This window comes from Lycium barbarum, chromosome 5 (genome assembly GCF_019175385.1).
Source record: "Lycium barbarum isolate Lr01 chromosome 5, ASM1917538v2, whole genome shotgun sequence".
NCBI lineage: Eukaryota > Viridiplantae > Streptophyta > Magnoliopsida > Solanales > Solanaceae > Lycium > Lycium barbarum.
Genome location: NC_083341.1, coordinates 133,761,257 through 133,833,345, shown reverse-complemented (window position 1 = coordinate 133,833,345; position 72,089 = coordinate 133,761,257). Strand labels below are relative to the sequence as shown.

The 72,089-nt window shown below is 36.5% G+C and overlaps 1 long non-coding RNA gene and 1 pseudogene across 2 annotated transcripts; one reads left to right on the top strand and one right to left on the bottom strand.

Annotated features, from left to right (window-relative positions):
* The first annotated feature begins 9,031 nt into the window (after positions 1-9,031).
* LOC132641662 (uncharacterized) lies at positions 9,032-11,841 on the top strand. Of its 2 annotated transcripts, none has more exons than XR_009582921.1 (5): positions 9,032-9,089; positions 9,416-9,494; positions 9,604-9,713; positions 11,102-11,437; positions 11,535-11,841. It is a non-coding gene; the product is annotated as an uncharacterized LOC132641662 (long non-coding RNA). The 2 variants fall into 2 exon arrangements; XR_009582920.1 differs by having other exon boundaries at positions 11,085-11,437.
* A 10,597-nt stretch (positions 11,842-22,438) lies between these two features.
* On the bottom strand, positions 22,439-71,026 carry LOC132641661 (protein DETOXIFICATION 14-like; annotated as a pseudogene).
* Between the last annotated feature and the right edge of the window lie 1,063 nt (positions 71,027-72,089).

Sequence of the window (72,089 nt, the reverse complement as noted above, 5' to 3'; positions counted from 1 at the left end):
TGATTTTTGACGAACTTCGATTGACTTGAAATTTGGTAGCTTCATCGGAAACGACCCACTGACCTAGGGGATTTTTTTGGCCATTTGGGGTCGTTTAGATGGGCTTTTGGATATTTTTCTGTTTTCTGTAAAAAAAAAAAAATTAACTAATTTTTTTTTTTCAAATAATGGTGTTAGGGTTCATTTTCTATGGTCTCCATCGTATATACCAGTGATATAATGAGTTTATGTGTTGACATAGGTCTTCCTCCCCATCGGATAGATTCATTATGGTTAATTACTGTGTTCTAGTCCCTAGTTAATTGATAGCTTGTCTTGACTCTCCAACTGAGTTACAAGTTGGTTCAATGGAACTAGGGATAATTAAATGGGATATTTACCTAATATAAATTAGCATTTTACTCTCCATCTGAGTTGGTTCTGTTTCTTTATGGGGTGATATATCTGGCATGACTCATATATTTTGCATGAATTGTTAAGTTTCCCTATCGAATCTAATTGTTCGGTAAGCATGGTTATATGTGTGATGTGTGGTTTGAATTTTATTATTCATTCAGCATAACTAATGATCTATTTAATGATTATATCTCAAATTCTCAATAGATTTTATCTAGCCCACTTACTACTAGTCAGGAATTTCTTCTGATAGAAATAAGACATTAATTTAAAGGATGCATTATATGTAACTTCTGTTAGAAAGAATTTATTTTCAGTTTCTAACCAAACAAGAGATGGATAGTTAGTTTATTTTTCTTGTAACTCTTGTGTTATTGAGTTTGATAAACATTTTATCTCTTGTGGTACATTGATGCGTGACCCTTTAAATTAATAACTCTTCTGAACTGAATAGTGTTAATCTGTCCCATCAGAGAATAAATTTTTTTTTTTTCGTGAATTGAATGAACTTATCTGTGACGCTTGTGTCTAGGTCATTTTAATCTGAATAGAATTTCGAAGTTGGTCAAATTGAACTTTTGAGGTTCATTGAAAGTAGAGGCACCAACTTGTGAGTCCTATTTAGAAGGAAAAATGACTAAGAGACCTTTTCTCTTAAAAGGAAATAAAGTTAATGATAAGTTAAGAAAATCCATTCTGATTTGTGTGGTATAATGAACTTCAAGGCAAGAGGAGATTTTGAGTATTCTATGACATTCATAGAAGATTACTCATGATATGAATATATCTATTTGATGCTCTGTAAGTCCGAATGCTTTGAAAATTTCAAGGTATTTAAGACGAAAATAAAAAGCATCAGGGGAAATATATTAAGTCACTGCGATTTGATCGTAGTGACGAGTACCTCTTTGCAGAGTTCATTAATTACTTATTAGATAAAGGGATTGCATTTTCAATTGTCTACATCAAGTATTCTACAATAGATTGGTGTGGAAGAGAAAAGAAATATGACTCTTTCGAAGGTGGTAAGATTAATTGACTTATTTATATTTGCTTTTTCATTTTGGGATATGTCGTAGAAACTGCGAGTTACATTCTTAATTAAATTCCCTCTAAGTTAGTACCTTTGATACCCATAGAACAATGGATTGGAAGTAAGCCAAATCTGCAACATGTTCGGATATGAGGTTGTCTAGCACACGTGTTCAAAGGGAAAACAGATAAGTGGAAATCAAGAACGGATGTACGCATGTTTATTAGATATCTAAAGGGAACGAAAAGAGATTTATTTACTGTCCTATAAGAAAATAAGGTAATTGTTATTACAATTGCTAGATTTTTCGAAAAGGACTATTTAATAAACCAAATTGCTAGAAGTAAACTAGTTTTATAGAAACTGAGCAAAGAAATAGCAAATGAGTCATCTAAAAAATTCAGAAATTCAAGAACATCTAACTGACAAGTCAGAGTTGACGTTCCATTGCATTTAAATAGTGGGAGAAATGTTAATAGGCATAAGGAAATTGTGACGACCCCCTTTGGGGACCCACTACTCAAGGTATTGTCTATGCCAGGGTACTGCCAGTCCGCACAGGGGCTTGCCCCATTATCCCTCTTCACGCTGCAGCGCTACGGGGTATCGAACCCGGAACCTCTGGCTCCTTTACATTCAATCATGACGATCAACTGGATGGTGTGCGCTCATGATTGAAAATTCGATTCTTGGTCGCGGTCACGCTTCAAGAGATAAGTATCAATTTTATGTTTGATTAATATCTTAATTATGTGTTATCTATATTACATGCAAGTTCGTGACTATTTGCTTCCGCTGCGTGTGCCTGTATTCCAACATGTGGTTCGTCCTAATCAAGAAGAGAGAGAGACCACAGTCAATTGAAACTTTTGTGCATAAATTATCACTTCCTTTGCTTTTCTTACAGATTGATATCTAGGAATTGATTAAGCAAGAGTTCACTTTCCAATAGGATATTTAGTGTATCCAGGCAAATTCTGTTAGCATTATCAAAATATTCAAATATAGATGCACTAAATACCGGATTCACCTGAACCCTCAGGGGTTGACCTGATGGTAATTGGCTTGAGCCTTGGGGTTTGCTCCCTTTCAAGGTCTCAAGTTCGAAACCCACTGGGTGCAAACAATTTCTGAGGGCCATCGGACTGGGGTAAAACCCTGAATTACCCGTGGTGCACTTGCGGGAAACTCCTTGCCGAGGGCCTGTGTGTTAGGATTTAAATCCCAAATCCGACCTCTGTAAGCAGGTTCCCAGGAAAGATTGGAGGGTCACAGCTGGACCACTTAAATACCAACCTCCTTAGACAGAACCTACTTACGCCGTGATGTAAGCGAAGAATAAATAGCACACACAGATTTATAGTGGTTCACCCTCAATGTGAGAGCTACGTCCACGTTGCTGCTGCAGATCTTATTAAAGAAGAAATATTACAAGTGTTTACAACACTCAACCTCACAACCCCAATCCCAATTACACTCAAGAATTTTACCACAGAAAATTCTCTCAAAGACCTTCTCTTACTTAGGCCTTTCACTAAGAGTATTTCTCTTAGATTTTTTCTCTCTTGGGATGTGTATAGCAAATGATCTTAATGATATATTACAAATGAACCATAAGCTACCTATTTATAGGAATGAATTTCCTATGATGAGGTAAGCGCTTACATCACAACTATTATGAGGTAAGCGCTTACATCACGACTATGTGAACAAAAGAATTGACTTGTTTGGCCAATTCCACACCTAACAAATCTCCCACTTGAAGACTAATTTTAATTTGTCTTCACACTTTGATCGATGCAGCAGCTCTTTCCTACTTTCATACTTCGTGCAGGCCAACTGAAGTTGAGCATAGCTTCAGTTTGTCTATCGTCACTGCCTTTGTCAGCATGTCTGCTGGATTCTGACTCCCTGCGATCTTCTCAAGCACTAGCGCTCCATCTTCCAAAGCTGATCTAATGAAATGGTACCGGAGTTGTATGTGCTTCGTTCGAGCATGGTAAACCGGGTTCTTTGCCAAATGAATGGCGCTTTGGCTATCACAATATAGCACACTTCCCTCGTGGTCCTGATCCAATTCCCGCAGAAAAGATTGTAGCCACATCATTTCCTTTGTGGCCTCCGTCACAGCAACGTACTCAGCCTCACAGCTAGAGAGAGCTACTATCTTTTGCAACTTGGAAACCCAAGAGATTGCAGTACCTCCGAAGGTGTAAACATACCCGGATGTGCTCTTTATGCTATCAATATCACCACCGTTGTCAGCATCAACATACCCTTGCAACCCTGTTTTTGATTTTCGGAAATACAGAGCTGAACTCGAGCTGCCTTTCAGATATCTGAATATCCACTTCACAGCCTCCCAGTGTTGCTTTCCCGGATTGCTCATAAATCGACTGACAACTCCCACTGCATGTGCAATGTCTGGCCTTGTACATATCATTGCATACATAAGACTACCGATTGCAGATGCATAAGGTATCTTGTCCATCTGCTTCTTCTCATCCTCGGTTGTCGGCGACTGATCCTTTGACAACCGAAAGTGTCCAGCCAAGGGAGTGCTGACTGGCTTGGCATCATGCATGTTAAACCTTTTGATAACTTTCCTCACATATTCTTCTTGTGAGAGTTTGATGCCCTCCTTGCTTCGGTCGATTCTCATCCCAAGGATTTGCTTTGCAGCTCCCAAATCCTTCATTGCAAACTCTTCCGATAACCCTTTTTTCAACCGATCAATCTCCTGTAGGTTTGCTCCTACGATTAGCATGTCGTCGACATAGAGTAGCAGTATCATGTACGAGTCTTCAAATTTTTTGAAGTAACAGCAGTGATCTGCCTCGCACCTTGAAAAATCAGCTTTCTTCATAAAGCTGTCAAACTTTAAATACCACTGTCTTGGAGCCTGTTTTAGTCCGTACAGACTCTTTTGAAGTTTGCACACCAGGTTCTCCTTTCCTTTGACTTTGAATCCCTCCGGCTGTCGCATGTAGATTTCCTCGTCTAGATCACCGTGAAGAAATGCAGTTTTCACGTCCATCTGTTGCAGATGTAGATTTTCCTTTGCTACCAGTCCAAGAACAGTTTTGATAGTCACTATCTTGACTACGGGAGAGAAGATCTCTGTATAGTCGATGCCTTCTTTCTGTTGAAATCCCTTTGCAACCAGCCTTGCTTTATAACGCTTGCTTCCATTTGGTTCTTCCTTTATCCGATAAACCCATTTGTTTTGCAATGCCTTCTTATCCTTTGGCAACTCGGCTAACTCCCATGTATGATTTGCCGATAGTGAATCCATCTCATCTTTCATTGCCAGCTCCCACTTAGTCGATTCATCGACTTGCATTGCTTCTTCATAACATTCCGGCTCCCCTCTATCAGTGAGTAGAATGTAGTTGAGGGATGGAGAGTACCTGTGAATCGGCTTCCTGATTCTGGATGATCTACGCAGTTCTGTGATTGGCGTCTGTTGATTTGTTTCAGAATCAGCACTTTCATCAGCACCTTCTCGGATTGTTTGTTCTTCTGCCTCGGCTGTACCTGGTTGCGGCTCAGGTGTCGGAAAGTCCCTCAAATCGACTATTTCCGATTCCTTGTCCTGACATTCTGAATTTTTTTGCAACTTGTCTTTGTACAGCACCTCTTCGTTGAAGACAACATTCCTGCTTCGGATGATCTTCCGATTTTGTTCATCCCAAAATCGGTAACCAAGCTCGGTGTCACCATAGCCAATAAAGTAACACTTCTTTGATTTTGGATCAAGCTTGCTTCTAGCCGTATCATCATTATGAACATATGATAAGCAACCGAACACTTTCAGAAATGAAAGATTTACCTTCTTGCCACTCCAGACTTCTTCTGGAATTCTGAAATCCAAGGGAACTGATGGTCCTCGGTTAATTAAGAAGGCCGCGGTATTGACTGCATCTGCCCAGAATGTCTTGGGCAGTCCAGAGTGTATTCTCATACTCCGAGCACGCTCGTTCAACGTTCGGTTCATTCTTTCGGCTACTCCATTCTGTTGCGGCGTTCCAGGAATAGTCTTCATCATCTTGATCCCATTATCGGCACAGTACCGTTTGAAATCACCATCAGTGTATTCTCCGCCGTTGTCGGACCTCAAACACTTCAACTTGAGGTTTGTTTCATTCTCGACCATGGCTTTCCATCTTTTGAATACACTAAACACATCAGATTTATTTTTCATAAAATAAACCCATACCTTCCTGGTTGAATCATCAATGAAGGTCACGTAGTAGTGTGATCCTCCAAGGGAGGGTACAGTGGTAGGTCCCCGCACGTCTGTGTGCACCAATTCCAGCTTTTCGACCTTCAACTCCCTGCCTGCATTTGAGAAGCTTACTCGCTTTTGTTTTCCGAGAATGCAGCTCTCACACGTATGAAGGTCCACTGTCTTCAGCTCCGGAATTAAACCATTTGTCACCAACAGCTTCATCCCCTTCTGGCTGATATGCCCCAGCCGACAATGCCACAAATCTGTCTTCTTTGTGTTGTCAACCACAGCAACAATATCACGACAGCTATCCGTCATGTAGAGAGTGCCAATCTTCTTTCCTCGGCCAACTACCATAGCACCTTTCGCCACCTTCCAAGACCCATTACCAAAGTCGAGATCATATCCCTCATCATCAAGCTGACCTACTGAAATCAGGTTTCGCATCACCTTTGGAACATGTCTAACTTTTGTAATCTTCCACGAGGATCCATTTGACATCTTCAAATTAATGTCTCCCGTGCCAACAACGTCTAGCGGCTCTCCATCGGCTAAATAAACTTTGCCGAGATTCCCATCCACGTAGTTTGTCATTATATCATGATGTGGGGTGGTATGAAAGGACGCTCCTGAGTCAAGCACCCAAGAGTCTATCGGGCTGTCAACCGATAGCAATAACGCATCGCCAATGTCTTCCGTAGCAGCGTTGATTCCAACCCCCTTGTTGTCCTCCTTCTTTGGCGCCCTGCAGTTCTTCTTGAAGTGACCTGGTTTTCCACAGTTCCAACACTCATGTGTTCGTCCTGGTCTGGATTGACCCCTGCCATTCCTTGACTTCGATCTGCCCCTATTTCGGTTGTAGTTTCTGTCATAATTTTTGCTTCTGTTTTCAACATTAAAAGCAGAACTCGTCGATGCCTCTCCCGAATCTGTCCTGCGCACCTCCTCAGCAAGGATACGATCCCTAACATCGTTGAACTTTAGTTTGTCACTGCCGACAGAATTACTAACCGCTGCTCTCATTGGCTCCCAACTATTTGGTAGGGATGCCAACAAAATTAGAGCTTGTACTTCATCATCGAAATCAATTTTTACCGATGACAATTGATTTACAATGGTATTGAATTCATTTATGTGTGCAGCAACATGAGCATTTTCCATCATCTTTAGATGAAATAGTTTCTTCATGAGAAATACCTTATTATTTGCCGAAGGTTTCTCATACATGTCAGACAATACCTTCATCATATCTGCGGTGGTCTTCTCCTTTGCCACGTTGTGAGCAACGTTCTTCGACAGCGTTAGTCGAATGACTCCCAGAACTTGTCTGTCGAGGAGATCCCAATCTGCTTGCTTCATCTCCTCTGGTTTCGGACTCAGAGGTTCATGAAGCTTTCTGCCATATAAATAATCTTCAATTTGCATTCTCCAGAACGCAAAATCTGTACCATCGAATTTACCGATGCCGTGCGTCGTACCATCTTCGCCTCCCATCGTTTCTAAATCACAACACAACCTGTTGCTCTGATACCAGTTGTTAGGATTTAAATCCCAAATCCGACCTTTGTAAGCAGGTTCCCAGGAAAGATTGGAGGGTCACAGCTGGACCACTTAAATACCAACCTCCTTAGACAGAACCTACTTACGCCGTGATGTAAGCGAAGAATAAATAGCACACACAGATTTATAGTGGTTCACCCTCAATGTGAGAGCTACGTCCACGTTGCTGCTGCAGATCTTATTAAAGAAGAAATATTACAAGTGTTTACAACACTCAACCTCACAACCCCAATCCCAATTACACTCAAGAATTTTACCACAGAAAATTCTCTCAAAGACCTTCTCTTACTTAGGCCTTTCACTAAGAGTATTTCTCTTAGATTTTTTCTCTCTTGGGATGTGTATAGCAAATGATCTTAATGATATCTAACAAATGAACCATAAGCTACCTATTTATAGGAATGAATTTCCTATGATGAGGTAAGCGCTTACATCACAACTATTATGAGGTAAGCGCTTACATCACGACTATGTGAACAAAAGAATTGACTTGTTTGGCCAATTCCACACCTAACACTGTGCACCCCCGGGATTAGTCGGGGCTCAAAGAGACCCGGACACCCGGTGCTTAATCAAATAAAAAAAAAAAAAACAGATTCACCTGCATCTTCTTCTACTTTTGGTTTAACTATTTTATCTTCCTTGGAACGGTTAAAATATATACCTCTTTGAACAAAGGGTGTTACATATCAGTTCTTGTTTTAGATATTTGTCCATAATATTGTCCTTGACCTCTGTATCCATTTTTTGATATAGTTATTTCATCTTGCAGGAGATTGCAAGACAATTATGCATAGAAAATCAATTGGTTTTCTCAAAGAGGGTACTGTGTCCATACTAATTATGATTTCAATTTACATTTTAACCAAACGCATCAACTGGACATCATGTATTTCCTTTAACAGGCTTCATTTGATGATAACTCCATGTTAAGATGTGTCTATATGGCTTGTAATTTCCTTCTTTGCTTTATTGCCTATGCATCGCCAAAAGAGAAAAGACTCTTTCCAAAGTGCCCGAGAATGTTTAAATTTGTTCTTAGAGAACATGTACTCGTTTTCTTCTCCTGGTGCATGTGCTCATCATAATGTAATTTCTCATCAGGGATTGTGGATTGGCTGATAAGACCATTATCTTTGTGTTGGATGAGTTTGACATTTTTACACAGGTAAGATTCTCATATAGTGAAGAAAAATATGAGAAATATGTCAAGTTTTCAGGATTGGGTGTATCTGCATTTTGCAGGGTAAACAGCGATTACTCTTTGCTAGATGCAATGCAGTCTGTAACTTCGCAAGCTGTTGTCATTGGTGTGAGTTGCAGATTGGTATGTTCCTCAGTATTATCATTAATATTTTTGTCTCGTGTTCTATTTCTCTATGAACTATTCATTCCTCAGCATCATTATGACCAGACTGCTTTTTGTATTTTGGGACTTGAAAATCAAAATGAGCATGCTCATTTTCTTTTTTCTATTTTCCTATTTCGAGAAAAATATTATCTCATTTTGAATTGCTTGTGAACAAGATCAGCTTTGACTACGTATAACAAGCCCTAGTGGAGAACTTACTGAAGTTTTGAGTAAAATTAAGAGTGCTAAAACTTGTGTTGTGCAGGATGCTGTTCAACTCTTAGAGAAGAGAGTAAGGTCTCGTTTCTCGCATAGAAAGCTGTTGTTTCTACCCCCTTCACAGGAAGACTTGCAAAAGTAACTTCTCATTGCATGCCTTAGTTCCTGATTTACTGCCTTCAGGAAATTTTATATATACTGACAATCTGTGTATCGAAATTTTGCAGCACGCTTTACTACTGCTAGCGGAGCCAGGCCTTCCTCCCCATTATGTAGCTGCTTATAAGAAAAGGCTTCTTGTATCCTTTTCACTCGTTACTCTTCTCTTTGTCAATAAATGAATACAAGTGAAATGATTGCAGGAGACCAGGAAAAGTTGAAAAGAGAGAGGAATCGACAAGAATAATTAGAGTGACAGTGGTAAGCACTCATTTGTGCTAAGCCTAAATGAGATTCTCCAGATATTTATCGTTCTCTTGTAAGAAAAGGTTTAAAATAGTTGGTTTCCTTTTGAAAATGTCTCTTGTAGGTTAGACATAAAAACAAGCGTCAAATTTGCTATATTTGACGAATTGTGATAAGCTTTCTGCTAGCAGATATTAAAGTATCCTTTAACATTTATTAGAATACTATGAAAAATTCAAAGACGTCATTGAGTCGTTATGCAATTCTGATTCAACTTATAACCATCTATTGAGATTTCTGTAAGTCTACCTATCCTTGAATTGCCTAATTGATGCATTCACAGTGCTGTATCAAACATCTATTTTTTTTCTCTTTAATTAGAACTCATCGTATGTTAATTTCCATTAGGTTTGCTGCTGTGTGCCATATGGATACAAAATCTGGATTATTATCACTTGATAATTTTAAAGCAGCACTATCAAGTATTCAACTGCAACCCAAGTTGGAAGCCTTGCAAGGTATAACATTTTCTATTCTGTGATGACTAGTTTTTTCCGGAATTTTTTTGGGGTGGAGCTAAAACAAGTCGGACACATTTACCAGCCCAAAGTCGATTCACTTGGACTCTCTCCTTCCAGTCCAGTGCCTCTGTCCAATCATCGTCATTGTTCCAGCTCCTCATCTCCTTTTGCCATCCTTCTTTCCCCTAGATTTACTTCCTTTTAGGATGTGTTTGGTATGAAGGAAAATATGGTAAATGTTTTCCTGGAAAATAAGTGGTTTTCTTACTTATTTATAGTGTTTGGTTGGTAAGCAAAAAAAATATTGTTCCCAAGAGCATTTATATGTAATTTAGGAAAACACTATGATGTGAGGTGTGCGGGGGGTGGGGAATGGGGGGTCAGGGGTGGGTGGCCAAGGGTTGGGGGAGTTAGGGGATGGGGAGGAGACAATGAGCTTGGAATGCCATTTATGGAACTTGTTTTTCCTACTCGTACTAGGAAAGTCATTTTCTTGATTTATAACGAACTTGTTTTCACGGAGAAAATGTTTTCCAAAACATTTTGACCAACCACAGATGGGAAAATTGTTGTACACAGGGGAAAATTGGAAACATACCAAAACACACCCTTCATTTTTTTTCTCTTCGACACTCGGCCTCTTTGGCTATTCCTATATCCTCTCTCACTCATATTCTCTTATGTGACACAATAGTCTCAGACATTGTGAGTCTGTAAAATTGAGTAGGCCCCAATAGTACATACTGTTGGAGATGTGGTGTGAGTCACTCACAAACCATTTTATATATGATGTGTCTTCAATTAAAGCTTAGTTGTTGCATCTTATTTCAAATAACTCGTTCAGTACAGCCAAGGATAGTAGTTATTTTAAGAAAACCAAAACATTTAAGAGTAATTAAGCTGATTAATAACTGTGGAGTAGGAACTTAGATATTTCTCCATAAACTTGTTAGTACACTGCGAATTGGAGATATTTGATTCCAAATTTATCAATTTTTTTTTATAACTGTAGTGTCCGGGCCAGCTTGTGCGCACCTCGACTAATTCCACAGTATATCTGCTACCTCTCACCAGCAATGACTAATTCCACGGAATACCTGCTACCTCCCACCAGCAACAGATAACATTGTCCACCAAGGCTTAGACAAATGAGAAGAAATTACCTAATGTTTTTACCTTCGCTATGATTTGAACCTGAGATCTCATGGTTCTCCTCCCACTTTACTAAATACTAGGTCACACCCTTGGGTGCTTTCCAGTTTTATCTATTTCAATCTACCCATGTTATGTGTCAGGATTGGTAATTCGGGATAGTGGGGGATTTAAGATGAATCAAACTGAAAACAACACAACGAATTGTTGATGCAGATTGCTCCATTTTACAGTTATATATTCTTGTTTGCTGGAGGAGGTAGGAAGTCAAAGAGCAAGAGACTACTAACTTCAATTCAGTAATGAAAGGTTTGACTACTACATGATCCCTTTTGTTAATAGTGTGAATCCTGTGTCACTAACCATGTTCTCATGCCTTCCCGAGTATAAAAGCGTGCATGAAATTGTACATGATTCGACAGATACCAGCAACAACAACAACATACCCAGTATAATCCCATCAGGTGGGGTCTGGGGAGATTTGACAGATATCAGTTTAAAAAAAAAAAAAAAGCGAAGATGATTCATTCCCAACAACCGACTATTATGCACGGAATGTATGCCTCCGGGTGTGTACAATCACTCAAATAGAAATATACTTTGCCTAACATTCAGCTTTGGATCTTTAAAGGTTAAATTAATGACAAATATTTGGTGTTCTTTCAGGCATTTGAACATCTTTTACAACGCTAATTGATATCCTTGGTTGACAACAGAGGGCATGGCCAATCTGTTGAATTTCGTCCAGTGAGGCTTTTGATCTTATCACATGAACTACATCAGGGACTGAAATCATACCGTTCTTGTCCAATAAGTTACTTTTAGGAACAATTATATTCTTTTAGTCTGAAATATACTCGGGTGGTTGCGGATATCAATATCATAAAAAAAATAAACACACTTTCCAGTCAGTCGGTATAAGCAAGTAGAGAATTTTCCTTAATGCCATGTTCATTATCTAGTACTTCATAAATCTTATTCAAATTTTAATGCATGTGTATAAAAAAGATCTAATGTTTCATGGCTTGTTGATTAAAACATTGAGAAGTCATTTGTTTCTCCTTTTTACTTGTTCATTTCTGCTAATTATTCTTATAATTTCAATAACGAAGATAGTAAAAAAATATATAGCCAAAACCTACTCCTAACAAGTTATTGGATCAAAGTAGTATATTATACTTCTACCCTCCAGTTGCGAAGGGGTTTCTATTAAAAAATATAACAAGTTATGTGTTATACCTAGGAAATTTCTCCGTTAGCATATCGCGAATAGACCCACGAAGGGTATGACGTATACGACATGTTGACGAGTAAGAAGTAATATTTAATGATTCCAAATGAGATTTCAAAGACATTTGAGGTAGGAGACGAAAGTTGTTAAGGAAAGCAAGGTATATGTTGCGTGTCGGGCAAGAATTACGAGTATCGACATAATGATGGCTTAATGACATTTTGGAGAAGAGTTATAATTTCCCTTATGTATTCATGCCTCACGTTTCACGCTCAAGTTCATGTATTCGCTACTCATGTCCATGTTTAGGCACTGACGCTTTCATGAAACTACGTCATGTCAGATTTCCATGTTCCATGTCATGTTTCTTCACGTTCATATATTCAAGTTATGTCCAACCATATCCTTTACCAAGACCCATCATTCGAGGACGAATGATCCCCAGGGGGAGATATTGTAACACCTCGTGCATTCGGGTTAAGATTTGTATTATAAGATGGGGGTATAATGAACCCAATTTTAGTAGTGTATAAATGGTGTTTGAAACCCAATCAAAACTTGAGAAGAGTCTTTCGGCAAAACAAAGTTGTAAACCACTCTACGGGGCATGTTTGCAAGTGAGTTTATAGATGGCCTTACTTCCAACGACCATAACCCCATTATTAATTTGGAATTTGGGAAGACTTTCTTGATGAAAGTTGTATCCCTTTGAAATAGCTTTCCAACGGTATATTATGGGCCTCAAACGGACATCTGTGCAAAGTGTTATGCCCATTATACGACAGACTGTCCGAGCAGAAGAATTTTGACGGACCATTTGACGGTCCGTAAAACATTATACGGTCCGTAAAATTGACTCAGACCACCGTAAAATGAGCACAGAATGTCCAAATCACTGGAATGGTTTTACGGTAAGTTATACGGTCCGTAAAACCATTATACGGGACGTAAAACACACCGTAAAATGAGCACAGAATGTCCAAATCACTGGAATGGTTTTACGGTGAGTTATACTGTCCGTAAAACCATTATACGGAAGGTAAAAATGGGCGTAGAATTGCCCGATGGGTCAGATTTTAAGATGTTAATAAGAGACCGAAACCCATTTTGTTTCATTCCCATTTCTCCTACACGACTCAAGGGTTCTCTAGAGCCATCCAAACACTTCATATGCAAGAATCCAAGTGAAACAAAAGATCCACTTCATCAATCCACCAAAACTAAGTGTGAGAAACACATCAAATCCATTCAAGTCAAGAAATTCCATGGAAGGTGGAACTAGGGTTTTGTTCAAGTGAAGCATTTCAACTCAAGGCTTATTCCTACAATAACTAAGGTAAGTTTTATGATGTTTCCTGATGATTAAAGTGTTGATAAGTTCTTGGGAGAATAATAAATGGGTTTGATAAAGAAAATTATATGAACTATGCTAGGGTTTTTGGATTGTTGACTTGGGATTATTGTATTCATATGGGTGATGAAGAATGATGTCAATTACATCTAATTGAGATTGTAGAATCAGCTAGAAGTAATAGAATGGGGATTGGGGGAAGAAAACACCATTAATGAAGGTTGTGGAGCTTCATGCCCACCAAGTGTTTGATAAAATGCTTAGATGAACAAAACATGAATATTGTTGCTAATATAGAGTCCCTATGACCTGTATTGCTATAGATTAAAGTTGAAGGGATTGAAGGACATTGTGATACACTCAAAAGCAGGAAGTTAAGGTATGTAGAACTTCCATCCACAAGTGGGAATCTCTACGTTCTTCCCCATGATCCGTTTCGTAAAAATCTATGAAGTTCAAATCCTAGGGCATTAAATCCAACATATTGGTAGCCCGTAATTATGTATGTATGTACACGAATTTCGTATCTATGTTCGTTATTGTATTCCTAATCTTCCATTATTGATATTAGGAATCCCAGCTTAATCCATGAATCATGAATTCCTCCTCATGTGTTCTCATTACGTTCATATGAAACTTTATGATTTTATCTAGCAAGTTACAAACATGTTTTCAAGTCAATTATATATATGATTTCGAAATATTCTTATTACTCATGAATCAAGAACATGTTTGCAAGATTATGACAAGTTATCTTATGAAACTATTTTACAAGATTATTTCATGAAACCATGTTTACAAGTTATTTCGTGAAATCATGATTACAAGACAAGTACAAGTTAATTCACGAAACCATGTTACAAGTTATTTCGTGGAATCATGATTACAAGTTAATTCACGAAAATCATGGGCTTCTTAGCCAATTATATTATGTTCATGTTTTTGGGAGTTGCACGAATTACCGAGAAGGCTCAGATAGCCTGAAACTATGTAGCCACCATAGGACAAGGATCGCTCCGCCCAGTTAGGACGATACCTTAATTTCACACTGAATGGTTCCATCAGGTACGTTATTACCTTATACCCTGGCAAGGTATAGGGGCTCTGCTGGTCCGGCGAGGTACCAGACTCCACGTATCCACGTGGTGATATCATGTTGTCGGTTTATGAAATGCTCTCCCCACTTATCATGTTTTACTCATGTTATATATATATATATATATATATATACTCATGCTCATGCTCATGTTTATGTCCAAGTTTTCAGTTTCAGTTCTTATCATGTTATTCCATGTCCCATGTTGTTTCTTCCGGTTGCTTTACATACCAGTACATTCAATGTGCTGACGTCCCCTTTTTATTGCCCGGGGGCCTGCATTTCACGATGCAGGTATTGATATACAGGACGACACATCTGCTCAGTAGGACAACATTCGTATCAGCTTATTGGTGAGCCCCATCTCATTCGGGGTTTAGTTAACTTTTGTTTTATGATTAATTATGCATCTAAAGGTATGCTGGGGGCCTTGTCCCAGTAAGTATGTTTTTCAGTCAGACTCATGATAGAGGTTTCATAGACTAGACAAGTCAGTTATATCATGTCAGACATTTGGAGTCGTATAGCCATTTTGGCTCACTCATGTTTAAACAAGTATTTTATTAAGTATTATGACTTAACATGTTTTATAAAGGTTCATCGTGCATTCACGTTATATTCCGCATATGTTATGTATCATGATGATTCAGCGAGCCATGTGGTTCGCTTGGTCACATGCAGTCAGGCACCGAGTGCCGTGTTACGTCCAGGCCATGGTTCGGGGCGTGACAAAACTTGGTATCAGAGCCTAGGTTCAAGTGTCTTAGGGAGTCTATGAAACCGTGTCCAGTGGGGTCACTTTTATATGTGTGTGCGCGCCACACATATAAACAGTTGACCACCAAGACATTCAGGATTGTCTCATTTCTTTCTACTCTAGATCGTGCCATGAAGCTTAGAGCAATAAGAAACTTCTCTTCCTCTCAAATTACGTACGTTTCGAATGCGCAGGAAATGAACAGAAAATTCAAGGTCCAAGTAGGGATGTTTACCCATAGGGGGTACAATTGTGCAGTACTTACTGGTAACGAATGAGATTTCAAGTGCTATTGAAAGTGGAATACAATGTAAGTTGCCCGAGAAGGGGTGTAGTGGAATGAATGGTATGTTGAATGATAATGATGTTCTCGAAAAAGGAGAATGGAATACAACAGGGAGAGGATATCAGAGGAATTAGAAAAGGAGCTAAGTCAACAGGAAAAAGGTAAATCATGGAGGATCTCAAGGAAGTGGTGGTAGACAGTTTTCTACCGGAGGTCATCAGGACCCACTCCATCTGCAGTTAAAGATTGAAAGGGAAAATAAACAGGAAAGTGTAACAGGTACAGTTTGAGTTGGACATATGAGGTAAGTTCATCATTTCTATACTGTTGTCGAAATTGGGAGCCCTGTGTGGCTACGATATGATATGATATATGTATATATGTTGGCCTTGTGAGGCATTGTTGGTATTTTCTGCGTGCAGGTTTTGGGATAGTAAGAAATACAGAGGAAACTCTGCCAAATTTTTCCTAGAAATAGAAGGAGAATAAGATATAAGTTCGTAATATATCTGGAAAAGTTATATCAACAGTAATGATAAGATTTGACTAAGTTACGAGTGCGGCTGACCTTGAGAAATATAATTTGATTTCCTATTCAGATGAACACCTTGAGTGGGTGATAGTTCGGATACATCCGAATGTGTGTTATAAACCAAGGGCTTAAGTTAAGTTCAGAGAAGAGTGATTAGTGGAAGAAGAAACCAGCTAAGCCGAAAGAGTCGTCAGTGTTGTAGAGTACAAAGGAATTACAGAAGATAAGGAAAGTTAATTTGATCCCATCAAAAGGGAATAATTTGTAAGTATAAGATGTTAGCCTTAGTCTAAGGGGGAGATGCATAAATCGCCAGTAAGTCCAGTGAGATAATTGGAGACCCGAAGGGTTAGTATGAGATATGAAGAACCTCAGTTCAGTTAAGTTGGCATAATGAGATAGTCTCCATAAGGAGTATGCCTCATCTTAGAGGAAACCCGAAGTGAGTAGAATGATCATCGAACGAAACGTGTAAAGTTCAATTACTATAGATTACGCGATCACAGAAAAGCTATGAGATCATGCCCAGTTATGTGTCATAAGGGTAGTGCCATTGCACAAGACTCTAATCTCTAAGGTGCTTGTAAAAGACTTAGCGTACAACTGTACTATGAGTATTTTAGGAAGTATCTCAAAAAAAAAAAAAAATCAAGTATGGGAAGTACAGCTCAGGATTTAGGAAGACAAGAGAACTAAGGTGAAAGAATTTCACTACTTCTCCAAGCTAGGAATTTGACTTTCAGACTCCGAAGTGGGTGGAGTTATTGCCCAGAACATGGCATTCCTGCTTAGTCATTGAAGTTAAAGAGAAGCAGTTTGGTGATTCCTACTTGTTGCAGATGAAAGAGGGGATTCACAAATAGAAAGCCTTAGCTTTTGAACAGGAGGGAGATAATGGTACCTTGAGATATCGAGGCAGATTATGCGTTCCAGATGTTGATGGGCTTAGAGAGCGAATCATGTTAGAAGCTCACAACTCCAGGTATTCCATTTACCCAGGTTCCACTAAGGTGTATCATGATATCAAGGAGATTTACTGGTGGAACGATATGAAGAAGGATGTGGCAGATTTTGTAGCTAAGTGCCCGAATTGTCAGCAGGTGAAAGCCGAACACCAGAGGCCTGGTGGCTTGGCTCAGAATGTTGGGATTCCTGTCTGGAAATGAGAAATGATCAATATGGGCTTTGTATCAGGTCTACCTCGTTCAACTAGGAGGCATGAGTTAATTTGGGTAATTGTGGACAGACTTACGAAGTCAGCGCACTTCTTGCCAGCTAAGACCACAGATTGAACAAGAAGATTATGCCAAGTCATATGTTAATGAAATTTCCGGATTGTATGGGACCTTAGTGTCCATTATTTTAGATTTTGGTGCTCAGTTCACAGCGAACTTCTAAAAATCATTTCAGAAAGGATTTGGGTACGGAGGTGAACCTTAGCACAACTTTTCATCCTCAGACAAATGGTCAGACAGATACGCTATTCAGATCTCATGTTATGATATTCATGTTAGTTCAATACTCAGATATTTATGTCAGCTTAGTACTCAGGTACCAGTCCAGTACTCACGTATTCATGCCAGCCCAATATTCAGTTAGCTCAGTATTCAGTCAGCCAGTCTTCAGTCAGTTCAATAGACATTCAATTTAGTATCTCAGTAGTTTAGTAGTCATGTATTCATTCAGTTCAGTAACCATGTGTCCTTTATTTCAATGGTAATTGGGATGACCACCTGCCTCTTATTGAGTTTACTTACAAAAATAACTACCATGTATTGGGATAACACTGTTGGAAACCCTTTTAAGCAAAAGGTGTAGATCACCAATTGGTTGATTCGAAGCAGAGTTGTTAAGATCAGATTTGGGTTACCAGGTTATAGAGAAAGTTAAGTTAATACAGGAGCGTTTGAAAACGGCTCAGAGTCACCAGAAGTCTTACACAGATGTGAGGCGAAGGGACTTAAAATTTTCAATAGATGATTGGGTGTTCCTTAAAGTCTCACCCATGAAGGGTGTCATGAGATTTGGCAAGAAAGGAAAACTCATCCTCAGATATATTGGACCTTACAAAATTCTACGAAAGATCGGACTAGTAGCTTATGAACTTGAGTTGCCACAAGATTTGGCCGTTGTACACCCAGTGTTTCATGTATCCATGTTGAGGAAGTGTGTAGGAGACCCATCGTTGGTTGTTCCTGCTAATACTCTAATAGATAAGGATGGCCTCACCTATGAGGAGATCCCCGTAGCCATTCTTGATCGTCAAGTTCGCAAGTTGAGAACTAAGGAAGTAGCCTCAGTGAAAGTCCTGTGGAGGAGTTAGAAAGTTAAGGAAGCTACATGGGAAGCCGAGGAGGATATGAAATCCATGTACCATACTTGTTTCAGCCCGCAGAAGAGATTTATGATGAAGCCCAAGATTTTGAGGTATGTAAGCTTTCTTTTCATGTTTTTGGTCGTGTGTGGCCAATTTGTAGTGCTATTATGATGTAGCCCTGTGAGGCAATGATATTATGGGCTGTTGTGACAGGTTGGTAGTGCCATATTACAGGGGAAACTCTGGCGAAATTTTTGTAGAATCCCGAATATTAACATTTGAGGACGAATGTTCCAACAGAGAGAGAGAATGTTATACCTAGGAAATTTCTCCGTTAGCATATCGCGAATAGACCCACGAAGGGTATGACGTATACGACATGTTGACGAGTAAGAAGTAATATTTAATGATTCCAAATGAGATTTCAAAGACATTTGAGGTAGGAGACGAAAGTTGTTAAGGAAAGCAAGGTATATGTTGCGTGTCGGGCAAGAATTACGAGTATCGACATAATGATGGCTTAATGACATTTTGGAGAAGAGTTATAATTTCCCTTATGTATTCATGCCTCACGTTTCACGCTCAAGTTCATGTATTCGCTACTCATGTCCATGTTTAGGCACTGATGCTTTCATGAAACTACGTCATGTCAGATTTCCATGTTCCATGTCATGTTTCTTCACGTTCATATATTCAAGTTATGTCCAACCATATCCTTTACCAAGACCCATCATTCGAGGACGAATGATCCCAAGGGGGAGATATTGTAACACCTCGTGCATTCGGGTTAAGATTTGTATTATAAGATGGGGGTATAATGAACCCAATTTTAGTAGTGTATAAATGGTGTTTGAAACCCAATCAAAACTTGAGAAGAGTCTTTGGGCAAAACAAAGTTGTAAACCACTCTACGGGGCATGTTTGCAAGTGAGTTTATAGATGGCCTTACTTCCAACGACCATAACCCCATTATTAATTTGGAATTTGGGAAGACTTTCTTGATGAAAGTTGTATCCCTTTGAAATAGCTTTCCAACGGTATATTATGGGCCTCAAACGGACATCTGTGCAAAGTGTTATGCCCATTATACGACAGACTGTCCGAGCAGAAGAATTTTGACGGACCATTTGACGGTCCGTAAAACATTATACGGTCCGTAAAATTGACTCAGACCACCGTAAAATGAGCACAGAATGTCCAAATCACTGGAATGGTTTTACGGTAAGTTATACGGTCCGTAAAACCATTATACGGGACGTAAAATACACCGTAAAATGAGCACAGAATGTCCAAATCACTGGAATGGTTTTACGGTGAGTTATACGGTCCGTAAAACCATTATACGGAACGTAAAAATGGGCGTAGAATTGCCCGATGGGTCAGATTTTAAGATGTTAATAAGAGACCCAAACCCATTTTGTTTCATTCCCATTTCTCCTACACGACTCAAGGGTTCTCTAGAGCCATCCAAACACTTCATATGCAAGAATCCAAGTGAAACAAAAGATCCACTTCATCAATCCACCAAAACTAAGTGTGAGAAACACATCAAATCCATTCAAGTCAAGAAATTCCATGGAAGGTGGAACTAGGGTTTTGTTCAAGTGAAGCATTTCAACTCAAGGCTTATTCCTACAATAACTAAGGTAAGTTTTATGATGTTTCCTGATGATTAAAGTGTTGATAAGTTCTTGGGAGAATAATAAATGGGTTTGATAAAGAAAATTATATGAACTATGCTAGGGTTTTTGGATTGTTGACTTGGGATTGTTGTATTCATATGGGTGATGAAGAATGATGTCAATTACATCTAATTGAGATTGTAGAATCAGCTAGAAGTAATAGAATGGGGATTGGGGGAAGAAAACACCATTAATGAAGGTTGTGGAGCTTCATGCCCACCAAGTGTTTGATAAAATGCTTAGATGAACAAAACATGAATATTGTTGCTAATATAGAGTCCCTATGACCTGTATTGCTATAGATTAAAGTTGAAGGGATTGAAGGACATTGTGATACACTCAAAAGCAGGAAGTTAAGGTATGTAGAACTTCCATCCACATGTGGGAATCTCTACGTTCTTCCCCATGATCCGTTTCGTAAAAATCTATGAAGTTCAAATCCTAGGGCATTAAATCCAACATATTGGTAGCCCGTAATTATGTATGTATGTACACGAATTTCGTATCTATGTTCGTTATTGTATTCCTAATCTTCCATTATTGATATTAGGAATCCCAGCTTAATCCATGAATCATGAATTCCTCCTCATGTGTTCTCATTACGTTCATATGAAACTTTATGATTTTATCTAGCAAGTTACAAGCATGTTTTCAAGTCAATTATATATATGATTTCGAAATATTCTTATTACTCATGAATCAAGAACATGTTTGCAAGATTATGACAAGTTATCTTATGAAACTATTTTACAAGATTATTTCATGAAACCATGTTTACAAGTTATTTCGTGAAATCATGATTACAAGACAAGTACAAGTTAATTCACGAAACCATGTTACAAGTTATTTCGTGGAATCATGATTACAAGTTAATTCACGAAAATCATGGGCTTCTTAGCCAATTATATTATGTTCATGTTTTTGGGAGTTGCACGAATTACCGAGAAGGCTCAGATAGCCTGAAACTATGTAGCCACCATAGGACAAGGATCGCTCCGCCCAGTTAGGACGATACCTTAATTTCACACTGAATGGTTCCATCAGGTACGTTATTACCTTATACCCTGGCAAGGTATAGGGGCTCTGCTGGTCCGGCGAGGTACCAGACTCCACGTATCCACGTGGTGATATCATGTTGTCGGTTTATGAAATGATCTCCCCACTTATCATGTTTTACTCATGTTATATATATATATATATATATACTCATGCTCATGCTCATGTTTATGTCCAAGTTTTCAGTTTCAGTTCTTATCATGTTATTCCATGTCCCATGTTGTTTCTTCCGGTTGCTTTACATACCAGTACATTCAATGTGCTGACGTCCCCTTTTTATTGCCCGGGGGCCTGCATTTCACGATGCAGGTATTGATATACAGGACGACACATCTGCTCAGTAGGACAACATTCGTATCAGCTTATTGGTGAGCCCCATCTCATTCGGGGTTTAGTTAACTTTTGTTTTATGATTAATTATGCATCTAAAGGTATGCTGGGGGCCTTGTCCCAGTAAGTATGTTTTTCAGTCAGACTCATGATAGAGGTTTCATAGACTAGACAAGTCAGTTATATCATGTCAGACATTTGGAGTCGTATAGCCATTTTGGCTCACTCATGTTTAAACAAGTATTTTATTAAGTATTATGACTTAACATGTTTTATAAAGGCTCATCATGCATTCACGTTATATTCCGCATATGTTATGTATCATGATGATTCAGCAAGCCATGTGGTTCGCTCGGTCACATGCAGTCAGGCACCGAGTGTCGTGTTACGTTCAGGCCATGGTTCGGGGCGTGACATTATGGTCCCTATGCTGCCTGAATCTGAATTAGTTATCTGGGTTCCAAATACTAGATAGCTATAAAAAATAAATAATAAGCCACTTATGAAATAACAAAAAGCCTTCAAATTATTTGGTCTTTGTGGACTAGTACTAATTAGCATATGCATGATTTTGCTCATTCGCAGGCAATTCTTCATACACTACTCGACCGAGGAGTCTGAAGTCAAACCCCCATATGTTGTAGGAGTACTTATTTATTAGAGAAATTTTTGTAAATTTTTCATAAAAGTAGTTTAAATATGAAAGAATTACGACTTCCATAGTTATGCCACATTTTTCTTCTTCTTTTTTTCTCATGGATTCCGATCCTCTTCTTTTTCCAGTGTTAATTTTTTTGAAATATAACACTATTACAGATTGAATTGGACATCTTGTCAATAGCTTCAATGTTGAGTTAGTGAAATCGTCGCAGTGAATTAGGTATTAATTTGACAATATTAATTTCTGATTGAATCTCTAATAATATATCTCATTAGTGTTCAATTGTATAAAAAGTATATTCCTACGGATCGTTCAGTTTACCGTCACAAGCTGCAAGAGAAATAAAAAGAGTGTCATTTATTAAACACCTGTCCCCAAAAAAAGGTGACAAGCGGCAAAAATTTCACTAAATTGGAACCTCTCTATTTTCTTTTAGTTCAACCTTCTGTAACTCCTTCAAGACTTTCAACAGTGAGTAGTTGAATTCATCTATAGGCCTCTCAATTACATCAGCCTGTGATCAATAGATAATTTTTCATCAGCAAGAAGCCTCTCCCTTGCCATTGCAGCTTGTTTTTTCCAATTTGTGCAGCAAGTGATCACAGAGAGTAGAATAGTCTGCAGAGCTGCACCAGAAAGTATGCCGATCCACAACCCTTTCCCCCGAAAATTGAGCCAAAAAGCCAATGAAGCAGCAATAGGAATTCCACATAGGTAAAATGAAGCAAGATTGACATAGGCTCCGATATGCTGCCAACCACATCCCCTCGCGACACCTAGAATGTGCATAATACCACAATTAGTCATACACCCGTTCTTGACATGTATCTGTAATTTGTTAGTGGCGGATTCAACAATTTATATATATGCACGTTAAGAAAGAATTCACCAATATGCATCGTACAATTTTCTAGCAAAGGGAATTCAATTGAACCCCCTAGGTAAATGTAGCTCCGCCACCGGTATTTGTTACATTTGCTTGTAGTAACTTGATGTGGAAAAAGTCTAACCAATATACAGTCAAACCTCTCTATAAAGGCGTTGTTTGTTCCGCTATTTTTTGGCTGCCACAGCGAAAATACTGTTATAGAGAACATATAATATAACATAACATGAAAAATCGGTTCCAAAAAATATTTGGCCGTTATAGTGAAATGTTGTTATAGAGAGGTTTGACTGTACATAGTACAATTTTCCGGCAAAGGGAATTCAGTTGAGCCCCTTTTTGGTACGTAATGTGGCTCTGCCACTGGTATCTGTTACCTTTTCTTGTAGTAACTTGATGTGGAAAAAGATTAACCAATATACATGGTACAATTTTCTGGCAAAAGGGATCTGAAACTCGTAGGTGTTACATTTTCTTCTAGTAACTAGATGTGGAAAAAGTCTAACCTGAAAGGATTCCTTGCAAGCTGTCAGTTATGACCGATAGACATAGAAGAGGAGCCATGCTTGCAACATAGTCCACGACTTCCTTCTCGTTGCTGAAAATGTAGCCAAATACGTTTCGACAGGCAAATAGAGTTGTGCTTACTAATAGTCTCTGTGGCTGTTATGAGCATTACAGAAACCACGGAGACACGAGCTCCTTGAGGATTTCCAGCTCCTAATTGATTAGAAACTCGAGTGCTGAAAGTAAACAGGAAGTTCAATATCCACATATTTGAGAAACAACCCACATGGACGTGAAAAGTTGGATTAAATTCATACCTTACAGCACCAGAGAGACCATATGGAATTGCATAAAGGGTTGAAATGGTGTTCAGGCTGCAAAATGGAATGTCACAATAAATTAGCAATTCTAGGACCTTTTAGATAATATTACTAACTGAACTAATCATTTACGAGAGAGATTCAGAACATACCATATGGATAGCACTGAAGTTTCAAGTTGGGGATTCGGTAATAGCCCGGATAGCAAGATAAGCAGCTCAAATGACCACCATTGAAGACTACAAAATACAACACGTAGCATGCATTTTGTCGAAAATACATGCGAAAAAAGTTTAATTAAAATATTAAAATAGACGGAGGGAGGTTGCAGAAGTACCAAATCATGATGGCAGAAGGGATGGCAAATCGAAAAAACTCTCCCATTCCCGTGACGATCTCCCATGACATTGGTGCACGGGTTTTTGCACAAGCAGAATTCAACCTCATGTACGAAGCAAGGATTATCACATTCAACCACATCGATATACCAATAGCCACCGCCGCACCAATATTACCTAAGCCAGAGTAAAACACTAGCACCCAAGACAATGGTATGTGGAAGCATATCGTAATGCAAGAGCTTATGAGCATTGGAGCAATCATACTTTGCATCTGAAAGTACCGAACAAGTGCCTGAAGATTCGCATAAGCAAAGAGAGCAGGAATAAGCCACTTAATGAACTTTCCGGCTTCGTGAGAAATCTGAGGATCTTGCCCGATGAATGTAAGCAACTTTCCCATATATATCCATAAGACCATGAGAGGAATGCAAACAATGAAGAGAGACAAAATGGCTGTATATGTTTGAGTACCAAGTCTTTGGTATTGCTTAGCTCCGAAAGCCTGTCCGCAAAGAGTTTCTAGTGCACTGGCCATTCCTAACTACACGGCACATTTAAATTTTAGTCAGTGGAGAGGCACAAAAAATGGTTAAAAAAACAGTTATTACTACACAGTTTGTTCATTTATAAAGCAAAGAAAAACTTATCAGCTCTATTTTGTGGAAAACCAAAGCTTGTTAATCACACTAGAATTACAACTATGCCCTCTAAGTTGAAAAAATAAAACAGTAAAAAAAGACTGCCTTTAAACTCTAGTTCAAACACATTCTTATTCTTCTTTGGTTTCTCCTTGGCCTTCCTTTACTTATGTTTTACCTTAATCCCATTCAATTTTTCTCTTCATGTGAAGACTGAAAGCTAGAGAACAAACAAAAAGGGAATAACCAAATTGAATCTATTCAACTAAATACTTTATATCTTCATTGCTTAAAGTTTATACAATGCCTGCTCAACAACACCCCCCCCCCCCCCAACAAAAAAACCCACTTCTTCCCCTCCCCACACACCCCCAAAGACCATTTCTATTCCTGCTGATGCTGAAATATAACAACCTCGCAGACATCAAAATACTGTAGTAAGTTCCCAAAATTGTAAACATTACAAGTTATAGAAAGAAGAAAGAGTTTAAGTTTTATCCACTCGATATTTATTATAGACCGAGAACCTGCTACAACCAGTTAAATTCCACTGATAGTGTACAAGTAGACCAACAACTATATGTAACTAAGTCTAACTAACTAAGTCTAACTTATAAACATCGTCTTCGACAATGTAATAATTTTTAACACTATCAAATCACCTAAAGCATATATACAGGTAACTCCCCATAAAAAGTGAGATTTGCATCTTGAAAATAAGGCGTGTGACCTACTATAAAGGTGAAAGTGACCTGACAATGAGCGTATATAGGTTAAACTCCATGTAACTTTTCATGTTAAGCCTACTATAGTTTCCTGAAAACCAAGAGTGTGAACCTAACACTTAAATCCAAATACAAGAAACAACCATAGATGGGAAGTTTACACTATCAGGTCACCTGAAACATATATACATGTAACTTCCAATAAGAAGTAAAATTTCTGAACTTGAAAATAAGACATGTTACCTGTTATAAAGTATAAAGTAAAGGTTAACCTGACAATCGGTGCATATAAGTTAAATTCTATGTAACTATAACTCTCCATGTTAACCTACTATAGTTATCTGGAAAATAGAGTTTGAACCTACTATAATTGGTCAAATTGCACTTATATTGTCAGCAGGGACGGAGGTAGATGCCCATGCTTTTGCCCAAACAGTAGAATTGTTTTAGGATATTCATTTAATATTAAATATGTACAGATTAAATTTAGAATTAAATTATTGCTTGAAGTCGTTCTAAAATCCAGAACCAATAAAATAGAAATCCTGACTCCCCCTCTGATTGTCCATGCACGTAACCAAAGAAAGGATCATAAATAGGTACTCACAAGAAAGCTGAACCCAGTAACTGCAGCAAGAGAAAGAGCAAGGGCAGTACTTGAGAGAGAAAGTTCACCCAAATGACCAACCATCATTAATGATATAACTTGCAAGAAATACTGTGAAAGTGTCACTGCTATCATTGGACCAGCCAAATAACCAACTTCTTTTGCTTCCTCCCAAATTACTTCCCATCTCAATTCAACACTATCCTTATGATTTCCTCTTTCTTTCAATAACAATCCTTCTTCTATATTCTCCATAAAAAAAAAAAAAAAAAAGAGTCTTGAACTTGTAAAAAGACCCCTTTTGGAAACAGATTGTGAAAATTCAAGATTTATAAAAAGGGAGAGGAAAGCAAAGAGACCCCTTATGAAAACACCTTGTAAAGAAGCCTTTTTGGAAAAAGACTGTGAAACAACTTGAATTATTATGAGAGAGGAGAAAACAGAAAGAAAAAAGTCAAGTTGGGTGGCAGTGTGGCAGAGAAAGTCAAGAAGTTTGGCAATTTTGTTATGTAAATGATACTATTGGTTTGTCTGTGTAGGTGTTTTTCAGTCTTGCTGACTGTTTCTGGGATTGTAGTTTGGCCAATTAAAGTAACTTTTCAGCAGGTCACCTAAAATATATATTTATATATACAGGTAAAATTGAGCTTAACTTGTATAAATCAACATCCATATTGCAATAATTTTTAACACTATCAGATTATCCAAAAAATATATAAGTAACTCTCTATTAAAAGTGAGATCTGCAATTTTGAAAATAAGATGTGCTATCCGTTATAAAGGTAAAGGTGATGTGACAGTGGGGATATATAAGTTAAACTCTGTGCATCTCTTCATGTAAAGCTGAGTCCAGAACCAAAATGCCCAAAAAAAAAAAACCATTTTGAATCAAAATGCCTCAACAAAAAAAAAAGTTACAAAAGTAACACGGCTGCAAGTTTTGTCACGCCCCGAACCATGGCCTGAACGTAACACGGCACTCGGTGCCTGACTGCATGTGACCGAGCGAACCACATGGCTTGCTGAATCATCATGATACATAACATATGCGGAATATAACGTGAATGCATGATGAGCCTTTATAAAACATGTTAAGTCATAATACTTAATAAAATACTTGTTTAAACATGAGTGAGCCAAAATGGCTATACGACTCCAAATGTCTAACATGACATAACTGACTTGTCTAGTCTATGAAACCTCTATCATGAGTCTGACTGAAAAAAAAAAAAAACATACTTACTGGGACAAGGCCCCCAGCATACCTTTAGATGCATAATTAATCATAAAACAAAAGTTGACTAAACCCCGAATGAGATGGGGCTCACCAATAATCTGATACGAATGTTGTCCTACTGAGCAGATGTGTCGTCCTGTATATCAGTACCTACATCGTGAAATGCAGGCCCCCGAGCAATAAAAGGGGACGTCAGTACATTGAATGTACTGGTATGTAAAGCAACCGAAAGAAACAACATGGGACATGGAATAACATGATAAGAACTGAAACTGAAAACTTGGACATGAACATGAGCATGAGCATGAGTACATATATATATATAACATGAGTAAAACATGATAAGTAGGGAGAGCATTTCATAAACCGACACATGATATCACCACGTGGATACGTGGAGTCTGGTACCTCGCCGGACCAGCAGAGCCCCTATACCTTGCCAGGGTATAAGGTAGTAACGTACCTGATGGAACCATTCAGTGTGAAATTAAGGTATCGTCCTAACTGGGCGGAGCGATCCTTGTCCTATGGTGGCTACATAGTTTCAGGCTATCTGAGCCTTCTCGGTAATTCGTGCAACTCCCAAAAACATAAACATAATATAATTGGCTAAGAAGCCCATGATTTTCGTGAATTAACTTGTAATCATGATTCCACGAAATAACTTGTAACATGGTTTCGTGAATTAACTTGTACTTGTCTTGTAATCATGATTTCACGAAATAACTTGTAAACATGGTTTCATGCAATAATTTTGTAAACATGGTTTCATGAAATAATCTTGTAAACATGGTTTCATGAAATAATCTTGTAAACATGATTTCATGAAATAATTTTGTAAACATGGTTTCATAAAATAATTTGTAAAATAGTTTCATAAGATAACTTGTCATAGTCTTGCAAACATGTTCTTGATTCATGAGTAATAAGAATATTTCGAAATCATATATATAATTGACTTGAAAACATGCTTGTAACTTGCTAGATAAAATCATAAAGTTTCATGTAAACATATTGAGAACACATGAGGAAGAATTCATGATTCATGTATTAAGCTAAGATTCCTAATATCCGTAATGGAAGATTAGGAATACAATAACGAACATAGATACAAGATTCATGTACATAAATACATAAATACGGGCTACCAATATGTTGAGTTTAATGCCCTAGGATTTGAACTTCATAGATTTTAAGAACGGATCATGGGGAAGAACGTAGAGATTCCCACATGTGGATGGAGGTTCTACATACCTTAACTTCCTGCTTTTGAGCGTATCACAATGTCCTTCAATCCCTTCAACTTTAATCTATAGCAATACAAGTCATAGAGACTCTATATTAGCAATAATATCCATGTTTTGTTCATCTAAGCATTTTATCAAACACTTGGTGGGCATGAAGCTCCACAACCTTCATTAATGGTGTTTTCTTCACCCAATCCCCATTCTATTACTTCTAGGTCATTCTACAATCTTAATTAGATGTAATTAACATCATTCTTCATCACCCATATGAATACAACAATCCCAAGTCAACAATTCAAAAACTCTAGCATAGTTCATATAATTCTCTTTATCAAATCCACTTACTATTCTCCCAAGAACTTATCAACACTTTAATCATCATGAAACATCATAAAACTTACCTTAGTTATTGTAGGAATAAGCCTTGAATTGAAATGCTTCACTTGAACAAAACCCTAGTTCCACCTTCCATGGAATTTCTTGACTTGAATGGATTTGATGTGTTTCTCACACTTAGTTTTGTGGATTGATGAAGTGGATCTTTAGTTTCACTTGGATTCTTGCATATGAAGTGTTTGGATGGCTCTAGAGAACCCTTGAGTCGTGGAGGAGAAATGGGAATGAAAAAAAATGGGTTTGGGTCTCTTATTAACATCTTAAAATCTGACCATCGGGCAATTCTACGCCCATTTTTACGTTCCGTATAATGGTTTTACGGACCGTATAACTCACCGTAAAACCATTCCAGTGATTTGGACATTCTGTGCTCATTTTACGGTGGGTTTTACGTCTCGTATAATGGTTTTACGGACCGTATAACTTACCGTAAAACCATTCCAGTGATTTGGACATTCTGTGCTCATTTTACGGTGGTCTGAGTCAATTTTACGGACCGTATAATTGTTTTACGGACCGTAAAATTGAACCGTAAAATTGACCAACAAAATATCATTCTCTGTGACCATTTGACGGACCGTATAAATGTTTTACGGACCGTCAAAATGTTTTACGGACCGTCAAATGGTCCGTCAAAATTCTTCTGCTCGGACAGTCTGTCGTATAATAGGCATAACTCTTTGCACAGATGTCCGTTTAAGGCCCATAATATACCGTTGGAAAGATATTTCAAAGGGATACAACTTTCATCAAGGAAGTTTTCCCAAATTCCAAATTAATAATGGGGTTATGGTCGTTGGAAGTAAGATCATCTATAAACTCACTTGCAAACATGCCCCATAGAGTGGCTTCCAACTTTTCTTTGCTCAAAAACATTTCTTATGACATAATTGGTTTTCAAAACACTTCCTATAACCGTCATATTGGTTCCATTATATTATCATCTTATGATTCAAACTTTTCGTCCGAAGTTACGAGGTGTTACAAGATCCTCTAGCAGCAGCAGCCCGTCCTCTACGCGCACGGCTTCCTCCGACAGCACGGCGTCCTCTGCCAACACGGCCTCCTCCTTTGGGAGCAACCGGTCCTCCTCCTGGCACTGCCTGATACTCAGCCTCCGGAACAAGCTCCTTTGTGCGTCTGATCTCGCCTGCTTGCCGGATACCATCCTCGGATATCCGTACCATCTCCGCTGCAAGCCCCGCAAGCCCAGGGTAAGGCATATGCTCTAACCCCAAGATGCGTAAACACTGTATGGCCACCAGCTGCATTTGTGTTCAACAGAAAAAAAAAATTATTTTTAAAACGTAACAATTAAAGCAATTAAATAAATCTAAATACGATAAACTTACCAATGCCTCGTACTGTCCCGCGAGTGCTGAGTATCTACATCCCTATGGGGACGCAAAGCTGGGTTGCCGATCAATCAGCGTGTAATCTGATTATTGATAAGTTGGTATTTTACCAACTTATCTCTTCTTTAATCTTATATTTTTGCTATATTTGCTTGAGAAAATAGTGTATTTAATATCATTTACATCTATTTTACAGGTTTATGTGATTTAGAAGTGATCGGAAGAAACCAAGTGAAAATAAAGTCAAAAAGAGGTCAAATTGGACAAAACTGCACAGTTTTGCAAAACTGTCAAAAGTGGACAGTTTTGCAAAAATGGGACAGATTTGCAAAAAACGGGCAGAACTGCAAAAACGAAAATCTGGGGCATATTTTGTCATTTTTTGGACTTGGAAAAATTGGGAAACATAAAAGGAAGACTAGGGGGCAAAACATTTTCTCTTTGGCATAACACATAAACTTGGAGGCTAGGGTTTCATCACCAACACCATTGGAGGAGAAGATTGGAAGCACTTTAATGAGATATTTCTTAATCCTTTCTTCAATTCCTTGTTTTGTATTGAATATTTATGTGTGTAGTATTTCATTTCAATACTTGAACCTTGTTTATGGAAGTATACATTATTTAAGTTTGGATTGAATCTCTTGTTTTGCTTATGTGTCGAATGATTTTATTCCTAATGAAGTGGGTTATTGTTTCTTTAATTAATCTCATTTTGAATGATTCTTAAGGGAGTAGCTAACCCTAAGACTTGCCCATTTATTTCGATTTAAACTTGGAAGAGGCAAACTCGGGATTGGGAAAGATTAATTAACAAGAATTTGGGGCGTTAACCCTCATCTAATGGAAATCGACCTAGGGATAGGCGACACCACTTGTAGCCATATTCGGGTGTTCTTAATGCTCCTAATTGCTTTAGGGATATTCAATTAGGTAGTCTAGTTAGTCTTCGGAAGAAGCTAATTTAGAGTCATTATCCGAGGCTAAGTAATATAAACTCACCATTATTTGTAAATCATGAAGTACATTGGATCGCTACTTGAGCGTAGTTTCCCTTGTATCCATGCTTGTGGCCATTGATCATTTTACTTGCTTTCTAGGTTAGTTTACATTTTTGCATTAGTTATACTTTTCTCCAAAAACCAAAATATTATCTATTGTTTGGCATAGCTATCTATTATTGGTGATAATTCCTACTTTTCCTAATCGTCTATATATTGTTCTCTGTGGGATTCGACCCCGACTCATAGTTGGGTAAACTATATTTGCATACGACCGTGCTCATTCTAATTAATATGGTGGATTTGGACGTTATCAAAAATGGCGCCGTTGCCGGGGAACAATTTGGCTTATTTGGGTTAGTTTGGGATTTAAGCTAACTAGCTTTGGTCCAAACTTTCTTTGCTTTATAAAAAAAAAAAAAAAAAAAAAAAAAAAAAAAAAAAAACTGTCCAGTTTCTAAAAAAATGTCCAGTTTCTGAAAAACTGTCCAGTTTTTGCTTCTGCAAAACTGTCCAGTTTCTGAAAAACTGTCCAGATTTTGCTTCTGCAAAACTGTCCAGTTTTTGCTTCTGCTAAAAATAAAAATAAAAAAATGGCATCATATAATAAAAATTGGTTGGATGGTAGTTGTTCATACTTTGATGACCCATGTCCATATTGTGGAGGACCTCACTTTTGGCAAGATTGTGAAAATGCTCCCGGGAGAGAGATGTGTGCACCGTCTCAATCCTATGATGGGAATATTTGTAATATATGTGGTGGTCAAAATGGACATTGGAGTGATTGTCCTAATTATTTTTCTTCCCCTCCCCCAAGTTGTTCTAATGAAAATACTAGTTGTGCTTTTGAGTTTGATAGGAACAATGATATGGCAAACGAAGGGCAATGTACCGGATATGAAGGTGTCATGGAATTGCTCCAAGCATACTTTGACCGGGAAAGGGAGGAGGAGCGAGAACTCATCGGGCAATCCATTTTAGAAATGAACAAATCACTTGAGGATGAAATTTTTTCAATTTCCATGGATGTGCCTATTCCTCAAAATGAAGTAGTTGAAGAAGAGATTTCAAATTTACAAGATGAGCCCGAAAATTCTTGTGACCACAACAAGAGTTGTGAAATTGAAGAAGTGGTTCAACTTGAAGAAAATGAGCTAAGTCATAAAGAAGAAATCTCCAATTCTCGAAAAGAGGAAATTGAGAAAATGTTGAGTGGCATTATGGGGAGAAATGAAAAATATGAAAAAATTGTGACCAAATGGTGGGAAGTAGTTCAAAATGGAGATGATGAAGCTATCCAAAACATGAATTTCACCATGTTAGGATTTTTACAAGCTTTGACGATTCTCACCATGAAGAAAAACTTGACAAAGTGGATATTGTGAGCCAAGATTGGCTAATGAATCAAGCTCAACATCTTGAAGTCTATGGGGATCACCGTGAAGGCTTTCCACGGATGATGGAAGAATATCTAAAAATGCATGTTGAGCAAAGTCAAGAAGTAGAGCTACTTGAAATTGCTATCCGAGAATTGAAGACCGAGTTGAATGCAAAAGTTGAAGCATGTGATGCTCAATATCAAAGGGTCATGGATTGTAATTTTGAGTTGGTTTCCAATGAAGAAGAGGTCAAGATTGATTTTCACGAGCTAATGATGTATTGCCTACCGACCAATCCAAAAATAATGCAAGATGCCGAAGTTGAAGAAATGATACTAGAGTTGCATAAAAAAGTTCATAAAATAGTTTTTGAAAACTCTAGTTCATTTTTGGGTGAGGATGTCAAAAGTCATGCAAGTTTGGAATTTGAGCGCATTGGACCACATTCTAACCATTTTTCAACATTGTGCTTGGTTGATGATATGGAAGTTGAACCAATCAAGCCAATGGAGATTTTTGGAGATGAAGAAGAAAGCGTTTTTATTTTGAAGTTTGCTATGCCAAGAAGACAAAATGGCATGCCTCACTTAAGGGCCAAGAAGTGCAAAATGCGACACCCGAGAGTTGGCCTTTTTGCTTTCCTACCACCGCCTCATGAGCATCACTGGAATCTTGATTCAAAGTTGGGGCGCAAATTCATATCTTCCAAATGGAGGGAAAAGTGGTAAAAGGTAACCGTCGTGTTGCGACGTTAACTTAAGCGCTTGGTGGGAGGCAACCCATCGTTTTAAAAATTTTAAATTATTTTTGAAATTTGATTTTTTGGAATAGTTTTGTTTATGGTTTTTGACTAATCTGCAAAGTTTCAGAATTTTTGGAGTTATTTTGAGCAGGTCGAATTTTCGGACAGCCCCAAACCAGTAGCTGCTGAAAATTGCAGAAACTGTCCAGTTTTTGCTTGTGCAGTGAGGACACTGCAATGTTTTTAGTTGGGGGTGGCATGTGGTAGTACATTATATTTTGATTATGCTTGATTGTGTGCCCTTGTCGGGCTTATTTTGTGACTGTTGGTGTGGCTGTGGATAAACGTTACAAATGGAACTTGCTCAAATTTTTGAAAATTTCGTTCTTTTTGCATGTTGTGGATTAGTCACTTTTGTTATTTTATTTCCGTTCTTAGTTAGGTAGTTTAGGAGTAAAAATGGTGTTGGGATGTGATTTTTTACCCCTTGGCTAATTTTTGGCTTGCTTGGTACCAACTTATTTAAACCTTAACATATGAACTCTTGATTTTTGAAAAAGAAAAATGATTGAAGTAAGGTTTCTTGTTGTGACTTTTAGATTTAATTTTTGGCTCTTACTTTCACTAATTAGTCTATTTAGGTTATGAGTGACTTTTTTGAGTTCATTTGTTTCAATTGGTTCTTGGATACATATTCTACTTGAGTTTTCATGTGCCATGTGTGATGAGGTTTATTTGTGAGTTCTTTTGCATTATTTGTGGTCTAGAACTTGCCCGGAATGAGTTTCAAGGCGAAATCCTAGACTACACTTGGTTTGAAAAATGATGTTACGCCTTCCTTGAACCACTTTTGTGCCTTAAATATCTTACCCTTGCATATTTTCCCTAGTCAACCCCTTTTAAGCCTTTAACCTTTTCTTTGTCAACCATGTTACAAGCTTTAACCTTTTGTTCTTCATTGATCCATCTTTTGGTACCCTACCTCCTTAAGTGCGTTGAAAGTGCAAACATAGGCGAAATGCCTAAGTTTGGGGGTGATGGTTGGAAAAAGTTGTTATGTGGGAGTTACTTTAAAGGCGAAAAAAAAAGAAAAAAAAATTGAACTGTTAAATGGTTGCCGTCGTTCAGTGTTACGGACCGTAACGTGTGTTACGGACCGTAACACCCATCGTAACACCATTAAATTTCCAAGTAAAATTTTTGGAAATTTGGATGACGTTACGGTGAGGTGTTACGGACCGTAACACCCATCGTAACACCATTAAAATTCCAAGTAAACTTTCTGGAAATTTGGGTGGTGTTACGGTGAGGTGTTACGGACCGTAACACGTGTGACGGTCCGTCGAATGAGTTACGGTTCCTGTGCTATAAATGAATAACTTGAGTTACGGTTGGAGATACGGCCCGTAACAAGATCGACGGTTCGTCGACGGTGTTACGGTGCAATGAAAAAAAAAACTAGTGTGTGAATAATGGGAAGACTAAGTGGTGAAATGAAAAATGAAGAAAGGGGTGGAAAATTTTCAAAGGAAGTGTGCTTTGATTGTTGAAAATTGTAGTGCTTAGGGAGGTTTTTGAGTCACTATTTCCAAATTATGTTTCTACCTTAACCAAAAGCCTACATTACAACCCTTTAAGTCCTAATTGATTTTGAACCAAGTGTGTCTATATTAATGGAGAAATACATGAAGGGCAAGCTTATGGTACTACTTGTGCAATTGAACATCTTTGTGAAAGAAGAGAGTTAATTCTTTCTATTTAATATCCCATTTGTGTTTTGAATTACATTTTCTAAGTGTGGGATTCTCTCTTGAGTGTGAGGGCACATGAGAATTTAAGTTGTGAAATTGTTCAATTTTCCAATTGAGAGGAATGAACAAAAGAAAGTTGTTTTGTGATAAGGAGGCAAATTTTGAAGCCTTAGTGTCATGACTTGATTGCTACTTTGATTAACTTGGTGTTTGAGCACTTGAAAAGAAAATGAAGTTTTTAAGAAGAAGTTGGTGATTCATATGTTTTGAATTAATTGTTAGTACCAATCAAAGTCATGTTTTTGTGCTTAAAGTAGACTTTTTAACTTGGTATGATGTTAGTGCACTATTGAGTCAATTCCTTAGAAAGAGATTTTATGTTTTGAACTGCTTGAGGATAAGCAATAGTTTAAGTTTGGGGGTTTGATAAGTTGGTATTTTACCAACTTATCTCTTCTTTAATCTTATATTTTTGCTATATTTGCTTGAGAAAATAGTGTATTTAATATCATTTACATCTATTTTACAGGTTTATGTGATTTAGAAGTGATCGGAAGAAACCAAGTGAAAATAAAGTCAAAAAGAGGTCAAATTGGACAAAACTGCACAGTTTTGCAAAACTGTCAAAAGTGGACAGTTTTGCAAAAATGGGACAGATTTGCAAAAAACGGGCAGAACTGCAAAAACGAAAATCTGGGGCATATTTTGTCATTTTTTGGACTTGGAAAAATTGGGAAACATAAAAGGAAGGCTAGGGGCAAAAGATTTTCATCTTTGGCATAACACATAAACTTGGAGGCTAGGGTTTCATCACCAACACCATTGGAGGAGAAGATTAGAAGCACTTAAATGAGATATTTCTTAATCCTTTCTTCAATTCCTTATTTTGTATTGAATATTTATGTGTGTAGTATTTCATTTCAATACTTGAACCTTGTTTATGGAAGCATACATTATTTAAGTTTGGATTGAATATCTTGTTTTGCTTATGTGTTGAATGATTTTATTCCTAATGAAGTGGGTTATTGTTTCTTTAATTAATCTCATTTTGAATGATTCTTAAGGGAGTAGCTAACCCTAAGACTTGCCCATTTATTTCGATTTAAACTTGGAAGAGGCAAACTCGGGATTGGGAAAGATTAATTAACAAGAATTTGGGGCGTTAACCCTCATTTAATGGAAATCGACCTAGGGATAGGCAACACCACTTGTGGTCATATTCGGGTGTTCTTAATGCTCCTAATTGCTTTAGGGATATTCAATTAGGTAGTCTAGTTAGTCTTCGGAAGAAGCTAATTTAGAGTCATTATCCGAGGCTAAGTAATATAAACTCACCATTATTTGTAAATCATGAAGTACATTGGATCGTTACTTGAGCGTAGTTTCCCTTGTATCCATGCTTGTGGCCATTGATCATTTTACTTGCTTTCTAGGTTAGTTTACATTTTTGCATTAGTTATACTTTTCTCCAAAAACCAAAATATTATCTATTGTTTGGCATAGCTATTATTGGTGATAATTCCTACTTTTCTTAATCGCCTATATATTGTTCTCTGTGGGATTCGACCCCGACTCATAGTTGGGTAAATTATATTTGCATACGACCGTGCCCATTCTAATTAATAGGGTGGATTTGGACGTTATCAATTATACCATCGCATGTAATGCTCAATGGGAGTCAAATGGCCGACCACCGCTAAAATGCCCAACCTGTTCTCCCAACGGTGGAGCTGGACATCCATGAAAGCCAGAAAACCATCATCAACGGCAGCCCGATCGTCCCGCTGGTAGTGTCGGAGCTCATGACGGACGTCAGGGGGTATACTCTGTGTATGCCCAAACTGTCGTAAGACACGCTCAGACATGTGATCCTCTGCGATGTCTAGGTGTATCAATGGACACCGCGACCTCCAAACCCCCTGACCTGCCCTACAGAAAGGTGGCAAACCATCTAATATAGCAGCGTACGATGTCCATATAAATAGCTGCATAACATATAAATACATATCAGTGATCACTACGTAGAAAAGACGTTTAATTAAATTATTAATGCAAATTTAATAGTTTTACCGCATCGACCGTCATGTGATCAAGCTGGTCCCGGAATGGAAGAATATTGTGGTGCGTATCCACATCCCGGTCAAAACATGTTGTCCACCTCCTCGCATAAGGCATGTCAATCTCGAGGTGATGCCTAGGTACGGGCTGAAAAGGCAGCATCCTCTCCCACGCCCATAACTGTAAGCGATATTAGAAAATACAATTTTTAAGTCGTCATTTCAAGAGGTTTGTCTACATTAAAGGAAGGCACACTTAAAATATTACCTGGAGAAGAGCAAAAAATCCATACATATCTCTGACAACGCCAAAACAGCACTACCCCAGGTGTAGTCTCCTAGGCGGTCCAGATGCTCCAAGAAAACCAAAAAACGTAAGCTGACAAAAGCACCCGATGAGTTCGGGAACAAGATGCCCCCGAATATAATAAGCAGGTACAAACAGGCATAACGATCAACATCGTCCTGCGGAGTGCCGTCGTCAACCGGATCCAGACCCTCCAAGTAAGTGCAGAGTGAACTAATCTTAATCCGACTCTGTCCCGAAATCTGGCCCTCGGCATTAGGCACAAAGTGGGTGAGTCTAGTCAACTCTGTCGCCCAAGTCTGACCAGGAGGAGGCTAATACCGAGTGTGTAGTGGCTCTCCATCTACCCGCAATTCAAAAAGAACCTCCACATCCTGAAGTGTAATCGTGGCCTCACCAGTGCGAAGATGGAAGGTATGTGTCTTTGGCCTCCACCGCTCAACCATGGCTGTGATGAGCGCCCAATCATGTTGTACCTGACCAATGGACACGCAACGGTAGATGTCGCCCCGAAACAATATCTCCAATACGCGAGGGTGTGGGGAGTGCTCTGCAGCCTACGGGACGGAGCCTAGTAGATATTCCTATAGTACCGGCCCATAATAACTCTGACCTATGATTGTCTTGCAAAAACAATACTAATCTATCAGCGGGCCCCGGGTGAATAGCGAGCCCCGGATGATCATCGGGCCCCGGATAAGCATCAGGGGCCGGGGTAACATCGAGCCCAGGGGAAATATTCGGATCCATGAAAGAGTCCGGTCTGTACAAACTGAATTAGTCATTATTCTTGAAATGAAAGATAAATTATATTAACTAATTAATAATTTGTAGGGAATATGTGAACTATGTAGTATTATATCTTATGAATAATTAACATGGGATATGCAGTAAATTTAATATGTGATAGTAAGGACGCATATGTGATGGCAAAGATTTTTAAGTTAATTACTTTTGAATTATGTGATGGCAAAGACTTGTTAAGTTAATTAGTTTGAGAATCGAAATTCAGCAGTAATATTTGTTTGGAACTCTATTTTGAATATGTGATATATTTTTAGTTGACCAAATAGCCAACACAACTACAATAAAATTAAACTAAAGAGTAGATTCGTCGACCACATATTTTCCAACAAACTTTACATTTTTGTCGTTAGCTTATGTATTTATGAAAAGAAGAACTTTAACTATTCTTTTTAAGATAATCTTTTTTTATTTAACATATATATTCACACTTTTAAAATTATATAGATTAACAATTCATAAACATTTACAACTTGTTTGGATGGTTGTTACCTATTGTATTATATTATGTTGTTAGTTTAAATATAATGTTTGCTTTGATTGTTACTTTAATTTTATTGTTATGTAACGACAAAAGGTATTATTTTATGTAACCACTGATTTGGTCCTATACAATACAATACAATACGATAAATGTCAAAACAATACATAACAATCATCCAAACAAAGTGTTAACAACATAATAATTCATTACCAATCAACTTCTTGTTGACACCCAATTTTGTCCCTCCTTTATTTAATTTTATTCACTCGGACGTCTAAATTTATTGACGAGCTAGATACTTTATTTTCACTGCTATTTATATTCGCTACTTTTATTTTAACATTACAAGTATTAATTTATCACAAATTTTAAATGTTCATCGTCATTTCACTTTCGGGTTTGGAATCGTTAAATTAATTACAAGACAACACTTTGTAAATCCTTACTTTCTATATACTAATTACTATTTATCTTTACATAATATATATTATACCAGTTATTAAATTAGAAGCCCGAAAATAATTAAAATAGCGGAGGAAGGACCAATATTTTTTAGCCAAATTAATGGCCCAAAAATACAAATACAATATCATTTTCATACCCAAATAATTAGGCCACATCTTTAATACTTAACCCACATTTTCAACCCACATTTAAAATTAATAGGCCAGCCCAAACGGACTAGCCCATTCTTTTGACCCGACCCGGCCCAACATACTAATACCCTAACCTCTCATCTCTTTCTTTCTCCCTCATTTTCCGCCTCCTTCATCATCATCATCTTCTCCTTTTTCTCTCCCTTCCCTTTCTCACTCATCTCTCTCTCTCCACGCTCTCTTCCACTTCCCCTGTCACCCACGTTATCCGCTCCTCTCCACTTCCCCTTGTCCCCCACGCCGCTGACTCCTACGCTCCTCTCTCTTTTCCTCAAACCCGAATCGAAAACCCTATAAAACTAGGACGAATTGTTCTGTCAAAAGGGGGGATTTTTTTCGGTATCTTGAAGGATTTTCAGATTCTGGGAATTGTTTTCAGTATTTTTTGAGAGACTCACACCATTTTCCACACTTGATTTTTTTTCCCGGTGAACTTTAGCCGTGGGGGAACAATTACTCTATTTCTATTTCTTCGTTTTGAAACTTTAATTATTCTAATCGAGTTCGGGTTCGTTCGAGTTCGAGCATAGATTCGAGACGTCGATACCCACTTCACTGCACCCACAAAAGGTCAGCGTGCTCTTTTATTTCGAATTTAAAATCTGTGATGTTATTCGTATATGTTGTTGCTTCAGTTTTTGGTTAATTTTCAATTTACCAGTTTAGTAGTATTGTGTATGTCCAAGTTTTAGTTAGTCTAATTTCGGTTTAGTAACGAGTAATGTTTAATTTAACTGCTGGTTATGTTAGTTAAACAATGTTTGTGAGTTGATGTTTTGATCAAAGATTGTTTTATTGGGTCCGAATTACTGCTATTATGCGACCAGATATCACATTATGCTTTAGCAGGGTTAATTTCAACTATGATTAAGTAATCAGGTACAGAAATATTTTCTATAGTTTCACAATTTCATCTTGATATAGAAATGAGGCGGTTTGAAAATGTCCGTATGTAGAAGAAAATAATAACTTTCCAATCTTTTCCTTTATTTGCTTTTCTTGCTTCAGTAGTTATTTGGTTCTGCGATTATCTGTTGGTTTTGAATAGATCAGCTCAGAATATGGAGTTAAACGTAATGGCTTCTCTAATCAGCCCGTTCCGATAGTTAGTCGAATTTGTTGATTAGTAGTCACAAATATCCGTAGTGTTGCTATCTCGATCCCAATCTGTTCTCCGAGTTAATGTGCCTCGTTTGATATGTCCAACTTCCAGATTCTACTTCGAATAAATAATGGGTAGAAATAGATAAGGCAAAAGCAGTCTCATAGTTTATATTGTATTCAGTGAGTTTAGGTTTTTTTTAGGTCCTTATTTACATGGGTATGCTGTTCATCCTGTTTTCGGCGACAGGCTGGGCCTCTATTAGTTTTAATTGCTGGATTATCCAATTACATGACCTGATAATGGAACTTGTTTTAATCTATCAACCTCGAGCTAGCATTAGATACTTCAAATACGATCACATATTCAGATCCGTTCGTTGCTTGTAAATGATTCAGTCTGTCACCCCTAATATGTAATATGTCCAGTTCGAATGATTGAGATATTTAATGTTATTGTTAGTTGAAACTTATCATCATATTGCTTCAGGAATCTGAATCTGACTATTATCTGCTTCTTTGCCAAAATCCTTATATGGCCCATTATAGTTTGTTTCATTAGCATAGTTCAAGGAGTCAATATTCAGCCATATGGTTAAGGTGTTCATCTCTGCATAAATATGTTGAATGTTAGCTAATAAATGCTATATTTAGAAGCCTATTAGAAATTATGCTCTGGTTGTTCATGTGGTTCATTGCATCACAAGAGGTCAATCCAACTCCTTCACTCGTTCCCGTCTTTCGTTTTAGTTTGGGGTCATGAGTGGAATACATGAAATAAATGTTAGCAAACATGTTTTAAGCTCCTGTTAGTGTCTCGAAAGGGATCTTGTGTTTAGCGATGTGCTTCCAATGTTAATGGCTTTAATGGTGGCTAGGAATTATTCACTGGAATATCTGCAGGAGTGAGATCTTGCTTTGTTGGACAACTTTAATTACACTTCACTACGTTTGTTTTCTGTTTTTCACGTAACTGAAAGCTGCGGTGTAATGGATAAAAGGAGCTGCTTTGTAACTTCTAATGATATTAAAATGCTAAAAATTAACATATGCTTCAGATGTACGTGTGGTATGAACCTGTTTGAATACTAAAAATGCAACAAAGTACTTTTCAGACCCTTATGCATCTCAGAATTATGTTTAGCCATTGTTTACTAGGAATTCTTGGTGTTTTATTTTTTGTTGAGTATAAAAATATCGCTTTCTAATATTTATCCTTTGTGTCTTTCTTTGTTTGCATGAACACTGGATTCGATGAGTTTCATTTTGAGACTCAACGACACCGCTACCGCATTATCCTTTCTTGTGACAGCACATCAACTTTAGCATTAGCGTATCTTTCATTTATTTGAGGTGTCGTTCCTAAGTATTCCTTGAATTTGACCATTAGTTCCTTAAAACTGTGAGACTTCGACTCTTTATCACTTTAATTTGTCTCCACTAGAAGTTAAACCAAATGATGGTATTGTGTCTTATAGAGTCTAGTTATAACCTTTGTGTGCAAATATTCCCTCCTCCACCTTTCTTTCATTGCATGACATGGGGAATTGTTAAAACCCAAATGCTCCTTGGGGCTCTGGTGGGCTGATGGCTGTCCCCCTTTGGGAATTTTTTTTTTGCTACTGAGTGCATGATTATTGCCTCTAAAGACAAGATCAGTTATGCCTGAATTGTTGTCATATGTTGATGCTACACTTCACATATATTTAGCTATCTGATTGCTCAGGATCAGTTTGAGGAGTTATCCATATCTAAACGAACGCTAAATGGTCCCTTTGAATACAGTTGGGTTCTCGACAGTTTCAACAGTATATGTTGCATCATTCAGTGTTAAGTAGAATGCCATGTTGCTGTTTGGTCCTCTTTAAAATCATTTCTTTTTTTTATGAATCATGTTTTTGGTAACATCAACCTACCCTTATTTAGTCTACAAAAACTGAGGAAAAGAAGCATAATTTGTACTTCCTTGCCTTACTTCAATTAGTCTTTGTTGAGTGCAACTAATTTCATATGGTGAGACCTTAAGTATGATTGTGGTAAGCTTATGCGATCAGTAGGTTCTATTTTGATCCATACCTCATCCTCTAATCTGCTAAGCTGTTAGGCATTATAAAAACATGACAAAGGAAAATATAGTTAGTTTCACATTTGGGCTCACCTTTACTAAAACTGATATTTAGACCCAAGAGACTCCGCCTGCATAATGTGCTTCCTAAAACTGCCTATATACTTCGCTTACATGGGTTTATTTTCTTAAATAATTCTGCTATACTTGTTTAACTGAGGCTGCGCATGATATGTATACCCCAAACTGCCTGGTATATTGCCCCCTCTACCCGAACCTATTTGGTGTATTTATCTCTCTCTTTTCCCGCACATGTTGTTATTATATTTTGGGAATTTGGCTTGGTGAGAAATATGGTTTCAGCTGATGCTCGATGGCAGCGGCCCTCTCGCTTGGTTTGAAATCTGTTGGGCTCATCATATGGTAATCCTATACTAAATAAATTTGAAAGGTGTCTACTGTAGCTTGGATGCTTTTTGTTGAATTCTGTATGCCCCGCAGAATGTTAACGTATTCTGTCTAAGCTGGGCATAAGTTTTGCACCACCAGTGATTTCCATTTGATTCAGCCTTTGCATAGACACCATAGTGTACTTAGTATAAAGGATGGTATATCTCAAGCCTCTCTTATGGGACCTTGAGCATTCCTAAATACCGTAAGTTTATGTGTAAGAGTCTTCATGCTTCTGTGGGCAAATGCGTTTCATTTCTGCTTAAACTATATGGTCGGTACTATTAATTTACTGATTGTGGCAGTGCCTAAACTTTATGGTCTGTTTTGAAATTACATTATGTATGTTTAGTCTCATCTATCAATTATATACTAATCTTTTTCTTTTTTCCATTTTTTTATGCATGAACATCACATACGAGTCCGAGGGACTCATCTCCTCCCGCATTCGGTGTTGGGCTAAAACCCAACAAACCTCCTCTCGAGTCAGCCCGCAACAAATAGAATGCAGAATCTGGGCCAAAGCCCAATAAAATGTGAACCGCTACAGTAGCAGGCAACATCACTCTTTAACGGACTGAGCCCATTTAATTTCTTTGCTCTTCTATTTTATCTTTGTGCATTTAATTTTGTTGTATGATTAATTCTTTTGTTTGTTAATCTAGATGAACCTTTTTAGCAAATTAGTGGAGTTTAGTTGGATAATGGGTAGTTAATTCAAGGAAACTAATGATAATCAATTCCATGAAGTTTCATTTTTTTAAAAATTATTTATAGAATCTATAATATTTATTTTTAGTATAATTGATATTCGATAGCAAATTCATATTTTTCAAGTCAAAGAAATCATACTTTATTTTACTATCTTAGAATTTTCAAAAAACGTCACTAATATGTAAATTATTAATCTGAGTATTCTTTATAAACCTTATTTTTAAGACACGTTCAACTATGCATATCTTTAGCCGAATTAATTAAATAAGTTAGTAAGAAATAAAATTCACTTCCTTTGCGTCCTATTAAGAATATAAGTCTAGGCATTTTTACACCACCATATTCACATAATATCATCTTTACCTAAGTATCATATTGTCAAATCATATTTCAAAGGGTTATTATTCATAGGTAAATTATCTTATTTTCTGCAAATCATATTTTTGAATAATATTATTATATTTTCATTTAAGGTCTTAGGAATATCTTTAAGTCTCATTTAACATTTAGAATATTCTTTTACACAAATTATTATTTTTCCACCAGTATTATACATTTCTACTCTCGTTTAAAATTTTAACAACATTTATAAGTCGTATTTCAAAATAGCATTAAAGGTACACTTTTATACAGATTATTATTATTATTATTATTATTATTTTACAAGTTCTATTTTAAATAGCATTCGTACATATTTATCTATAACTTTAGCCATACTTACAAAATTATTTTCCTTTTTCTATAATACTATATTTACACTTAGCCTAATTAATTATAAGTCCGGTCGGTCAACCATTGTTAATGGGTCTTAAAGGATGCCTAATACCTTCCCTTTAGACTAATTGAACCCTTATCCAAAATCTTAAGTTCCGCAGACCTTAAACAGAGTTAACTTTAAACATAACTTTAATAAACTTTAGGTGTCCTAATTCACCATAAGTAATTAGGTGGCGACTCCTTAAAACAAAACCAATAAAACATAGGAATCTCCAATACGTCGTATTTCTAATTTTAACCTCCGGGTTAAAATGGGGTGTGACAGCTTGGCGACTCCGCTGGGGATGTACTTAGGTTCTAACCATAACGGACTTAGTTTAAGTAGGCTTTGTGTGCTTATTTTGAAATCGCTTTATTTATTTGTTAATTATTTTTTACATGCTATTAATTGTTTGTTCGATATAAACTGTTTATTTGATATAAACTGTTTGTCTGATATAAACTGTTTATGTGTTAGTGCTTTGATAAAACTGTCATTCCGTTCATATTTCCTCCACTTCTGGAAAACTCACACATATTCACACACTTAAAACGGCTTCGCGGTTCGCGCCCGTTCACTACTAAATTACCCCTTTAGTTGGATTGATCTTGTGGATTTAGTCGATCAGCGGTGCAGTCGACGGCCACGGACTTTCCACTCCCAAGTTGTCCGCTTGGGGGAACCTTGTGTCGTAAGAAGCCAACTCTTAGTCAGCCTAAGATAGAGCTAAACCAACACACTTTATTAAGAGCATACGTTTCATGACCTAGGAGGTTTAATACCCTTGGTGTATTAAATCCATTAGATGACTTTACCCAAACGTCCGAGTGGGTTCACGACCCCGAGTGACACCAATCATACCTTATATGCATGTTTGAAGGATAACTGTGCCTAAATATTGACTATTTGCTCTAATTAATTAAACTTTAGGAAGTAAGGAATGACTAACGTTTCTATGACAGGTATGCATTTGCATCGGAGTACAACAAATGACGAAGATCAAGGGCATCACAAATGAAGCTAGAAGTTAGGCATAAAAATTTTATTTACTTTATTTAGATTAGGAAACACTTTATGTTGTATTCATTTGACATGTAATAAATATTACATTATTTTTTACTTTTGAGAAATAGAATCTGTTTAATTAATCAAAGCAACGGAATGACATATTATGGCACACTTTATCCTTTAAACAACGTTAGGCCCACCTCTGGCGCAAAGAGGTCACATGCATATTAGGACGTGCTAGTTGTTTTGATATAATCGTTTACATTTGTTTGACAACTTGTTTGACTCTACTTGATAAATTATTCGCTACATGCCTTACTCGACTTTACGTGACCATGACTTTACCTAGATATGTTCATGAGATTAACATCGTTTATACTGTATGTCTATTTTATCTTATTCCCGAACAGAGAGTTGATTCGTGTTGACGCTCGATGGCCGACCATCCTTACATCACGAGGTCAAAGACGTCATCGTTACCTGAACGTAGTTGGGCTGTCCAAGGAAATGAAATTACTATGTCTGATCCGGCCGCATCTGTTCCAACTGGTGTAGAAAACCTCGTGATCGCTAGCGATCCGCCTGAAACTTCCGAACATGGAACTATTCAACGGGATAAACATATCGCCCGCCTGACTCAAGAAATTGAGAATCTACGTGGAGAACTAAATCGGGTTAGGGACTTGACCAATTTATCCATCACACTCCAAAATTCACCTCCTGAACCTAGAAATACTGCACCAGACCCACCTCGTTTCCCATCACTCGAATCCCCAGTTCCTGAGCATTTTCCTCCCCAAAACAATGCACCTACCAACAACAACTTACCTCCGATCACCCCCGCAAATCCACCAAATCCATCATCCCTCTATACCCCTCCACAAAGTCAACCACCCACTTACACTAGCTATACTCTTCCACAAAATCAACCACCCACCTACACTACCTATGCTACTCATAATCCACCACCCGTCAACCCCCCAAGTCAATCGCCAGTTCGCACTCCCTATGCTCCTTTACCCACCAACACCAATCCACTACCCACAACCATTCATCTAAACCCACCAAATCAACCACCTATAAACACTACTTATAACACACCACCACCGGTCCAGAACACCCCCATCGCCCAAACTTATCCAACCCAGCATATACACGGGGCACACTTTGCCACCCCTAATGCACAATATGTTCCTCCAGTATACGCCACAGAAACACAAGCCTTTACCAATCCAGTAACGGTCAGGTTCCAACCCGAAGTAGATCAGTACGAAGAAATGGAAAAGGATGCAAAGGCAGGGGCAGATAACATGTTGCTAAAAGAGATCCACAGTCTCAAAGAAGCAATGAGAAACCTTCAAGTTGCTAGGGGAACTAAGAGTGTAGAATATGAAGATCTCTGTGTTCAACCTGACGTCGATTTACCCGTAGGCTACAAACCGCCGAAATTTGATACATTCAATGGAACAGGCGACCCTCATACACACTTAAGGGCTTATTGTGACAAACTGGTTGGAGTGGGCAGAGACCAGAGCATAAGGATGAAGCTCTTCATAAGAAGCTTATCTGGCGAAGCACTTACTTGGTATACACAACAGGACGTCCGTAAATGGCGTGGTTGGAGTGACATGGCGCAAGACTTTATGGACAGGTTCAGTTTTAACACCGATATCACACCAGATAGAGTTTACATGACTAAGTTAACCAGGAAGTCAACTGAGACGTTCCGCGAATATGCGTTACGTTGGAGGTCAGAAGCAGCCAGGGTTCAACCTCCGATGAATGATAGGGAAATGACTGCTACCTTCATTGAATGCCAGGCTGGCATATTTTACGAGAAAATGATAGGTATGATGGGACAAAAATTCACAGAAGTTGTTCGAATGGGAGAAGCACTGGAAGAAGGAATCAAATCGGGGAAAATTCAGGATCTTATTGCTTTACAAGCAATGAACAAAGCTATACAATCTGGTTCTATCAACGGGATTAAAAAGAAGAAGGAAGATGTCGCTGCAGTCATGAACGCTCAAGGACATGAGCCGAGCCAAGCCATTCCATACTTTAACCACCCACAACAAACTTTCCACCCTTACCACTACCCTGAACCCTACCAAGCTCCACTACCTCCTTACCCCGTTTACAACACCCAAGCAAACTACTACCAACCCCGAGCACCTCCGCATCAAAACCCACGCCCGTATCAACCCAACCAAGCTCCAACTTACCAAAATCGACCACATACTATACCTAGAGCCCGTCCAAACCCTGACACCAAAAATACCCGTAATTACACTCAGATCGCTGAACCCTTGGCTCAATTGTTCGAAAGAATGAAAGCAGCAGGCATAATACAACCGATTGAAGGAAAAATTCCCGAGCCTATCCCAAAATGGTTTGATGGTTCCAAAAGCTGCGCATACCACTCTGGAGTTGTTGGGCACGCCACTGAAGATTGCTATGGGCTTAAAAACAAAATCGAAGCCCTGATTAAGGAAGGAGTAATTCAGCTCGCTGAAGCTAAGCCCAATGTGGTCAACAATCCTTTGCCTGCTCACGGAAATACCAAGATTTAGAGGAGTCCAGTGCGGAAAGAGTCAGATCAACAACTTTGTCGCTCTCGTGGGAACAATCCAATACAACTACTCGCAACACCAAGGCACTGACAATATGGGGCGCCGAACCAGGAAAGACTCTGAAGAATTGGACTTGTACTCCGTCCTCGATCCGTCGGGAGCCTTGGTAGCATGAACATGTAGTGAACTTGTTTTCTTTTATTGATGCTTGAACCGTACTCAAATTTTTGTTTGTTTTGCTTCACCTTGTGGAAGCTTGAATTGCAAAACTATGAATGCATTTCTGATTTTCCTTAATCATCTATTTTCTACTTTATTTATCAAAACTGTCAACTCTACGATTGTGACATGAAATGTATGAATAGACAACACACATTCCGAGAGAGTAACAAAGAAACTAGGGGGACAAGACAAGATTCCACTCACAAGAATTGAAATAGCCGATAGGTGATAACATAAGCCTAAAAGCTAGCAATTCAAGAAGAAATCAAAGTACGACATTAGGTTAGACAACCTAGTTTGCAACCTTTCCTTTAGATTACGAACTACGCTGACCTGATTCCCATGGGGGATACGTAGGCAGCCCACATAGGGTTCGGTTGCTTTACAACAGAAAATCCAAAATATCTTATGCGTACGAACTACGCTTGACCTGATTCCTCGGTGGATACGTAGGCAGCCTACACAGGGACTCGGTCATACTAGATTAGAATTTTTCCCTTTTTGGATCCTTACGAACTGCGTTCCGTCCTGATTCCCGGAGTAGGATACGTAGGCAGCCCACATAGGGTTCGGTTGCGCTATAACAGAAAATCCAAAGTCCTTACACAAAGAAAACCACACAGAGCTTGATTCCCTCGGCGGGATTCGTAGACTATTAACATATAGATCCGTCACACCTAGATAAAATCCAACAAATCTTTTACCATTTATATAGTAGAACTACGCCGACCTGATTCCCTTGGTGGGATACGTAGGCAATCCACATCGGGTTCGGTCCCTTTATTAGAAAAAACTTCAGACCATTCACCCTTACAAACTACGTTCTGACCTGATTCCTCAGCGGATACGTAGGCAACCCATATAAGGTTCGGTCACACCGCAACATAAATTTAGTACACCCTTCAGAACCAAAACTGGGGCATTTTTTTTTATAGACAAAAGAACGGGGACAATGACAAGATTAAGGCTACCAGACAGGAAATATTATAAACCAATTGCTTTAGAAATGTCACAGTCCGAAGTTGACAGAACATTTTACAACTTACATACATATATTTACACATACATATATATCTTTCCTTGGATACATACATTTACATATATATATATATATATATATATATATATATATATATATATATATATATATATATATATATATATATATATTTATATTTAACAACTTATATACATATAGTCACATTTCCTTATTCATATACCTACATACCTACCTTTCAAATAAAATACTTTCTTGCAATTGTTTCACTACTGTTCATCTACCGAGGCTTGAACGGAGATCTCAAGATCCAAAAAAACAAGACGAACGGAGCACCAACAAAGTCAAGCTTCGAGTCAACACGAATCAACTTCCCCCTCCCAAACTAAGAATTTTTCTTTGAGTGCAGGAACTTAAAATCACAAGATCAACAGTCAAGTCTATTAATCAGGGCCATTGTGCCTCACCTCAAGAGCCATCCGGATTTACTTCCAACCTTATCTTTTAATTTATTTTTATCAAAATAATTTTATAACTTTATACACCTGTTTTGTAGGTTGACGAGGTTGAAGGCGAATTAAATCAGGATTACGGGTCCTGAATTTGGCCTGTCACGATACCATCAACATCATGAGCCAGACGGCTATTCCATCACTTTACTCCGTACTTTATCAATTATTTTATCATATACTTTACCAGCTTTAATCATTTTTTTGCAGGAATCATTATCAAATCTCCGAAGACAACTGGAGATGTCATATCATCAAGAATTATCATTGAAGCCTCCGAGGACAACCGGAGACATCATCCACTTTACAACTTTATCCTGGACTTTACGGGAGACATATCATCAAATCTCCGAAGACAACCGGAGGCATCACATGGCTATACGGCCTCATACGCACAAGCCGGACGGCTACACTATGACTTTACCCTCTATTTTATCATTTATTCTACCAACTTTAACAACTTTACCCTGAACTTTACAGGAATTATCATTGAGTCCCCGAAGACAACCGGAGACACAACATCAAGTCCCCGAAGACAACCAGAGACATAGCATCAAGTCCCCGAAGACAACCGGGGGCGTCATTCGGCTATACAGCCTCATATGCATAAGCCAGACGGCTACACTATGACTTTACTCTCTACTTTATCATTCACTTTACCAACTTTAACGACTTTACCCTGAACTTTACAGGAATTATCATTGGAGCCTCCGAAGACAACCGGAGACATCATCCACTTTACAACTTTATCCTGGACTTTACGGGAATCATCATCAAATCTCTGAAGACAACCAGAGACATCGCATGGCCACACGGCCTCATACGCATAAGCCAGACGGCTACACTTTGACTTTACTCTCTACTTTATCATTTACTTTACCAACTTTAACAATTTTACCCTGAACTTTACAGGAATTATCATTGAGCCTCCGAAGACAACCGGAGACATCGTTTGGCTATACAGCCTCATCAGCATATCATTGAGTCCCGACAACCATCGGAGACATCACCCGGCTACACGGCCTCACTTGCATAAGCCAAACGGCTACACACTTATTTTTCTCCTTACTTCATTCCTTTATTTCATCATCTACCTTACCGCTTTAATGAATTTACCTTAAAATTCGCAGATATCATTTATCATCGAGTCCCGGAAGACAGCCGGAGACCTTATCACTATCATCTGCAAATGCAACGGGAAATATTGTCACATCCTCAGCATACGCATCACGCATTCATTCAAGTCCCTGAAGACAATCAGAGACAACATTAGCCACACGGCTTCACCTTCATCCTCACACTCCTATTTACTATCATTTTAAATTATTTATAACTTTACACTTTCAACTTTATTACTAATTTGGACGTGAATTTCAGTTGGGACAGAAAGTACAACCTGCAGAGACGCAACACAACGTGGAACTTTATCTTACGCAGTGAACTGGGGCAAATTTGCTGAAGAGGAATACCAAACTCACAAGCAAAGGTCGCGAATCTACTCTCGAACTCAATCCGCCTATGTCCACAAACACGTGATACATAGGTTAATTTCTCTTTCACATCCTCCGTTAAAACTCTACTGAATCTACTCTTTTTACAATCTCATATTCCTTTCTACACCCCAGTGTCTCCATAACTCAACACTGGGGCATCTTTGAAGAATTCACATCGTGCCTTGTAGAGTCCTACTTAAAGGTGTGTTGCGCGCCACATTTATAATTAGGAGGCTATAAGCATGTGTTCCATTCTTGAACGCTCTCGTCACCTGTCTACAATCCCCACAAGATTACGAATCCTCAAAAACTTTCGAACTACACATGGCCTGATTCTCGTGCAGCCCGAGATATGTAGGCAACTCGAAACTGAGATTCGGCCATAATTTTCCATAATTCCTTCGGTCCCCATAATATTTTCCATCAATTTTCCTACACCGTACTTTCTTACAAACTCATATTCGTCGGTCCAAACAAAATTGGCTATTACGTCAACTTCTTCGCCCGAAGATTCTTACATCACCTCCGGTCGAACAGGGGCATCTGTTGACACCCAATTTTGTCCCTCCTTTATTTAATTTTATTCACTCGGACGTCTAAATTTATTGACGAGCTAGATACTTTATTTTCACTGCTATTTATATTCGCTACTTTTATTTTAACATTACAAGTATTAATTTATCACAAATTTTAAATGTTCATCGTCATTTCACTTTCGGGTTTGGAATCGTTAAATTAATTACAAGACAACACTTTGTAAATCCTTACTTTCTATATACTAATTACTATTTATCTTTACATAATATATATTATACCAGTTATTAAATTAGAAGCCCGAAAATAATTAAAATAGCGGAGGAAGGACCAATATTTTTTAGCCAAATTAATGGCCCAAAAATACAAATACAATATCATTTTCATACCCAAATAATTAGGCCACATCTTTAATACTTAACCCACATTTTCAACCCACATTTAAAATTAATAGGCCAGCCCAAACGGACTAGCCCATTCTTTTGACCCGACCCGGCCCAACATACTAATACCCTAACCTCTCATCTCTTTCTTTCTCCCTCATTTTCCGCCTCCTTCATCATCATCATCTTCTCCTTTTTCTCTCCCTTCCCTTTCTCACTCATCTCTCTCTCTCCACGCTCTCTTCCACTTCCCCTGTCACCCACGTTATCCGCTCCTCTCCACTTCCCCTTGTCCCCCACGCCGCTGACTCCTACGCTCCTCTCTCTTTTCCTCAAACCCGAATCGAAAACCCTATAAAACTAGGACGAATTGTTCTGTCAAAAGGGGGGATTTTTTTCGGTATCTTGAAGGATTTTCAGATTCTGGGAATTGTTTTCAGTATTTTTTGAGAGACTCACACCATTTTCCACACTTGATTTTTTTTCCCGGTGAACTTTAGCCGTGGGGGAACAATTACTCTATTTCTATTTCTTCGTTTTGAAACTTTAATTATTCTAATCGAGTTCGGGTTCGTTCGAGTTCGAGCATAGATTCGAGACGTCGATACCCACTTCACTGCACCCACAAAAGGTCAGCGTGCTCTTTTATTTCGAATTTAAAATCTGTGATGTTATTCGTATATGTTGTTGCTTCAGTTTTTGGTTAATTTTCAATTTACCAGTTTAGTAGTATTGTGTATGTCCAAGTTTTAGTTAGTCTAATTTCGGTTTAGTAACGAGTAATGTTTAATTTAACTGCTGGTTATGTTAGTTAAACAATGTTTGTGAGTTGATGTTTTGATCAAAGATTGTTTTATTGGGTCCGAATTACTGCTATTATGCGACCAGATATCACATTATGCTTTAGCAGGGTTAATTTCAACTATGATTAAGTAATCAGGTACAGAAATATTTTCTATAGTTTCACAATTTCATCTTGATATAGAAATGAGGCGGTTTGAAAATGTCCGTATGTAGAAGAAAATAATAACTTTCCAATCTTTTCCTTTATTTGCTTTTCTTGCTTCAGTAGTTATTTGGTTCTGCGATTATCTGTTGGTTTTGAATAGATCAGCTCAGAATATGGAGTTAAACGTAATGGCTTCTCTAATCAGCCCGTTCCGATAGTTAGTCGAATTTGTTGATTAGTAGTCACAAATATCCGTAGTGTTGCTATCTCGATCCCAATCTGTTCTCCGAGTTAATGTGCCTCGTTTGATATGTCCAACTTCCAGATTCTACTTCGAATAAATAATGGGTAGAAATAGATAAGGCAAAAGCAGTCTCATAGTTTATATTGTATTCAGTGAGTTTAGGTTTTTTTTAGGTCCTTATTTACATGGGTATGCTGTTCATCCTGTTTTCGGCGACAGGCTGGGCCTCTATTAGTTTTAATTGCTGGATTATCCAATTACATGACCTGATAATGGAACTTGTTTTAATCTATCAACCTCGAGCTAGCATTAGATACTTCAAATACGATCACATATTCAGATCCGTTCGTTGCTTGTAAATGATTCAGTCTGTCACCCCTAATATGTAATATGTCCAGTTCGAATGATTGAGATATTTAATGTTATTGTTAGTTGAAACTTATCATCATATTGCTTCAGGAATCTGAATCTGACTATTATCTGCTTCTTTGCCAAAATCCTTATATGGCCCATTATAGTTTGTTTCATTAGCATAGTTCAAGGAGTCAATATTCAGCCATATGGTTAAGGTGTTCATCTCTGCATAAATATGTTGAATGTTAGCTAATAAATGCTATATTTAGAAGCCTATTAGAAATTATGCTCTGGTTGTTCATGTGGTTCATTGCATCACAAGAGGTCAATCCAACTCCTTCACTCGTTCCCGTCTTTCGTTTTAGTTTGGGGTCATGAGTGGAATACATGAAATAAATGTTAGCAAACATGTTTTAAGCTCCTGTTAGTGTCTCGAAAGGGATCTTGTGTTTAGCGATGTGCTTCCAATGTTAATGGCTTTAATGGTGGCTAGGAATTATTCACTGGAATATCTGCAGGAGTGAGATCTTGCTTTGTTGGACAACTTTAATTACACTTCACTACGTTTGTTTTCTGTTTTTCACGTAACTGAAAGCTGCGGTGTAATGGATAAAAGGAGCTGCTTTGTAACTTCTAATGATATTAAAATGCTAAAAATTAACATATGCTTCAGATGTACGTGTGGTATGAACCTGTTTGAATACTAAAAATGCAACAAAGTACTTTTCAGACCCTTATGCATCTCAGAATTATGTTTAGCCATTGTTTACTAGGAATTCTTGGTGTTTTATTTTTTGTTGAGTATAAAAATATCGCTTTCTAATATTTATCCTTTGTGTCTTTCTTTGTTTGCATGAACACTGGATTCGATGAGTTTCATTTTGAGACTCAACGACACCGCTACCGCATTATCCTTTCTTGTGACAGCACATCAACTTTAGCATTAGCGTATCTTTCATTTATTTGAGGTGTCGTTCCTAAGTATTCCTTGAATTTGACCATTAGTTCCTTAAAACTGTGAGACTTCGACTCTTTATCACTTTAATTTGTCTCCACTAGAAGTTAAACCAAATGATGGTATTGTGTCTTATAGAGTCTAGTTATAACCTTTGTGTGCAAATATTCCCTCCTCCACCTTTCTTTCATTGCATGACATGGGGAATTGTTAAAACCCAAATGCTCCTTGGGGCTCTGGTGGGCTGATGGCTGTCCCCCTTTGGGAATTTTTTTTTTGCTACTGAGTGCATGATTATTGCCTCTAAAGACAAGATCAGTTATGCCTGAATTGTTGTCATATGTTGATGCTACACTTCACATATATTTAGCTATCTGATTGCTCAGGATCAGTTTGAGGAGTTATCCATATCTAAACGAACGCTAAATGGTCCCTTTGAATACAGTTGGGTTCTCGACAGTTTCAACAGTATATGTTGCATCATTCAGTGTTAAGTAGAATGCCATGTTGCTGTTTGGTCCTCTTTAAAATCATTTCTTTTTTTTATGAATCATGTTTTTGGTAACATCAACCTACCCTTATTTAGTCTACAAAAACTGAGGAAAAGAAGCATAATTTGTACTTCCTTGCCTTACTTCAATTAGTCTTTGTTGAGTGCAACTAATTTCATATGGTGAGACCTTAAGTATGATTGTGGTAAGCTTATGCGATCAGTAGGTTCTATTTTGATCCATACCTCATCCTCTAATCTGCTAAGCTGTTAGGCATTATAAAAACATGACAAAGGAAAATATAGTTAGTTTCACATTTGGGCTCACCTTTACTAAAACTGATATTTAGACCCAAGAGACTCCGCCTGCATAATGTGCTTCCTAAAACTGCCTATATACTTCGCTTACATGGGTTTATTTTCTTAAATAATTCTGCTATACTTGTTTAACTGAGGCTGCGCATGATATGTATACCCCAAACTGCCTGGTATATTGCCCCCTCTACCCGAACCTATTTGGTGTATTTATCTCTCTCTTTTCCCGCACATGTTGTTATTATATTTTGGGAATTTGGCTTGGTGAGAAATATGGTTTCAGCTGATGCTCGATGGCAGCGGCCCTCTCGCTTGGTTTGAAATCTGTTGGGCTCATCATATGGTAATCCTATACTAAATAAATTTGAAAGGTGTCTACTGTAGCTTGGATGCTTTTTGTTGAATTCTGTATGCCCCGCAGAATGTTAACGTATTCTGTCTAAGCTGGGCATAAGTTTTGCACCACCAGTGATTTCCATTTGATTCAGCCTTTGCATAGACACCATAGTGTACTTAGTATAAAGGATGGTATATCTCAAGCCTCTCTTATGGGACCTTGAGCATTCCTAAATACCGTAAGTTTATGTGTAAGAGTCTTCATGCTTCTGTGGGCAAATGCGTTTCATTTCTGCTTAAACTATATGGTCGGTACTATTAATTTACTGATTGTGGCAGTGCCTAAACTTTATGGTCTGTTTTGAAATTACATTATGTATGTTTAGTCTCATCTATCAATTATATACTAATCTTTTTCTTTTTTCCATTTTTTTATGCATGAACATCACATACGAGTCCGAGGGACTCATCTCCTCCCGCATTCGGTGTTGGGCTAAAACCCAACAAACCTCCTCTCGAGTCAGCCCGCAACAAATAGAATGCAGAATCTGGGCCAAAGCCCAATAAAATGTGAACCGCTACAGTAGCAGGCAACATCACTCTTTAACGGACTGAGCCCATTTAATTTCTTTGCTCTTCTATTTTATCTTTGTGCATTTAATTTTGTTGTATGATTAATTCTTTTGTTTGTTAATCTAGATGAACCTTTTTAGCAAATTAGTGGAGTTTAGTTGGATAATGGGTAGTTAATTCAAGGAAACTAATGATAATCAATTCCATGAAGTTTCATTTTTTTAAAAATTATTTATAGAATCTATAATATTTATTTTTAGTATAATTGATATTCGATAGCAAATTCATATTTTTCAAGTCAAAGAAATCATACTTTATTTTACTATCTTAGAATTTTCAAAAAACGTCACTAATATGTAAATTATTAATCTGAGTATTCTTTATAAACCTTATTTTTAAGACACGTTCAACTATGCATATCTTTAGCCGAATTAATTAAATAAGTTAGTAAGAAATAAAATTCACTTCCTTTGCGTCCTATTAAGAATATAAGTCTAGGCATTTTTACACCACCATATTCACATAATATCATCTTTACCTAAGTATCATATTGTCAAATCATATTTCAAAGGGTTATTATTCATAGGTAAATTATCTTATTTTCTGCAAATCATATTTTTGAATAATATTATTATATTTTCATTTAAGGTCTTAGGAATATCTTTAAGTCTCATTTAACATTTAGAATATTCTTTTACACAAATTATTATTTTTCCACCAGTATTATACATTTCTACTCTCGTTTAAAATTTTAACAACATTTATAAGTCGTATTTCAAAATAGCATTAAAGGTACACTTTTATACAGATTATTATTATTATTATTATTATTATTTTACAAGTTCTATTTTAAATAGCATTCGTACATATTTATCTATAACTTTAGCCATACTTACAAAATTATTTTCCTTTTTCTATAATACTATATTTACACTTAGCCTAATTAATTATAAGTCCGGTCGGTCAACCATTGTTAATGGGTCTTAAAGGATGCCTAATACCTTCCCTTTAGACTAATTGAACCCTTATCCAAAATCTTAAGTTCCGCAGACCTTAAACAGAGTTAACTTTAAACATAACTTTAATAAACTTTAGGTGTCCTAATTCACCATAAGTAATTAGGTGGCGACTCCTTAAAACAAAACCAATAAAACATAGGAATCTCCAATACGTCGTATTTCTAATTTTAACCTCCGGGTTAAAATGGGGTGTGACACTTCTTTCAATTCATAAACAATATTTAACAACTAATAAATTCATAATCAATATTTAACAAATAATCAATTAACAAAATAATAATGCATTAACAATTCATAAATAATTAACAAATTAACAACTCATAAACATATAACAAATTAACAATTCATAAACATTTAACAAATTAACAATGCATAAACATTTAACAATAATGAATTAAACAAAACAAAAAAAAATTCAGAACAGTGGCAAAATCCACTGCCCAGTCCGAACAAGAACAAAAAAAAAAAAAAAAAAAAAATTTTGGAAAATAGCAAGGATTAAATGTTAAGTATGCTTAGAATATAATGTATATAACAAAATAATAACAAAAGTTCATAGTAGAAAATTTTAATCAAAGATTTTTTGTAGAATTATTTTAATCGAGTTGTACGCCGCTTTTTCCCAAAATTCGAACTTAGAATCTTGCTCCTTGACTTGAATATACCGAGAATCTAAACTTTTCGGACGAAATTTAATAGAAAATGGCGTTTTTGGATGTGGGGACCACCTCGGTTTCGCCTCCAATGGCGTTTTCAATTTATTTTTTTAACCACTGGAGGGACCAGTGGTAGAACCCGATGGGTTTAACGTGGAGTCCTATAGCGCAGTACTTTACTGCGTTATAGGTGAGAGAAAGATTTTTATAGCGCAGTAAAATACTGCGCTAAAGCACTTAACGGCTCCGTCTCCGTAAAGTGTTTTAGCGCAGTAAATTACTGCGCTAAGGTACTTTTATAATATTTTTTTTTTGTTGGAGTATTTTGGTTTAAAATAATTTTTTTGGGGACATTTTGATTCCGGACTCATGTAAAGCTACTATAACTACCTGAAAAATAGAGTGTAAACTTACTATAACCAAGTTAAATAGCACTTAACTCTCACAGTATATAACTTAAATCCGAGAAATAATTAGGTACTTACAGGAAAGCTGAAACCAGTGACCCCAGCAAGAGAAAGAGCTATGGCAGTACTTGAGAGAGAGAGTTCACCCAAATGACCAACCATCATCATTGATATAACTTGCAACAAATACATTGAAAGTGTCACAGCTATCATTGGTCCAGCCAAATAACCAACTTCCTTCATTTCTTCCCATATTACTCCCCATCTCGATTCTACTAATTCTCTTTCTTTCGGTAACAATCCTTCTTCTATATTCTCCATGTTAAAAAAAATAAAAATAAAATAGGAGTCTTGAACTTGTACAAAGGACTTCTTTTGAGAAAACCTTGTAAAAATCTTGAATTTTTATGAGAGGGGAAAAAAGAGTCTTGAACTTATTAAAGAGACCCTTTTTTGGAAAAAGATTGTGAAAGCGTGGATTTTTATAGAGTTAGAGGGGGAAAATGAGTCTTGAACTTGGTTTTAAAAAAAAGAAAAAGAAACTTTTGGGAAAAGATTGGATTTTTATAAAGTTAAGAGTGGGGGAAAAGATCCTTTTTGGCAAAAGATTGAATTTGTACGAGAGAGGAAAACAAATTAAAAAACAAATTCGATTGTGGCGGTGTGGCCAAGAAAAAACAAGAAAGTGTGAGAATTTTGTTATGTAATGATGCTAGTGGTTTGGTTGAAGTAGGGCTGGACGTTCGATTCTTCCATTCGATTTTATCAAACTTTGGTTTGACTATTTTGATTTCGATTTTTTAAAGGTGGATACCGAACACCGAACCAAACTAGTTCGGTTCGATTTTTTTAGTTTCAGTTTTTTGAAGTTTGATTCGGTTCGGTTTCGATTTTTTCAATTAGGTTTTTTTAATATAATATTAGAAGTGATTCCATTTACACTAATTCATATCCTCAAAAGCAATAAAACATAAAACTAATAAATTAAAATCAAAATCAAACAAACAGGATACACAAGAACAGAAAACCATAACCATAATATAGGATCACTAGGTGTTATATATATACAGTAAGAATAATTAAGAAAACACATAAAAGACATACATTAATCCTAAAGACACATCGTAGTCACCTTTCTTTGTTAAAGATATTTGATTTTCTCAACTGAAGTGGAAAATAAGTGATACAAAAGCAAAAGAGAGCTTATTACAATTGAATTTTTTTTTGCTTAAACTTAATGGGTCTGAAATATTTTATTTTTTTTGGGTAACGTATAAATTTCGGTTCTTCGGTTCGGTTTCATCAAAGTTCGGTTCGGCTATTTCGGTTTCGGTATTTTGAAGGTGAACTGAACACTAAACACCGAACCCAACTAGTTCGGTTAGGTTCTTTCGATTTCGATTTCTTGAAGTTCGGTTCGATTTGATCTGATTTTTTGATTTTCGATATTTATGTCTAATCCTAGTTCGAAGAGGTGTTTGTTTGTCTCTGCTGACTGTTTATTGGATTGTACTTGGCTGACTAAAGTCTTTATAATATTGACTATAAATCATTTAATTTTTAATTAATTGAAGGCAGCACAAGTCTAATCCGCAAGGGACTGAAATCCTGCTACTTAAATTGAAGGTTGTTTTTACACAATATTTATCCATTTGCGCCCCCCTCCTAATTTTATTTTGTTTCTACCCAGTCGGTCTAAAGTTATTACACACCTCAACCCAACTCCACCCTTTAACCGTGTAGTGTGTTTTGAATTTTTGTTGACATCATTCAGATACAACTTTCTTTATCTTTTCATCCAACTCTTTCGTCCTTTTCTTTTCGACCTTTTCTTCTTTTTATCTTTTGCTTTTATCCAATTCCTTTTCCGTACTTTTGTTTATCATGTTTTGTTTTCTCTCTTTGTTTGTGCCCCCCCCCCCCCCCCCCCCGCCCCCGCTCTTTTGTGGTTATTTATCTTTTTTTTAGTTCTCTATTTTTTGTCTTCTTCTTTTTTCTTTTCAAAAGAAAAGTAAACTATATCGTAATAAAAATACTAACTAGTTATTTTTAGATTAATAAAAATATAAGAAAATTAAATAATTAGACAACAAGAAGAAATGAAATAAGAAAAATACTAAAGTCGCTAGTTTATTTATTAAAATCGAAATTATTAATAGAAAATATGTTCTTACACTTTTTTTCTCTTTTGCAAATGAAAATAAAAGTTATATCTAAACTATAACTCTATTTTTATTTTCATTTTGTAATTCATTTTACAAATTGTAACTTGCTAAAATGATATAAAATTAATATATCAAAATTAAGCTCAAAGTTAGTATATGATATACCATGTGGGTGTCATAGAGGATTAATAAATATTTTAAGGAATGAACTAGTCCTATGTGATACTCTATCAATTATAATATATACCGGGTTAGTATCATAGAGGATTGAGAAGTGTCTTTTTATGAAATGAACCAGTCTCTAAGATACCAGGTCAATATATAATATATATATATACCTTGTGAGTATCATAGATGAGGAGGTTCTTTTTTTAAGGAATGAATCAGTACTTTAAGAAATCATATGATAAATCATGCGGGTCAGTTATCAATGATAGCCTGTCGGTATATAATATATACCATGTATGTATCATAGAGGATTGAGTTGTGTTTTTCTTGAAAGAATGAATCATTTCTCTATGATATTATGTCGGTATATAGTATATGATATATACCATGTGGGTATCATAGATGATCGAGAAGTTTTTTTTCCCCGAAGAAATAAACCAGTTCTCTATGATACCCTGACAGCATTTGAATATACCGCATGGGTATCATAGAGGACAGAAGAACGTTTTTTTTTTCAAAGAAATGAACCACCCCTCTATGATACCCTAGCAGTATATGAATATATCGTGCGGATATCATAGAGGACCGATGAGTGTTTTTTTCGAAGAAATGAATCAGTCCTTTATGATACCCTGGCAGTATATGAATATACCATGTGGGTATCATAGAGGATCGATGAGTGGTTTTTTCTAAATAAATAAACCAATCCCTTATGATACCCTGACAGTATCCGAATATACAACATATGTGTCATAGAGGAACGATGAGTGTTTTTTTTTTAAAAAAAAATGAACCAGTTCTCTATGATACCATGACACTATATGAATATATCATGTGAGTATCATAGAGGACTGAAGAGTGTTTTTTTCTGAAGAAATGAACCAGTCCTCTATGATACCCTAACAGTATATGAATATATCTTGTGGGTATCATAGAGTAACGAGGAGTGTTTTTTTCGAAGAAATGAACCAGTCCTCTATGATACCCTGGCAATATATGAATATACCATGTAGGTATCATAGAGGACCGAGGAGTATTTTTTTTTCCGAAGAAATGAACCAATCCTTTGTGATACCCTAGAAGTATATGAATATACCGTGTGGGCATCATAGAGGACCGAAGATTTTTTTTTTTTTTTTTGAAGAAATGAACCAGTCCTCTATGTTACCCAAGCAGTATATGAATATACTATCTGGGCATCATAGAGGATTGAGCAGTGTTGGAATGAATCTGCTATCTACAACACCTTGTTAGTATATGATATACCAGGTTGGTATCATAGAGAACTCAATGTTTTCTTGAAGGAATGGACTATCACTGCCGTATGATACCATGTCAGTATATGATATACCATGTGAGTATCATTGAAGACTGAGTAGTATTTTTTGAAGGAATGATCCAACGTTCTATGATACCTTATCTGTATATAATATATACCATATGGGTATCATAGAGGACTGATTGTTTTTCTTGAAGGAATGAAATGACAGTCCCCAACGATACCATGTTAGTATATGGTATATGGCACACGAGTATCATAACATACGACAATAGTATACTTCAAGTGCTACTGATTTGGTATACTATATGCTAAAATATGTTGTTTTTTGAGATATAGAAAAAAATAAAAAAAATAATATATCACTCATCCTTCTTATTGATATAAAAAAAATAAGGGAGCCAAAAGGTAGAATTAGATTATGAAAAAAAAAAAGGAACTGAAGAAAAAATTAATTTGAAAAAATGGAATTAAAAAAAAAAGAGAAAAAAATAAATAAAAATCACCAGAAATAAAAAAATAAGAATAAATAAAACTAGCAAAAAAGGTGAATGAAATTAGATTATGGAGATAAAAAAAGAAATATATGAAATTAAAAGGAACAAGAAACTAAAAAAATAAAAATAGAGGAGCTAGAATTAAATATGAAATCAAATTATAGCGAAAAAGAAAATAAAAATAGTATGGTTTGGGAAAGAAATAAATGAACAAAAAAAGGAAAAGAAAAAAAAATGAAAAAAGAAGAAGTAAAGAAGATAAGAAGTATAGAAATTAATAATAATAATAATAATAATAATAATAATAATAATAATAATAATAATAAAAAAAAAAAAAAAAGACAATTACCTACAAAAGCTATAATGGGTAGAAAGGATAAATAGTTTGGGGGTATGAAAGTAAGGGTAATTATTTTATATGTAGTGAACATTGGTGTTATTTCCCCAATTTATTATGGTGCACAAAGTTTTGTAACTTTACCGTTAGAGTAAATAAAATTTTGTGAACAAAATGGTTAAATTTTAATTACTTAGGGACAAATGATCATCGTATAACTTAATTATTATGATGGGTGAAGTGCAGTGATAATAAGTGAAATTACTCTGAGCTCAGTTTAAAAGAATTATATACAAGAATTACTTAATTTTAAGGAAAAACTTGTGTGTCAGATTTTATGCAATTGAGACCAATATTTTATCACTTACACAAGAACTTTTTCGCAAATCATCAAAATTTATGTTAAAAATACGTTAATGAAAAGTTTGTGCATTAAAACGTGTGTGAATAATTGTAATTGTTCTCTTTCCGATAAAGTTTTTTCTGCAACAATTTTTTGATACAGCCTTTCAAGAAGACTTAACCAAACAAGTTTTGATAATATTTGCAGGTATGAAAGGACAATATCTTTGTTTTTGTTTTTTTATGTTTTTTTTTTGTTTTTTTTTCTGTTTTTTAACAATAACACTATCTTTGTTTCTCAAGAATAATATTTTGTGTCAGCAAGGCCAAACCTGTTTGTAAGGGGTAATAGCATTTAGGTCCCACAATTATCATGAAATTCTTATTTTAGTCCTTGATGGTATTCACATTTATCCTTCAATTAATTAAAATATGTGTTTTGAGTCTTTTCAAGTAGAAAATATATTATATTTGAACTTTTTTAGGACTATATTACTGCTAAATATGAAGTAATAATGTAAACTCAACATAACCAATGAGTAAGTAAATGATGAAAATTTGTACTTAATCATGATAAAATCGCGAATATTCACAAGTAAAAGCATTAAAATTGCTCGTTCCAATTATTTAAAGATCAAATATATTAAGTAAAACATGAGAACTAAAATCTAAAGTTATCAATGATTGCGGAACTAAAAATGCTATTATACCCTTGTTGTAAAAAACCAATGGGGGAGTTGTTCAAATTTCAAAGTCCTGAGGGGAGTTAGCGGAGAAAAGGTTAACAAAACGGTTATGGAGCAAAGTCTTTGCATATAGGAAACCGCTCGAAATCTGTGCGTGCGAACAATTTTGCAAATTTTAATCTGTTTGAAATCATGGAGAATAAGGTACATTTTTTTTCCTTCTAAATTTAATGCCAAAATTCCATTTTTGTTAATAACTTAGAAAGTAGAAAATGAAGTGAAAAAGCAAGTTGGAACCTGTTCAAATGTGTTAAAACTTACATGATACGATGGCTACTCCATATTTATTTTTATGTTTCTTGTTCCAAAAAAAAAAGTGTTCTCAGTGATTATACTTAAACTTGAACGTTTGACAATTCTGTTTTCCTGGTTTAATTGTTTTGTTGTAATTTCCTAAAAAAATTGTTTGCTTCGCTACTTTGGGCTTATTTTTTCCTTACATTTTTTGAATATTTATTCTTTTAATGGTATTATATGTGGATAGCAAATCCATAGATGAGAAAATTGTGCATTTTATTTTTTAGCACTAAAAACATGAATCTAAAGGGTTTTTTGGGTCATTAATACGACGTTAGCCCCTTAAGTCTCACAAAGTTATGTCTGTCTTGGTGTTGTGGCCTTGGCATATTAGTACATTACTAAGAGTTTTCTTGCATGCTACCGTTTTTATTACCTGAATAGATTTAAGTTATGTATACTGACAATATCATCAGTGTAATTTAACTTGTTATAGCAGGTTACTTACCATTTATTCGAGGTTATCAGTCAATGCTATTGAATAGAGTTACCAACAATTACCTGTTATACATCGGCAGTGCATAAAACTTGAATACGATGATTATTAATAGGGTTAGCATCAGAAATAGAATTATGCACTTAGAAGTTGATCTAGCATTCATATACTGTCAAAGGTCTCTTCTTTGCAATTGGATATCCTGGTATTTTTAGATAGAAATAGAGCCTATAAGAATGGACCTAACATTTAAAAAGCTTTAGTTGTGAAAGACAGGATCTTGAAGCTATGACTTCACACTTTCTGGATCCTGCTCAGTTATCACTATTATGTTTTTCTTTATATGTAATTTAGAAAAACACTATGGTGTGAGGTGGGCGGGGGGTGGGAAATGGGGGTCAGGGATTGGAGGTTGGGGGAGTTAGGGGATGGAGATGAGACAATGAGCTTGAAATGACATTTATGAAACTTGTTTTTCGATCCTACTCCTACTAGGAAAGTCATTTTCTTGATTTGTAAGGAACTTGTTTTCAGGGGCGGTCCTACCTTGGTGCAAGTGGGATCAGTTGAACCCACTTGCTCAAAATATTTTACACTACTTATTTGTGGAAATTAGTTTTCGAAGAACTAACTGCAGTATATTAACGAGGATTGAACCCACATGACAAAAGACGAGGGGCGGCGTAATGGTTAATGTGGGTTCATTTTGACCGAAAGGTTAAAAGCTCGAAAATGGATTTCAACACTTTTGCGCATGCATTTTTCATATTTTTTCAGAAAAATGGATAGATTTGTTGCTCTTAAATTCCTATTTGTGGCCTCTTATATTAAGATTATTAATGGTATAGTTTAGTTTATATTCTCTTTTGTTGTTATTGTTTGCAATTTGTTGTTCGTCAAAATAAAAATTTCAGAGCTTTTAATTTTTTTAGTATAAAAAAATAGTAGGTTTAGCATTTTGGTATAGATCACTTGATGTTTGTTAAGTAAAATATTCTTTTTCTTATAAATTTTGATAGATTATTAAATTTTACAAAGTAAATATATTTGTAAAATCTTGATTTATGATTTTCATATTTTAAAGTGTGGCCTAGAAAAAGAGTTGTAGGCAAAACCATTTTGAGGTTTTGTTATGAACCAAAATAAAGAGCGGAGGTTGAAACCCATTACGTTATGCCTAGTATTTCTTTTACGGTGAGTTACTATCATGGACATTTTTTTTTTGAACCCCCTTGCACGAAATTCTGGGTCCGCCACTGCTTGTTTTCACGGAGAAATTTGTTGTACACATGGGAAAAGTGACACCCTTAGTTTTTTTTCTCTTCAACACTCAGCCTCTTCGGCTATTCCTATATCCTCTCACTCATATTCTCTTATGTGACACAATAGTCTCAGACATTGTGAGTCGTAAAAAGTTGTCTAGAAATTTCATTAGGCCCCAATAGTACATACTGTTGGAGATGTGGTGTCAGTCACTCACAAACCATTTTATATGTGATGTGTCTTCAATTAATGCTCATTTTTTGCATCTTATTTCAAATAACTCGTTCAATACAGACAAGGATAGTAGTTATTTTTGAAAAACCAAAACCTTTAAGAGTAGTCAAGCTGATTAATAACTGTCGAGTAGGAACTTAGATATTTCTCCAAAAACTTGTTAGTACAGTACAAATTGGAGATATTTGATTCCAACGATATCTAATTTTTTTTGATAAAAGTAGGGTGCGGGCCAATTTGCGCACACCTCGATTATTCCACATTATACTTGCTACCTCCCACCAGCAACAACTAATTCCACGGGATACCTGCTACCTCCCACCAGCGGTAAGTAACTTTGTCCACCAAGGCTTAGACAAATGGGAAGAAATCACATAGTGTTTTTGCCTTCATTGTGATTTGAAACTGAGACCTTATGGTTCCTCCTTACACTTCATTGACCACTTGGCCACACCCTTAGGCGCTTTCCAATTTTATCTATTTCAATCTACCTATGTTATGTGTCACCGATAGTTCGAGATAGTGCGGGATTTAACAAAATATTGTTATAAGATAAAATGATAAGAAGAAGAAGAAGAAGGAGAAGAAGCAGGAGAAGAAGGAGAAGAAGAAGGAGAAGGAGGAGAAGCAGGAGGAGAAGCAGAAGGAGAAGGAGGAGAAGAAGGAGGAGAAGGAGGAGAAGAAGAAGGAGGAGGAGATCAAAATTTTGTGTGTACTCAGTAAGTTAAATCGATTCTGGCTAGACCACCACAAAGATGACTCAAACTGAAAAACTAATAAGAAGGAGATCAAAATTTTGATGTAACTTAATAAGTTAATACATTCTGGCTTGACCACCACGAAGATGACTCAAACCGAAGACAACACAATTTTCAAATTGTTGATGCAGATTGTTCCATTTTACAGTTATATATCCTTGTTTGCTTGAGGAGGTTGGAAGTCAAAGAGCAAGAGACTACTAGCTTTAATTCAGTAATGAAAGGTTTGACTGCTACATGGTCCCTTATGTTAATAGTGTGAATCCTGTATGACTTATGCCTTCCAGAGTATAAAAGCGTATTTGATTTGCCAGATACAGACAACAACAACAACAAATACATTCCTAATATAATCACACCAGGTGGGGTCTGGGGAGATTTGACATATACCAGTTTCAAAAAAAGAAAAAGAAAAAGCGTAGATGATGATGATGATTCGTTCCAAACAAACGACTATTATGCACGGAATACATGCCTTCGGGTGTGTACAATCACTCAAAATAGAAATAAACTCTGCCTAACATTCAGCTTTGGATCTTTAAAGGTTAAATTAATGACAAATATTTAATGCTCTTTCAGGCATTTGAACATATTTTACAACGCCAATTGATCTCCTTGGTTGACAACAGAGGGCACAGCCAATCTGTTGAATTCCGTCTAGTAAGGCTTTTGATCTCATCACATGAACTACGTCAGGGACTGAAATCATACCGTTCTTGTCCAGTAAGTTACTTTCAAGAACAATCATATTCATTTAGTCTGAAATATACTCGGGTGGTTGCGAATATCAATATCATAAAAAAATAAACACACTTTCCAGTCAGTCGGTACAAGCAAGTAGAGAAATTTCCTTAATGCCATGTTCGTTATCTAGTACTTCATAAATCTTAAATTTTAATGCATACGTATATAAAAATCTAATGGTTCATGGCTTGTTGATTAAAACATTGGGAAGTCACTTGTTTCTCTTTTTTACTTGTTCATTTCTGCTAGTTATTCTTATAATTTCAATAAAGAAAATAGTAAAAAAAATGTATAGCCAAAACCTACTCCTAACAAGTTATTGGATCAAAGTAGTATATTATACTTCTGCCCTCCAGTAGTGAAGGGGGTTCTATCAAAAAATAGGAGTAACAAGTTGTCTGGGTTCCAAATACCTGATAGTTATACAGGAAAAATAAATAATAAGTCACTTATGAAATAACAAAAAGCCTTCAAATTATTTGGTCTTTTTGGACAAGTAATAATTATCATGCTGATTTTGCTCATTTGCAGGCAATTCTTCATAAACTACTCGACCGAGGAGTCTGAAGTCAAAGCCCCATATGTTGTAGTAGTATTTGTTTATTAGAGAAATTTTATATATTTTACATAAAAGTAGTTTTAATGTGAAAGAATTACGACTTCCTTAATTATGCCACATTTTCTTTTTCTTTTTCTCATGACTTCCAATCTTCTTCTTTTTTTTTCAGTGTTATTTTTCATTTATTTTTTTGAATTATAACTAGTACTATTACAGATTGAACTGGACGTCTTGACAATAGTTTCAATGTTTCGGTTAGTGAAATCGTCACACTGAATTAGGTATTAATTTGACAATTTTAATTTCAGATTGAATCTCTAATAATATTTCTCATTAGTGTTCAGATGTATAAAAAGTATTTTCCTACAGATCGTTCAGTTTACCGTCACAAGTTGTAAGAGAAATAAAAAGAGTATCATTTGCTAAACATCTGTCACTGGAAAAATGTGACAACCGGCAATTTTTTTATTAAATTAGAACCTCTCTTCTTTCTTTTAGTTCAGGGTCGGGTCTTTTTGCCACGTGGACTGAGAAAAAAAAGAAGGAAAAGTCCACGTGGACTGAATTAAATGCCATGTCATATTTTATTGGTCAAACATTTATTGAGTGACTTTTGATGTGATATAAGGAAAGTTGGGTGACCTTGTTGTTACAGAACAAATAAACATGACCTTGAGAAATCATTACCCATAGTTAAGTGACCTTCTGTGTTACTACCTCGAAAGAAGAAAGAGTACAAGTTCTATCCACTTGATATGTATTAAGTATGATATAACAACCTGAAATATGGACCGAGAACCTGCTATAACCAGTTAAATTCTACTGATAGTGTAAAAGTAGACCAACAACTATATGTAACTAAGTCTAACTTATAAACATCGCCATCGACAATGTAATAATGTTAATCACTATCAGATCACCTAAAGCATATATACAGGTAACTCCCCATAGAAAGTCAGATTTGCATCTTGAAAATAAGGTGCGTTACCTACTAAGAATGTACAAGTGACCTGACAAAGAGTGTATATATGTTTAACTCTATGTAACTTTTCATGTTAAGCCTACTATAGTTACCTGAAAAAATAGTGTGTGAACCTACTATAACCAAGTTAAATTAAACTTACACTGACACTTAAATCCAAATCCAAGAAACAATCATAGATAGATAGTTTACACTATCAGGTCACCTGAAACAGTAGCTTTCAGTAAGAAGTATTATTCCTAAACTTGAAAATAAGACATGTTACCTGCTATAAAGTATAAAGTAAAGATTAACCTAACAATCCATGCATATACGTTAATTCTATGTAACTACAACTCTCCATGTTATCCTACTATAGTTACCTGGAAAATAGAGTTTGAACCTACTATTATTGGTTAAATTGCATGTATATTGTCAGTATAATTGTGTTAAGATATTCATTAAATATTTAAATATGTACACATTAAATTTAAAACTAAATTATTAGCACTTAAAGCCGTCGTTCTAAAATTTAGAACCAACAAAATATAAATCCCAACTCCGCCTCTGATTGTCCGTGCATATAACCAAAGAAAGGATCATAAATAGGTACTTACAAGAAAGCTGAAACCAGTGACTACAGCAAGAGAAAGAGCAAGGGAAGTACTTGAGAGAGAAAGTTCACCCAAATGACCAACCATCATTATTGATATAACTCGCAAGAAATACTGTGAAAGTGTCACTGCTATCATTGGACCAGCCAAATAACCAACTTCTTTCGCTTCCTCCCAAATTACTTCCCATCTCAATTCAACACTACCCTTATGATTTTCTCTTTCTTTCACTAACAATCCTTCTTCTATATTCTCCATGTAAATGAAAAAAAAAAAAAAAAGGAGTCTTGAACTTGTAAAAAGACCCCTTTTGGAAACAGATTGTGAAAATTCAAGATTTGTACAAAGGGAGAGGAGAGCAAAGAGACCCCTTTTGGAAACAGATTGTGAAAAATCAAGATTTATACAAAGGGAGAGGAGAGCAAAGAGACCCCTTATGAAAATACCTTTTAAAGAACCCTTTTTGGAAACAGATTGTGAAAGAACTTGAATTTTTATGAGAGAGGAGAAAAAAGAAAAGAAAAAAGTCAAGTTGGGTGACTGTGTGGCAGAGAAAGACAAGAAGTTTGACAATTTTGTTTTGTAATGATGTTAGTGGTTTGTTAGTGGTTTGTTAGTGTGTGGTGTTTGTTAGTCTTGTCAATGGGAGGTTTGCAGGGATGTTCATATTATTGGTGAGGGTGCCCTTAATGAATTCGCTGCAGCTGATGAATTTCAACTTTCAACAACACTCTCCTTTAAACTTTCATATAATTTAGGCAACCATCCTTATCAACATTCATAAGGTATAGACGGATTTGATGGCCATTGGTGATGTAGATAGGAGGCAGTCTCTTTTTAGGAGCATTAATTATGTAGCTAATGGACGCTTTTGTCGACACAGGGTCTATATTACCAGACAGAATCACGCTCCTCAACAGATCATCATAGGTGTAATAATTATCCAGTTCAACAGGTTGGATTGGATAATTATTTTTAATTTTTTTTTTTAAAAAAAAAAAAAAATTTCGTTCAAAACTTTATGTATGAAAGTTGTATGAAATGTGTATATCTCGCTCAAGGCTTAAAAAGTTCGCTCAAAATTTAGTGTATCGGTATGAAAAATGTATGAAATGCGTATATCTCGTTCAAGGCTTAAAAAATCTGCTCAAAATTATATATATGAAAACTGCATGAAATTTGTCACAAATCATCAAAATTTATGTTAAAAATATGTTAAAATGTGTTTGAATAATTGTAATTGTTCTCTTTCCGGATAAAGTTTTCAACAAACAAGGTTTCCGAGACAATTTTTTGATACAGCCTTTCAAGAAGACTTAACCAAACAAGTTTTGATAATATTTGCAGCTATGAAAGGATAATATCTTTGTTTTTTACTTTTTTTTTAATTTTTAATTTTATTTTTAAAAACAGTAACAATATCTTTGTTTCTGAAGAATAATATTTTGTGTCAGCAAGGCCAAACCTGTTTGTAAGGGGTATAGCATTTAGGTCCCTCAATTATCATGAAATTCTTATTTTAGTCCTTGAAGGTATTCACATTTAAACTTCAATTAATTAAAATATGTGTTTTGAGTCTTTTCAGGTAGAAAATATATTATATATCATATATTTTAGGATTATATTGCTGCTAAATATAGAGTAATAATACATACTTAACATAACCAATGAGTAAGTAACTGATGAAAATTTGCACTTAATCATGATAAAATCATGAATATTCGGGGTTTAAAATCGCTCGTTTCAATTAATTAAAGATCAAATATATTAAGTCAGCTATGAGAACTAAAATCTAAAGTTATCAATGATTACGGAACCAAAAAGGCTACTATACCCTTGTTGTAAAAAAATCAATGGGGGAGTTGTTTAAATTTCAAAGTCCTGAGGGGAGTTAGATGAAATTAAGGATAAAAGGTAAACAAAACGGTTATAGAGCAAAGTCATTGGATATAGGAAACCGCTTTTGTCAGTTATTCGG